The 60,948-nt window shown below is 37.3% G+C and overlaps 1 protein-coding gene across 1 annotated transcript; it reads right to left on the bottom strand.

The window, feature by feature from the left end:
• Positions 1 to 24,620: 24,620 nt before the first annotated feature.
• On the bottom strand, positions 24,621 to 52,551 carry CDX4 (caudal type homeobox 4). The gene is given in 6 exon segments (XM_058712712.1): positions 24,621 to 24,793; positions 24,796 to 24,817; positions 25,984 to 26,129; positions 31,430 to 31,629; positions 31,631 to 31,900; positions 52,442 to 52,551. Coding segments are annotated over 6 exon segments (921 nt in total).
• Between the last annotated feature and the right edge of the window lie 8,397 nt (positions 52,552 to 60,948).

Here is a 60,948-nt window from a genome sequence, read left to right as displayed (position 1 = left end):
GCCTCCTTGCCCTTCCTCCCCTCTTCCGTGGGCCTCTCATCTGCGCTTGGCTCCGGAGACTCCGTTCTGCTAGTCCTCTGGTGGTTTTCTGGGTTGTTTAGGCAGGTGTAGGTGGAATCTAAGTGATCAGCAGGACGCGCGGTGAGCCCAGCGTCCTCCTACGCTGCCATCTTCCCTTGGTGATCTCTTTTGCTTTTTTTAAAGAATAAGTTTTTACTGCTGTGTATTTTCTATTGAGCACTGGTTCTGTTGCATCCCATAAGTTTTTGTTATTGTGCTTTCATTATAATTTATCTCTAGTATTTTCTTACTTCCCTTGTGATTTCTCCTTTGACCCATTGGTTTCTTAAAAGTGTGTTGCTTAATTTTCCCATATTTGTGAATTTTCCAGTTTTCCTTTTGTTACTGAATTCTAGCTTATTTCATTGTATTCGGGGAAAACAGTTGGTACTATTTCCATCTTTTTAAATTTATTGTGGTTTTTTTATGGCCTAACATATGGACTATTCTGGAAAATAACATATGTTTACTTGAGAAAACTGTATATTCTGTTCTTGGGTGATGTGTTCTTTGTATGTGTCTTAGGTCTATAGTGTTTTTCAAGTTCTATATTTTCCTATTGATCTTTTGTCTAGATGTTCTGCTCATTTAAAGTAGTTTGTTGAAGTATTTATTATTGTAGAACTGTATATTTCTTCTTTCCATTCTGTCAATATTTGCTCATATATTTTGAGGATCTGCTGTTTTGTACTTATATGTTTATAATTATTATATCTTCTTGATGAGTTGACCCTTTTCTCAATGTATAATGCCCTTTGTCTCTCGTAAGAATTTTGACTTGTAGTCCTTTCTGCCTGGTATTAGCAAAATCACCCAGCAGTTTGGTTGCTAGTTGCATGGAATATATTTTTCCACTTTCAACTTATATGTGGTTTTGGATCTAAAGTGACACACTGGTTGTCAGCATATAGTTTGATCATGTTATTTGATTCATTCTTCCAATTTCCACCTTTGATTAGAAAGTGTAATACATTTTTTTTTAGGTTTATTTATTTTGAGAAAGAAAGCACAATTTGGGGAGGGGCAGAGAGAGAGGAAAGAGAGAATCCCAAGCTGGCTCTGCACTGTCAGTGCAGAGCCGGATGTGGGGCTTGAACTCAAGAACCATGAGATCATGACCTGAGCTGAAGTTGGATGCTTAACCGACTGAGCCACACAGGTGCCCTAAGTTTAATGCATTTATATTTAAAGCAATCATTGATAAAGAAAAACTTACTTCTGCCATTGTGCTGCTTGTTTTCTGTATGAGCTGTAGTGTATGATTTATGTTACATATATACATTGTATATTCTATGTATACATATAATACAATATGTATTATATTTATATTCTATGTATACATATTACATATGTATGTATACATAATACATATTCTATGTATACATAATACATATTTGTATTATATGTATACAATATGTATGATATCTCTCTTTAATGATGTTTTGTCATCTTAACCTTGCTGGATGAAGAGAGACTGTCAATACCTGGGCTAGCCAATTCTTAGAGATAGCAAAGGGCCCAGCAGGAAACATGCCTTTGATATGCAATCCAGAGCCTTGCCTCCTCTTCTTGATCCATGCCCTTCAGGAAGTATTATACCTCTTCTGCCTTAATCATTGCAAGACCAGGCAACTAAAGATTACTCCCATAGCTCAAAGTCCATCAAAATTCAAACTAGCCTATCCTAAAATGTTTGCACTGCCCTATCTTGACTTTCTTATGAAACTCCACTGAAGACCATGGCCTGGGCCCTCCCCTGCTCCTGTCTTCTGTCCCCAACCACCCTGATATTTTCCCATGTAGTCATGTCTGGTGTGTGATGCCTCCTGTCTCTACTCCATGTGATTATAATGAGCTTTTTTTTCCCTGAGACGTTACTGTGTGCCCTCTTGTAGCAGAACCTGACTGACCATCTCATAAAAATTACAAAACATATAACTTTTTTGTTCATGAAGAAATGAATTTTCCTGTTAGTACCTTCTTTAGTATTTAATTGAATGCAGTGTACAATTTTGATTCTCTTCTCATTGTTTTGGTAAATACTTTTTTAAGTAGGCTTCATGCCCAGCATGGAGCCCAACGTGGGGCTTGAATTCATGATCCTGATATCAAGACCTGAAGTGAGATTGAGTCAGATGCTTAACCAACTGAGCCACACAGGCACCCTGTTTTGGTAAATATTTTTAATGTATTTTCTTTGTGGTTACCATGATTATTACAATTAGTTTTGTAAATTTCTAACAATAAGAATTTATTGACAACCTAGCTTCAGTAGCATACAAAAACTTTGCTCCTATACAACTCTGCCCTCCCCTTATATTGTTGTTGCCACAAGTTCCTCTTTATACATTGTGTGCCTATTAACACAGATTTGTAATTGCTTTCATGCATTTTTATCTCATGAAGCAAATTAAAAAGAGTTGCAAATGAAAAATACTATCCTGTCTTTTATATTTACCTATGATATTACTTATATTGGAGTTCTTTTTTACTTTGCCTGGTTTCAAGTTACTACTCAAAGTCCTTCCATTTCAGCCTCAATGACTCATTTTAGTATTTTTTTTGTAGGGCAGCTCTACTAGCAATGAACTCTCTCAGCTTTTATTTATCTGTAAATGTCTTAATTTCTCATTTGTTTTTAAAGGATAGTTTCGCTGGATATATTTGTTGGATATATATTTTTTGCATTTTAAAAGTGTTATCCAACTTCTTTTTGTCCTTAATAGTTTCTAATGAGAAATTTATTAATCTTACTGAGAATACCATGTATATGAAAAGTCACTTTTCTTTTGCTGTTTTCAAGATTATCTCTTTGCCATCAGCTTTCAATAGTTTCATAATAATGTGTCAATGTGTACCTCTTTGATTTTATTCTCCTTAAAGTTCATTTAAATAAAAACTTGGAAAAAAAGAAACTAAAAAGTTCATTGAGCCTCATGATGTGTATATTCATGTATTTATCAAAATTGTAGAGTTTTCTGGTGTTTTTTCTTCAAATATTTTATTTTTCGTTCTCTTACTCCTCTATTTTGAGGAGTCTAGTAATGTTTATGTTGGTAAATGTAATGATGTTTCATGGGACTCCTGGGGTCTGCTAGTTTGTTTCATTCTTTTATTTTTCTGCTCTTCACATTGGATCATTTAGATTGACCGGTATTCAAGTTTGCTGATTGTTGCTCTTGCCTGCTCAAATACCCTATCAAAACCCTCTGGCGAGTTTTTCATTTTAGTTATTGTATTTCTCAGTTTCAGAATGTCTGGTTGGTTCCTTTTAAAATCTCTATTCTTTATTGATATTCTCTATTCATTTATATATCATTATCCTATCTCTCCTTTAGATATTTGTCCATGGTTCCATTAGCTCCTTTACCACATTTAAAACAGTTGATTTAAGGTTTTTGTTTAAGGGGTGCTTTAGAGGCTCAGTCAGTTAAGCGTCTGACTTCAGCTCAGGCCATTGATCTTATGGTTCATGAGTTTGAGCCCCACATCAGGCTCTCTGCTGTCAGTGCAGAGCCCACTTTGGATGCTCTGTCAACCCCTTTCTCTGCCCCTTTAAAAAAGACATACTTTTTAAAAGTATGTCTGATGTTTGTGCTTTATCAAGGACAGTGTCTGTTAATTTTTTCTTATTTCTTTGCAAAATTTCTATTTTTTTGTTGAAATCTAAACATTTTGAATATTACACATGGTAAATACGGAAATCAGATTTTCAGGATTTGTTTGTGTTGTTTGCAGTAGCTGTAGCTGTTTAGTAATTTTCTACACTATTTTTGTAAAACCTGTATTATTTGTCATATGTGATAAGTCTGTTCCTTTAGCTTGTGTTCAGCCAGTGTTTTGAGAGAGATTTCCTTGAAGAGGAGGAGAAAAAGGAGGAGGAGTAGGAGGAAAAAAAGTATAAAATCAAAGAAAAAAAGAAAGAAGAAAGAGGAGGAGGAAGAAACCTTTTCTAGTTTTGAGAAATTGGCTCTATGTTAGAGTACTCCTTTAATACTAGGGACTAAAATTACAAAATGTAGCTCAGTGCTTGAAAATAGGAACTGAATGAGGCCTGCTTATTTGTGAAGAGACACTGACAACTCTGCCTTAGCCTTCACTTTATGCTTGCATTGAGACTAGAGATTAGTCAGAAGTGAAAGCTTAGGTTCTTCATAGGTCTTTTCTAAATATGAATCTTTCCTTGGTCATTTGCATCACTTCCTAAATTTCCCAATATATATAGGCAATTTTGAATATCTTAATCTCCCAAATAAACAAACTCTCATCCCAGCTTTTCCTTCTAGGCTTTGTCAATTTATTTTATGGTTATTGCCTTAACCATAATCTTTTTCACCAGGCAGCTGTGGTTTGTTTAATTTACAAAGTTTTTGAGGAACGAAAATCACTTTTCTGCCCTGAGTGAGTTGTGAGTTAGGCAAAATAAACACAATTGTCTTGCATCAATCATTCTGGGAGATTCCAGATAACTTAGGGCAAACACAGTTTTCTGGAAATTAGGTCTACTTCCAGAACCAGGGAACAGGGCATCACACTGGTAAAATGAGCTTCCATTTTCTTTTTTTTTTTTTTTTTCCTTTCAACGTTTTTTATTTATTTTTGGGACAGAGAGAGACAGAGCACGAACGGGGGAGGGGCAGAGAGAGAGGGAGACACAGAATCGGAAACAGGCTCCAGGCTCCGAGCCATCAGCCCAGAGCCCGACGCGGGGCTCGAACTCACAGACCGCGAGATCGTGACCTGGCTGAAGTCGGACGCTTAACCGACTGCGCCACCCAGGCGCCCCGAGCTTCCATTTTCAAGACTGCCACAGAGCAATACATACTAGTAGGAGACCTCAATATCTTACTTTCAATAATGGCTAGAACATACATACCAGAAAACAATAATGAAATAGCAGATTTGAGTAACAGTATAGACCAAATGGGCCTATACATATACAGAGAATATTCCACCTAACAGCATCAAAATATACATTCTTCTCAAGCATGCACATAACATCCTCCACGAAAAATCACATCTTAGGCCACAAAACAAGTTCAACAAATTTAAGAAGACTGAAACCATACCAAAAATCCATCTGACAACAATGAAATAAAACTAGAAATCAGAAGGAAAATTTAAAAATTCACAAGCCTGTGGAAAATAAACACATTTCCTGAACAACAAATGGCCATAGAAAAAAAGTAAAGAGAAAAGTTACAAAATATCTTCATACAAAATAATGTGAGAACACAACATCAAAAAAGGTATGGGATTGAAAAAAAGGGGTACTAAGAGGAAAGTTTAAAGTGATAAATACCTACTAAGAGGAAAGTTTAAAGTGATAAATACCTACATTAAAAAAGAAGAAATATCTCAAAAACCACCCTGACTTTACACCTCAAGGAGCTAGTAAAAGAACAGGGCACCTGGGTGGCTCAGTTGGTTGAGTCTGACTCTTAATCTCAGCTCATTGATCTCTGTGTTGTCAGTGCAGAGCCTGCTTGGGATTCTCTCTCTCCCTCTCTCTCTGCCCCTTCCCTGCTCACACACACACTCTCTAAAGATAAGTAAACTATATATATATATATATATATATACACACACACACAAATTATATATATATATATATATATATATACAAAAAAAAAGAACAAAGGAAGCCCAAAATTAGCAAAAGGAAATAATGAAGACTAGAACAATAATAAATGAAGAGGAGAATAGAAAAACAATAGAAAAAAATCAAAACAACTAAGAGTTGTTATTTTGAAAATATACACAAAATTTATAAAAAATTAGCTACTCTACTTAAGAAAAAAAGAGAATATTTAAATAAACAAAATCAGAAGTAAAATATGATATATTACAAGTGTTGCCAAAGAAATAAAAAGGGTCATAAGAGACTTATGAATAATTACAGGTTCACAAATTGAATAATCTAGAAGAACTGGATAAATTCCTAAAAGAGTATAATGTACCAAGATTGAGTCATGAGAAAAAATAGAAGATCTGAATAGATAAATAATGAATAAGTAGACTGAATCAGCAATCAAAAACTTCCAACATAAAAAAAGCCTCAGATTGGATGTTTTCACTGATAAATTCTACCAAATGCTTAAAAAAATAATGCCAATCTTTCTCAAACTCTTACAGAAAATTGAAGAGGAAGGAACACTTTCAAATTCATGTTACAAAGCTAATGTTATCCTTGTATCACAGACAGAAAAAGACAATATCAGAAAAGAAATCTTCATGTTAATATCCCTGATAAACACATATATAAAAGTCTTCAACAAAATACTAAAAGACCAAATTCAACAGCACATTAAGTAGTCACACACTATTAGCAAGTGGGATTTATCCCTGGGATGCAAGGATCATTCAACATACACAAATCAATCAATGTGATACACCACATTAACAAAATTAAAGATAAAATCACACGATCATCTCAATAGATGCAGAAAAAGCATTTGACAAAATTTAACACCCTTTAATAATAAAAATAGTCAACAAACTAAGTATAGAAGGAATGTACTTTAACATAATGAAGTCCATATTTGATAAGCCTACAGTTAACATTACAACCAAATGATGATAAATTATAAGCCTTTCCCCTAAGATCAGGAAAAGACAAAGATGCCCACCCTTATCATTTATATTCAATATGGTACTGAAAGTCTTAGCCAAACCAATTAGCCAAGAAAAATAAATAAAAGTATCCAAATCACAAAGAAAGATGTAAAATTATTTCTGTTTGCAGATGAGACGGTTTTATTTGGAGAAAACCCTAGAGACTCCACAAAAACAAAACAAACAAAACAAAACAAAACTAAACTAATAAATGATTTCAGTAAATTTGCAGGATATAAATAAAAAAATAAGTTGCATTTCTATACAGTAACAATAAACTGTATGGACTAGAAATTAAGGGGGGAAAATTCTATTTACAATAGCAACAAAAAGAATAAAGTTCTTTGGAATAAACTTAACCAAAAAGATGAAAGACTTATACACTGCAAACACCAATGAAAGAAATCAGATAAGTAAATGGAAAGATGTCACGTGTTTATGGACTGGAATATTTAATATTGGTTAAAATGTCCATACTACCCAAAGTGTTGTATAGATTTAATCCTACCCCCATCAAAACCCCAATGACATTTTTTACAGAAATGAAAATTCTAAAATTTTAATGCAATCACAAAAAAACACCCAGAATAGACAAAGAAATTTTGAGAAATTTCCTGATTTCAAAATATATTTTTGAATCACATTTCACATTTCCTGGAGGCATCACATTTCCTGGTTTCAAAATATATTACGAAGCTACAGTAATTAAAACAGTATGGTACTGGCATAAAAACAGACATATAGATCAATGGACTAGAATAGAAATCTCAGAAATTAACCCACACATGTATGGTCAAATGATCTTTGACAAATGTTCTAAGAATACACAACAAGGAAAGAATAAACTCTTCAACAAATTGTGTTGGGAAAACTGGATATCCATATAAGAAGGTATAAAATTAGACCCTGTTTTATACCCTACACAAAAATTAATGCAAAGTGGATTAGTAACTTCAATGTAATATCTTAAACTGTAAAAAAAATTTTTTAAAGGCATTGTGGGGGCGCCTGGGTGGCGCAGTCGGTTAAGCGTCCGACTTCAGCCAGGTCACGATCTCGCGGTCCGTGAGTTCGAGCCCCGCGTCAGGCTCTGGGCTGATGGCTCGGAGCCTGGAGCCTGTTTCCGCTTCTGTGCCTCCCTCTCTCTCTGCCCCTCCCCCGTTCATGCTCTGTCTCTCTCTGTCCCAAAAATAAATATAAAAAAAAAAATAAAAAAAAAAATAAAGGCATTGTGAAAACTTCATTACAGTTGGCAATTATTTCTTGGATGTGACACTTTTAAAAAAGTAAAATAGGGGCGCCTGGGTGGCGCAGTCGGTTAAGCGTCCGACTTCAGCCAGGTCACGATCTCGCGGTCCGTGAGTTCGAGCCCCGCGTCAGGCCCTGGGCTGATGGCTCGGAGCCTGGAGCCTGTTTCCGATTCTGTGTCTCCCTCTCTCTCTGCCCCTCCCCCGTTCATGCTCTGTCTCTCTCTGTCCCAAAAATAAATAAAAAAAAAAAAAAAAAAAAAAAAAAAAAAAAAAGTAAAATAAAGTAAAGTTATGTCAAACTAAAAACTTCTGCATAGTAAACAATCAGAATGAAAAGGCAACATTTGGAATGGGAGACAGTATTTGCAAACCATATATTTGATAATGGGTTAACATCCAAAATATATAAGAAATTCCTACAACTGAATACCAAAGATGCTAATAACCTGATTAAAACTTGACAAGATACTTGAACAGATATTTTTAAAAAAGACATAAAAATAGCCAACACATTATGAAAAAGTGGGCAACATCACTAATTATTAAGAAACTGCAAACCACCAAGACTACAGTGAGTTATCTCCTCACACCAGTTAAGATGGTTATTATAAAAAAAAAAAAAGATAACAAATGTTGGTGAGTATGTGCATAAATTAGAACATTTGCACAGTTGGTGGGAATGTAAAATGATGCAGTTACTATGGAAAACATCATGAAGTTTATTTAAAAAAAAGAAAATTAGAACAACTATATCATCCAGCAATCCCACTTCTGGATATATTTCCAAATATATTGGAAATAGGATCTTGAAAGCGTATCTGCACTCCCATGTTCATTGAAGTAGTATTCCCATTGTTCAATATGTGGAAACCATCTAAATGTCCATTGATGAATGAATGAATAAGGAAAATGGCATATAATGTAATGGAATTTATTCAGCTTTAAAAAAGAAAAAAACCCTGCCATTTGTGGCGATATGAATGCAACTGGAAGACATTATGCTATGTTAAATAAGCCAGTCCCAGGAGGACAAATACTGCATGACTCGATTTATATGATATACCTAAATAGTCAAGTTCGTAGAGACAGAGAATAGAATGGTGGTTGGCAGAGGCTGAGGGAGGAGAAAATAAGGAGCTATTGTTCGATTAATAAGAAGTTCTAATTATGCAAGATGAGTAAGTTCTTGAGATCTGCCACACAGCATGGTACCTATCATTAACAATACTGTATTGTGCACTTAAAAATTTAAGAGGGTATGACAGATGAATATAAGGGAAGGGAAACAATAATATAAAACAGGGAGGGAGACGAAACATAAGAGATTCTTAAATATGGAGAACAGAGGGTTATTGGAGGGGTTGTGGGAGGGGGGATGTGCTAAATGGTTAAGGGGCATTAAGGAGTCTACTCCTGAAATCATTGTTGCACTATATGCTAACTAATTTGGATGTAAATTTTAAAAAATATAAAATTTAAAATAAAATAAAATACAATTAGTTTACCTCCCCCCCCCCCAATTTAACAGGGTAGGTCTCATGAAAAGTGTTCTTACAAGAAAAAACAAGCAAGCAAAACAAATGATTGTAAAATAAGAAGGAAGGGAGTGATTTCTAGTTTCACATGTAAGGATCTTGGAAATGGCCATTTGTCCTAATAACAAGTAAAAAGCTAAACAGACTGAAAATAAAACAGCTCTTCTTGGATTTGTAAGAAAGGGGAAGACATAGGGAAAACTGCTGCTCCCAACTTTGCAAAGAGAGGCAAAGTCATGAGTCATGAGTCATGACTTATAGGAGCAGACTCATAAGTGGAAACCACCATAGGAACCAATGCTGGGGCAGAAAAAATCTGAGCCATAATTGATGAATTGCTGAAAGCTCAGTATGGACAAGTCTTAGAGTAAAGTACTCCAAAGGAACCCAGTCATGGTGGGGAACACAATACTGTGAGATTGACTTCTAAGGACTTTCCAAGTTTCCCACAGTAAATTTTGGAGAAAAATCCCCTCCTGCTTCTGGTAGATGAGGAGAGGAACCATGTTAACATACACAAGACCACTGTTCTTAACAACTCTTGCCATCAAGGGAAAGCAGTTAACCAGAGCTTAACCTAATGGGGTATTATCAGAGCCCAAGTTTGGAGAAGAGAAATACCCAGCCCATTTTATCCGTTCTATCTATAAGGGTGGTGAAAAAAACCCTGAGAAACACTTTTGAAGTTCATAGTCCAGAGGCATAAGTTCACCGAAAGACTGAGACCTAGACATATGTTTATAGAATGTTTCCCTTTCTCTTATACCTAGCCACCACATTACTAAAGGCCTATTTATAGCATTTCATTTTGCCCAGCACATCATGGCTCTGTCTGTCAAGAAAAAATTATAAGATATACCAAAAGGCAAAAAAAACACAATTTGAAGCGACAGAGCAAATGTCAGAACCAGACATGACAGAAATGTTGAAATAAGCATGGGAATTTAAAATAACTATGATTAATATGTTAAGAGCTCTCATGGATAGGCAGCATTCAACGACACTGGTAGTATTATGAGAAAGATGGATATCCAAAGAAAGTATCAAGAAGAAATGTGAGAGATCAAAGATACAAACAAATGAAGAATGCCTTTGATGGGCTTACTAGCAGACTGGACACAACTGAACAAAGAATCTCTGAGCTAGATAATGTATCAAAAGAATTCTTGAAAACCAAAAGGCAAAGAGGACAAAGACTGAAAAACAGAACAGAATATCCAAGTACTGTGAGAGAACTACAAAAGGTATAATTTATGCCAAAAGGAGAAGAATGAAAGATAAGAACAGAAGATGTATTTGTTACAATAATGAGTGAGAGTTTTCCAACATTAATGTCACACACCAAACCACAGATCTAGGAAGCCCAGAAAACACCAACTGGGGTAAAAGCTAAAAATCATAACAAAATAAAGAAAAATAAAAATCCCACAAAAACTATACCTTAGGCACATTTTCAAACAATAGAAAGTCAAAGAAAAATACAAAATCTTGAAAGAAGCCAGAAAGAAAAACACCATTTCCATAGAAGAAAAATAAGAATCACACCTGACTTCTCCTCAGAAACCTTGTAAATAAGAAGAGAGTGTAGTGGAGTACTTAAAGTGTTGATAGGAAAAATCAGAAACCTAAAAATCTGTACCCTGCAAAAGTATCTTTCAAAAGTGAAAGAGAAGTACACACTTTCTCAGGCAAACAATAATTGAAGGAATTTGTTGCCAATAGACCTGCCTTGCACCCAATGTAAAAAAAGTTCTTTAGAGATAAGGAAAATAATATAGGTCAGAAAATCAGATCTACAAAAAGAAAAAAGAACACTGAAGAATAAGTTTTATATTTCTTATTCTTAATCTATATAAGAGATTACATTTTGCTCAAAATGATAATAGTAATAATGTGTTCAATTAATATACCTATGTATATAATATATGTGTCTGTCTTTATATAAATGAAATAAATGACAGTAATAAATAAATGATACAGGGACAGAAGGAGAAATTAGAATTATTTTGTTATTGTAATGCACTTACATTACTTGTGAAGTGGTATAGCATTGTTTGAAACAGGACTTGGGTTAGTTATAAATATATATTGCAAACTCTAGGGCAACCACTAAGAAAGATTTTTTTTTTTAATTTTTTTTTTCAACGTTTTTTATTTATTTTTGAGACAGAGAGAGACAGAGCATGAACGGGGGAGGGGCAGAGAGAGAGGGAGACACAGAATCGGAAACAGGCTCCAGGCTCCGAGCCATCAGCCCAGAGCCTGACGCGGGGCTCGAACTCACGGACCGCGAGATCGTGACCTGGCTGAAGTCGGACGCTTAACCGACTGCGCCACCCAGGCGCCCCAAGAAAGATTTTTAAAAAGGAGTATAACCAGTAATTTGTGAAAGGAGAGAAAACAGAATCATATAAAACACTCAATTAAAACCACAAAAGGCAGAAAAATAATAGAAGACAAAAATAACAAACAACAAGAACAACAAATAGAAAACAGTAACAAATATGGTAAATATTAATCTAACTGTATCAGTGATCACTTTGAACGTCAATAGTCTAAATACACTAATTAAAAGGCAGAGACTGTCAGAGTGGATCAAAAACAAGACCCAGGTATATTGTCCACAAGAAACCTACTTTAAATATAGACACATACAGATTAAAAGTAAATAAATAGAGAAAAGCATACCATGTTAACACTAATAAAAAGAAAGCAGGAGTAGCTACCTTAATTTCAGACTGAGCACTCCAAAGAAAGAAGAGTTATGAGGGATAAAGCAGGGCATTATATCACGACAAAGGGGTAAGTACTTTTCTAAGAAGATATAACAATTGTTAGTGTGTATGAACCTAACAAGAGAGCATCAAACTATGTGAAAAAAAACCTAATAGAAATGCAAAGAAAAATAGATGAATCCACTCTCATAGTTGGAGAACTCAACACTTCTTTACCAGAAACTGACAGACCCAGCATGCAGAAAATCAGGAAAGATGTAGCTGAACTCAAAAACACCATCAATCAACTGGATATAATGGATATCTATAGGCTACTTCAACAAGAACAGAATACACATTCTTCTCCGGCTCACATGGAACACTCACCAAGATAGACACATTCTGGTCCATAAAAAGCACACCTGAAAAAATGTAGAAGAATAAAAAATATGAAATGCCTGTTGTCAGACCACAGTAGAACTAAAATTAAATTAGATATCAATATCAGAAAGATAACTGGAAAATCCCCAAGTATATGAAGATTAAGCACACTTCTAAATAACACATAGATCAAAGAAGAAATCTCATGAGAAATTAGAAAGTATTTTGAATTAATTGAAAACAAAAATGCAACTTACCAAGAATTGTATGATGAAGTAAAAGCAGTGCTTAGAAGGAAATTTATATAAGATGTGTATATTAGAAAACAATAAAGACCTAAAATCAATATAAGTTTCTACCTTAGAGAAATAAAAAAAGAAGATCAAGTTAAATCTAAAGAGGAATAGCGGAAACAATAAGAATTAGGGCAAGAATCAATGAAATTGGAAAAATAAAATCAATAGAAAAAGATCAATGGAATGAAAGGCTGGTTCTTTGAAATGTCCCCTCCCCCAAATAAAATAAAAGGATAAGTCTCTACCCAGGCTAAGAAATAAGTAAGAACACAAATTACTAATATCATGAATGAAAGAGGGACATAACTACAGGTCACATGAACATTAAAAGGACAAAAAAGAAATATGAACAACTCAATGCCTAAAAATTGGACAACCTACAATAAATGGATCAATTCTTTGAAATGCAAAATCTGCCATAATTACAAAAAAAATAAATAGGCAATGTGAACAGGCATATATCTATTAAAGAAGTTAAATCAATAATTAATAACCTTCTGAAACAAAAAGCACCCAGGCCCAGATGGATTTACTGGGGAATTCTATCAAACATTTAAGAAACTATACAAAAGAATTATAATAATTATAGATAATAGTAATATAGTATATAACATGTAATATATATTAATAATAATATAATATAATATACATAATATTATATAATATATAATTATATAATATATAATAATGAAGAATTATACCAGATTCCTTACAATTTCTTTCAGAAAAAAGAAGTAGTGGGAATACTTTCTAACTCATTTTATGAAGCCATCATTATCCTAAAGCCAATATCAGAAAAAGACATTACAACAAACAAAAACTACAGGCCAATGTTTCTCATGAGCATAGACGCAAAAATCCTAATGAAAATATTAGCAAATCAAATATAACAATGTATAAAAAGAATTATACACCATGACTAAGTGGGATTTATTCCAGGTATGCAAGGCTGTTTTAAAATTAAACAATCAATTAATCTAATCCATCACATCACCAGACTAAAGAAGAAAAATGACATGAACATATTAATAGATGCAGAAAAAGCATTTGACAAAATCCAATACCCATGGGTGATAAAAACTTGGTATTCTAGGCATAAAGGGCAACTTCGTCAGCTTGGTAAAGAACATCTACAAAAAACATACAACTAACATCACAATCATGAGAAACTAGAAGCTTTATCACTAAGATCAGGAACAACACAAAGATGTCCCTTCTCACAACTCCTTTTTAACAGCGTATTGGAAATCCTTGCTAATGCAATAGGGCTAGAAAAGAAAACGAAAGGTATACAGATTGAGAAGGAAGACATAAAGCTATTTTTGCTCACGGATGACATAATTGCTTATATAGAAAATCATAACTAATCAACAAAAAGATCTCTTGGAACTAATAAATGATTATAGCAAACTTTCAGGATACAAGGGTAATATCCAAAAGTTAATTGCTTTCTTATATACCAGTGATGAGAAGTGGAATTTGAAATTAAAACTATTTACATAGACACCCCCAAAATAAAATACTTAGGTATTTCCCTCAATTTTTCTGTGAAGTGAAAACTGCTCTAAAAAATTTACATCTTAAAAAACAAACAAAACAAAGGAACACAAGGAAACTTTTGGAGGTGGTTGATATGTCTATTACTTTGTGTTGATGTCCAAATTCATCAAATTGCCTATATTATATATCTGCAGGTTTTTTTTTTTCAATGTTTTTTATTTATTTTTGGGACAGAGAGACACAGAGCATGAACAGGGGAGGGGCAGAGAGAGAGGGAGACACAGAATTGGAAACAGGCTCCAGGCTCCGAGCTGTCAGCACAGAGCCCGACGCGGGGCTCGAACTCACAGACGCGAGATCGTGACCTGGCTGAAGTCGGCCGCCCAACCGACTGCGCCACCCAGGCGCCCCAATATATCTGCAGGTTTTTAATATCAATTACTTCTCAATAAAATGGAAACACATTTTGTGAAAAGTATGGAGGGTGGTGACTGATTTAGGCTTGGTTTGGAGGACTGTTGGTAATAGTTTTGTAGTAATTTCCCGTAACAAATTACCACAAACTTGGTATCATAAAACAACAGAGATTTATATTCTCACAGCTCTAGAAGTCAGTAGTACAAAATCAAAGTGTCAACAATAATCCTCTTCCCTCCAGATACTCTAGGGGAGAATCTCTTCTTTGCCTCTTCCAGCTTCTGGATTGTTCTCGTGTTCCTTGACTTTTGGCCACATTGCTCCAATAGCTGCCTCCATGGGTGTGTTGCCTCCTCCTCTTATGTTTTGCTATGGTGTGAATGTTTGTGTCCCCTGCCCTCCGCCAATTCATATCTTGACCACCTAATGCCAAATGTGATAAATGTGATGGTTTTAAGAATTGGAGCCTTTGGGAGGTGATTAGGTCATGAAGCCAGAGCCTTTATAAATGGCATTAGTTCCCTTATAACATATTTATAAAGTTCCCTTGCTCCTTCCATCACATGAAGACACAGCAAAAAGCAAGCAATCTGCAACCTAGAAGAGCACCTTCACCAAAACCTGACCATGTTGGCATCCTGATCTTGGATTTCCAGTTTCTAGAACTGTGAGAAATAAATTTCTGTTGTTCTAAAATTCTTCATTGAAATATGTTTGACATATTAGTTTCAGGTATACAACATAGTGATTTGACAATTGTATATATTATAAAATTCTCCCCACTATAAGTGTAGTTATCATCTGTCACTATACAAAGTTATTACAATATTATTGACTGTATTTCCTATGCTCTACTTCTCATCCTCATGACTTATTTATTTCATAACTGGAAGTTTGTATCTCTTAATACCCTTCACTTATTTCACCTATCCTCCCACCCCCTCCCTTCTGGCAATCACTAGTTTGTTCCTTATATTTATCAGTTTGTTTCTCTTTGTGTTTTAGTTGTTGTTGTTTATTCATTTATTTTGTTTTGCTTTTTAGATTCCACATATAAGTGAATTCCTATGGTATTTGTCCTTCTCTGACTTATTTCACTTAGCTTAACACTTTCTAGGCCCATCCATGTTATGGCAAGACTTTATACTTTTTTATGCCTGAGTAATATTTCATTGTGTGTACATACTACATCTTATTTATCCATTTATCAGTTGATGGACATTTGGGTTGCTTCCTCATCTTGGATGTTAGAAATAATGCTGCAATAAACATAGGGGTGCATATATCTTTTTGAATTATTGTTTTCATTTTCTTTGGGTAAATACCCCAAAGCAAAATTACTGGATTACATAGTAATTGGATTACATAGTAACTGGATTACATAGTACTCTTATTTTTAGTTTTCTTGAGGAACCTCCATACTATTTCCCACAGTGGCTGCACCAATTTATATTCCCGCCAACAGTGCACGAGGGTTCCCTTTTCTCCACATCCTCACCAATACTCATTTCTTGTCTTTTTTATACTAGTCATTCTGACTGGTGTGAGGTGATATCTCATTGTCGTTTTGATTTCCATTTCTCTGATGATTAGTGATGTGAGCATCTTTTTATGTGTCTGTTGACCATCTGTATGTCTTCTTTAGAAAAATGTCTATTTGGGTATTCTTCCCATTCTTTAAATGGATTATTTGTTTTTTGGTGTTGAGTTGTATAAGTTTTTTAATATATTTTGGATATTAACCCCTTTAGAATACATAATTTACAAATATTTTGTTCCATTTAGTAGGTTTTTGTTTTGTTAATGGTTTCTGTCACTGTGCAAAAGCTTTTTAGTTTGATGCAGTCCCAATTGTTTCTTTTTTGCTTTTGTTTCCCTGAGAAGACATATCCTAAATTTTTATTGTTTATAAGCCTCCCAGTCGGTGGTGTTTTCCATAGCAGCTCAAATAGACTAAGACATATTTGAAATCCCCCTCTGCCTCTATCTTATAAGGACATATAATTGCATTTATGGTTGACACAGACAATCCTGGGTAAGATCCTCCTCTGAAGTTCCTTAATCTAATTGCATCTTTTGTCATATAAGAGAATATTCACTCTTCTGCTATATAAGGTTTTTTTGTTTAGAAGTTTTAATGATTAAGAAGTGGATGTAGCTTTGCGGGGGGTGGGGGGGGACACTATTCAACCTGTTCCAGGCTTGGAACTTCTACTTTTATTTTATCAGGCTAGTAGGGAACCAGGAGAGGCTGTTCTGGAAGGAGAGGAAAGAATTTTTTCCCTTCCCCTAGAAGACATTTGACTTGTTTCCATCATCCATAGGGGCAAAACAGAAATGTGTGCACAAGCACAACTAAAAACAAACTTATAAAGTCAAACTAATTTGTGCTTATTATTTTGTGGTATTCTTTGACTGTCTTAGGGGATTTATTCCTGTTTTAGGGGAGCATTTCCAAGTGATCCATTTTGAGCTGACCTTTCCAAGGCTTTTCTGGTTGGAAATCATTTAGATAAATGATAGCAGATTAGATGTCTTCCTCTTTCAGTGACATTTGATTTTTAATTAAAGATTCACAGACCTGGAATTTCAGAGACTGATGAGCGTAAGCTCAAGATCCTCATTGTATAGATGGAGACATGGCGACTCTGAAAATGTAAGTCTCCGTAGTAAACTCTGGAAGACAGAAAAAGTCTTGGAAACCAAAGGACTGAATATCACGTTAGTGACACTTTAATGTCTGAGAAGCCAAGAGAGGGTGTGTGTGTGTGTGTGTGTGTGTGTGTGTGTGTGTGTTATTTTGTGTAAGTGGTGAAGGAATAAAGTATATGGGGTCTTTCCAGGGTGTCATGTAGAAATTAAAGCTACAATAGCTGCTTAAAGCTAAATCAAGTCCCTATATTGTACAAATGAAATGGCAGGGACCCTTATTGGTGAACTGACTCAACTCAAATGACTTACACAGCCATTTAGTTGCAGGATTAGGTAAAACTAGAATTTCAGGTCTCACTTTCCAGTTTAGTGGTTCATTTTCCATACCATGAGAATAGCTATTTTTACTACTAACTCACAATACTGATCCTGAAAACACACAGCAGGGCACTTATTGCTTAGCACTGGCACTCATACTTGAAGATTCAATGCTCACATACCTTGCTTTTGCTCTACCCTCCAAACCTATTCTCATGGCATGAGAGACACTGATTATCGATTATTGGTGTCCCTCTTCTGTAGCACATTCCAACATTAATATAAAGGAAAGTGATCCCTACCTGGAAGGATAAACCTAAGTTATCTAAAGTGACTATTTCCAAAGATTAAATCCTCAGAAACAAAAAATTTGAACAGACCCATAACAAGCAAAGAAATTAAATCAGTAGTGAAAAATATCCCAACAAACAAAACTCCAGGGCCAGATGGCTTTCCAGGGGAATTCTACCAAACATTTAAAGAAGAATTAATACCTATTCTTCTCAAACTATTCCAAAACATAGAAATGGAAGGACACCTTACAAACTCATTGTACAATGCCAGCATTACCCTGATTCCAACATAAAAGACTCCACTAAAAAAGAGAACTACAGGTCAATATCCCCAATGAACATAGATGCAAAAATTCTCCACGATACTAGGAAATCAAATCCAACAGTACATTAAAAGAATCACTCACCACAATCAAATGGGATTTAATCCTGGGGTGTAAGGGGTATTTAATATTTCCAAATCAATCAATGTGATACACCACATTAATAAAAAAAAAGGATGAGAACCACATGATCCTCTCATTAGATACAGAAAAAGCATTTGACAAAGTACAGCATCCATTCCTGATAAAAACCCTCAACAAAGTAAGAATAGAGGGAACATAACTCGACATCATAAAGGCTATAAACAAAACACCCACAATATCATTCTCAATGGGGAAAGACAGAGCTTTTCCTCTAAGGTCAGGAATAAGATGGCATTGTCCACTCTCACCACTGTTATTTAACATAGTACTGGAAGTCCTGGCATCAACAATAAGACAACAAAAAGAAATAAAAGGCATCCACATTGACAAGAAAGAAGTCAAACTTTCACCATTTGCAGGCGACATGATACTCTGTGTAGGAAGCCCAAAAGACTACCAAAATTTTTCTAGAACTGATACGTGAATTCAGTAAAGTCACAGGATACAAAATCAACGTACAGAAATCTGTTGCATTTCTATATGCCAATAATGAAACAGCAGAAAGAGAAATAAAAGAATCAATTCCATTTACAACAGCACCAAAAACCATGAGATACCTAGGAATAAGCCTAATCAAAGAGGTAAAAGATCTGTACTCTGAAAACTAAAGAACACTTATGAAAGAAATGAAGAAGACACAAAGAAATGGAAAAACATTCCATGGTCATGGATTAGAAGAACAAATATTGTTAAAATGTCTATACCACCCAAACCAGTCTACACAGTTAATGCAATTGCTACCAAAATCCCAGAAGCATTTTCCACAGAGCTAGAACAAATAATACTAAAATTTGTTTGGAACCAGAAAAGACCTTGAATAGCCAAATGATCTTGAAGAAGAAAAACAAAGCTGGAGGCATCATAATTCCAGACTTCAAGTTATATTTTAAAGCTGTAGTCATGAAGACAGTATAGTAATGGCATAAAAACACACATAGATCAATGGAACAGAATAGAAAACCCAGAAGTGAACCCACAACTACATGGTCAACTAATCTTTGACAAAGCAGGTAAGATTGTCCAGTGGAAAAAAAGGCAGTCTCTTCAACAAATTGTGTTGGGAAAACTGCATAGCTACATGCAGGAGAATGAAACTGGGCCACTTTCTTACATCGTACACAAAAATAAATTCAAAATTGATGGAAGACCTAAACATGAGACAGGAAACCATCAAAATCCTAGAGGACAACACAGGTAGCAACCTCTTTGACCTCAGCTGTAGCAACTTCTTACTAGACACATCTCTGAAGACAAGGGAAACAAAAGCAAACATGAACTATGGGGACTTCAAAATAAACAGCTTCTGCACGGCAAAGGGAACAACAAAACTAAAAGGCAACCTATGGAATAGGGGAATATATTTGCAAATAATATATTGAATAAAGGATTACTATCCAACATCTATAAAGAACTTATCAAACTCAACATCCAAAACACAAATAATCCAGTGAAGAAATGGGCAGAAGACATGAACAGATATTTTTCCAAAGAAGACCTACAGAAGACTAACAGAAACATGAAAAGATGTTCAACATCCTCATCATCAGGGAAATATAAATTAAAACTAGAATGAGATATCACCTCATATCTGTCAGAATGGCTAAAATTAACAACACAGGGAAACAATAGGTGTTGGATAGGATGTGGAGAAAGAGGAATCCTATTACACTGTTGGTCGGAATTCAAACTGGTGAAGCCATTGTGGGAAACAGTATGGAGGTTCCTCAAAAAGTTAAAAATAGAACTACCCTATGATTCAGCAATTGCACTACTAGGTATTTACCCAAAGGATACAAAAATGCTGATTCAAAAGTACACATGCACCCCAGTGTTTATAGCAGCATTATCAACAATAGCCAAAAATCAGCCAAATTATCTATCTATCTATATGTGTATATATATATATATATATATATATATATATATATATATGTCAGAGAAATACCTGACACATATCTATCTATATGTGTATATGTGTATAATATGTATATATATATTAGTCAGAGAAATACCAAAACCATAGGATTATGTAGAATTTAAGAAACAAAACAGATGAGCATAAGGAATGGGGGTAAAAAAGAGAAAGAGGCAAACCATAAGAGACTCTTAACTATAGAGAACAAACTGAGGGTTGCTGGCGGGAGGTGGTCAGGGGATGGGCTAAATGGGTGGTGAATATTAAGGAGGGAACTTGTGATGAGCACTGGGTGTTATATGTAAGTGATGAATTACTAAATTCTACTCCTGAAGCAAATATTACACTATATGTTAACTAACTAGAATTTAAATAAAAATTTGACACAAACAAAAAAAAACAACAAAGACTGTATCATCTAGTGAGTTCCTCCCTTCTGTATTGTTATTGCAGTTGCAACCACTCTAATGTATTTGTTTTCAGCTTTCTTAAGGAATAATTGATATACAGGAAACTGCATGCATTTAAAGTATGAAAGTTGATTTTGGACATGTGACACTCATGAAACCATCACAGAAGTAACATAAGGAACATATCTAACACCCCCAAAATGTTCTTTTTATACCCTGGTTTATAGTTTGATATATATATATATATATATATATATATATATATATATATATATATATCAAATAGTTTGATAGTGTTAAAATGTTTCAACCCAGAAAAAAAGCTGGACTCTCTGGATCTGAGCCAAGAGTTGAAATCTTTCCTTGGGCATTTATTCTTTCTTCCTTGGAAGAGAAACCAGACCCTCCCAAAGATCTTTCTTTGCAGTTGTACACAAACAGCTCCCAGACTAGATCAAGGACTTTAAGAAAGGAACTGGGAGATTGGAACACTTTTATAAGTTGCAAGAAGAATTCTAAAATCTCAAATTACTTGAGGACAAACTAAATGTAGATTTGGTGTGAAAACATGTTTCTTAAGGAAACTTTTTTTCTCTTATAAAATAGCATGAATTTGAAATGTAATGAAAATATGAAAATATGCTTAATCCCACCATTGTAGCTGAACACTGTCAGTCATTTAGCATGTTTTTATTCTTAACCCTTCCTTTATCAGAAAAATAATCTCTTTATTGAAAGAAATCTACTTTAAATGCAACTTTTGAATTTTGGTGTTTAACCTTTTTTGTCTGTGCATACCTCCAAAGCACACACCACCACAATAGAGCCATAAAAGCATGGGATGTATATTTTTCTTGGGTCTCAGAGAAAGAATGAACATATTTTATTAGAGAAAGTGGCTGCAAAATGCTATTAAGAACACAAAGCTTTGCATTGTGGTTCTGTTAGCAGGTTCTAGAGAATTAGTATTTATAAAAGTAGAGAAATGTTTCTTCTCTGTTGAACAAAAGTTTATAACAGTAATGAACAACCCGCTGAGAGATCCAACAGCTATAGCCAAAGGTATTCCTTTCTTTTGGTGAAGGAGTGTTAGGGATGAGGAAACTAAGTACCTATGTACACTCAGAATTTAGCTTCCTTATCCTTAAAATCCCCACTTCTCTCCTCACTAGATTGGAAGGACTCATTTTAGTGTTGATTTTCCATGTCCAGCACTCCAGATGTCCTACTGGCCAATTAGTATGCTATATATTTCACTCCATATTTATTGGAAGCAATGAGGTAGAACAGAATGTGTGCTGCCCTGGGAGTCAAGAAATCTTAGCACAGTGCCTGGTATGGAGTAGGTACTAAATAAATAATAATTCAATCTAGCAGGCCTGTGTTCTAATCCTAAATTTTGCCATTAACTTACTGAAAAGTTGGTAACTTTTTGAAGAGAAAGAAAGCTTCAATTGATCTCTCCTTATTATCTTCCCCCGATACATAGACCTGGGCTAAGAAAAATATTGGTTAACCAAAGATAGTTAAACACCTCTAGTCTCTAATTTCTTAACCTACAGAGTGGGAAGTAATAATTCTTGCCTATCTCATGAGAGTATTAGGCCAGATAATCTACAAGTGTTAAAGTGCATTGAGAAAATATTACACACATGTAAAGCATTATTAAGATTATTGGTAGAAGCCCCAAATTCACTGATGGGGAGGGTAGGTGAGCTGAAAAACAAAGGATTAAGGGTCCATTTCTAGGTAGTAATTATCTGCTGGTGGGTACTTAGCTGGATGCAACTTCAGTGACATAATCTGATACCATTGGACAGGAAGAGGTGCTTTGAGTTTGAATCCATCACTAGACACTGCAAAAGATTATTTTTATGTAACTCAGGTTCTCATCAACATCCATGATTGCCTTGCAGTGTATGTTTGGAAAGTGAATGATTGCTTATGTCTCCATTTCCTTATCAGCAAAATGGGGCAATTGATACCTTCCTTATAAAAATTTTGTGAATATGCATGAAGAGAAGGCAGAATATAACTCCAAGGGCCTGGATCAAAGATAGAGGGTTTTTTTCTTAAATCTTTTCAAGACTAAATGATGTAACCTCAGGAAAAGCCATAGAAAAGAAGCCTTCTTTCTGAGATTTTCATAAGGAGAGGGAAAGATAATTTTCTTATCCCTAACCTAAATACAGGTAGTATGCTCAAGAATCTAATTTCTTAAGAATTTCGAAAATGGGTGTGCCTCAGTGGCTCAGTTGGTTAGGTGTCCAACTCTTGATGTCAGCTCAGGTTGTGATCACTAGGTGCTGAGATCAAGCCCCAGCTCGGACTTCCTGCTGACAGCATGGAGCTTGCTTGGGATTCTTGCCCATTCTCTTTGCCCCTCCCCCACTCACACTTGTGCTCCCTCTATCATAAAATAAATAAATAAACATTAAAAAAAGAATGTTGAAAAGGAAAGTAAAGTTGTGCTTTGATTACTTTCCTACTTTAATAAAACTTTCTTTTATGGGGCACCTGGGTGGATCAGTCAGTTAAGGGTCCGACTTCTGTTCAAGTCATGATCTTGTGGTTGGTGAGTTCGAGCCCCACAACAGGCTCTGAACTGTAAGCACAGGCTCAGAGCCTGGAGCCTGCTTTGGATTCTGTGTCTCCATCTCTCTCTGTCCCTCCTTAACTTGTGCTCTGTTTCTCTCTCAAAAATAAATAAACATTAAAATTTTTTTAAAATTAAATTTAAAGCTTTCTTTTAAATTATCTCAATTTAAAATGATTCAGAGTCTAGTCTTTGGCCACTTTGACATGCAAATAGTCTACTGGACCAACACCAAAAACTCCAGACAACTCTACTCACTGTAACCCAAATTGTGTGTTTGGAACCTGTAAACTGCATCTCTTTGGGCCATATTGCATGGAAATGACATAATGTAAATAAAATTGAACAGATTGATGGCGATGGCAAGGAGAGGCTATAGACCTGCACACTGTCTTTGTGTTTATGTTAACTCTGACTGCCACTGAACTATAGCACTGAATAGAGTAAAAAGACAGAAAGGGGACTAGGGTTTATTCTGTGTGTTAGAGAGCTGCCTTTTTAATCACTCAAGCTGGGCTATATTTTCCTAATCCAATTTCATTGTTTTGGCAAGATTTGAAATTGATACTACAGATTGGAAGTTCTGAAATGAGGTACAATCGCCAGAAAATGATTGATCGATGAACAAAAATAGTCTTTCTAGTTGTTACTTTTATTAATCAGTGATAACGGAATCAGAATCTTCTCCTGCTGACTTTTAAACATTTGTCTTGTTGTGAAAATGCTGTTAGCTTTTGAGTTAACCACTGCAAAGGTAGCTACAGGTGGATAAATTTCTGCTTACCTCCCCCACCCCATCAAGATAGCATAAAAGAACACACCCAGCATCAAATAACAAACACAAGTACACATACACAAGTGTGCCTCCTGGCTGAACTATTTTTTACAATTTGTTCACAAGCAAGTTTCTAAAATTGTGAATACAGTTGCAAGGTCCTGTGATTGTTAGCTTTTAATTACATAGCTTTCCTCCTAGTTCCTAAGTGATGGCCATATAGCATAGCACATAATAGGAGTTTTCTGGGGATAGTTTTTAACAGTAAGTGACCTCTCAATTGTCTTCAACCCACTGTGCATCCACTTGTTCTGAATACCGCTTTATGAGAAGTTACATCCTGTCTTAACTCCCCTGCTGATATCTTAGAGACCAAGAGGACAATGCTAAAGGATAGGGGACTTTCTATTTCTCTTTGCCTTTCTTTCATTCAGAGACTATGACCTGCTGTATCTCAATAGGTTGAAATCTACGAACAGCAGATGGAGTGGTGAAAAAAGTGTTAGGTAGTTCCCCAGGGCTGATGGAACCAGAGTCACATTGCACTGAGCCTCCACTGTTCTCAAACTGGGAGATTTTCTTTTTGATCACCTTTCTCTATGATTCTGAAACCAGATTTTCACCTGAAACACAAAATGCTTTGGATTTAATGGGGCAACATACTGAATGCAGTTTTCATAGTTGTTGCTGATATCGTACAGGGATTTTAGCATTTACAAAACCTTATTACATGTATCACTTCATTTCAGCCTCCCAATGACCTTGTAAAGTATAGCTATTTAACAGGTTAAAAAAAAAACTGAGATTGAGAGAAGGAAAGTATCTTGCAAGAGAGGAAACTGAGATCAAGTCCAGAGCTACTGATTCTAAATGCAGTGCTCTTTATATTATACCTCATCCACCACCTCTATTGCACAGACAGAAATGAATGATAGAATGGCAGATGCTGAGGTGTGGTGATAAAAAGGGAGGGATTTAAATAACAAAGGTGATTATGATCTGTCATTAAAAGTAACTTCCTAATAATAAAGTTAGTGAAACATAGAACTGGGTGAACAAGGGTGATGAAATACTATATTTATTTCTGTGATACCAATGTGCCTTCATACATAGTTGAAACACAAGCTGCTTGGGATAGGGAATACACTAATGGACTTTAAAATTCTAGCATTCTATGATTCCAGAATTACTTCTAGACTTAAGTGAAAAACCATCAGGTAGTTGTGTAATGTCAAAGTTCAGGTAAATGGAAACCATTGATCCTTGTCATGCTTTAATCTTCATTGAATGCCCACATATGCTAAAGGTGAGGCAAGCATAATGGAATTACACAGACCATAGAAAATTAAATTTTATACCATGAATAATAGAAACACTTGGTTCAGGTAGCAGCATTTGGTGTTCAGTTATTATCATAGTTTGATTGATATGAACCAGATAATTGCCATGATTGCCAATTCTTCACTTTATACATTGGTTGTGACTACTAGGGGGAATCAATCAAGGTTTTGACTTGACTACTTCTATGGGAATTTTAATCCTTCTCCCCCTCCTACATCCCAACCCTTTGCTTCCATATCTACATATTGTCCATCACATTTAATTATTAATAAACCCACTGATCGATGAGACTAAACGAGGAGGTCCAGTAAGATGAATGTGGGCTTTAGGAAAGCTTGGAAAATGTCTTGGTCTTCTATTTTGCTTCCACTCTTGCTTTTAGACTGCCCTAAAACCTCAGTCTATTGAAATGACCATATAAGACATGTTGGATATACTTCTGGTGTACCTGTCTTTCAGAAAGGCCCAGGTTGACTGCTAGTTCTGATTTTCTCCGAATGGTGATGTATCTATTGCAGTGGAATTTCTTCTCTAGCTCCAATCTCTGATGATCTGTGTAAACCACACGATACTTTTCTTTTGTCCTGGTTTTCCCTGTTATGGGAGAAAGCAATATATTTAATCATATTTTACTTCTTAGGAGATTGTTTTGGTTGAAGGATTCATAACTACTGTTGCCATCCTTATCTATTACTCTCAAATATGAAACAAGTACATTTTTTGAACCAAATATGTCATACGTCCACTTCTCCATTAAACTCTTTGTCATCTGTGGCTATATATATAAAACACACTTATCATGCCACCATTGACTTCCTGCTACACCAAAGCATTTTTTTTTAAAGCAAACACCTAACCCATGATCTTCATTCCCTTCCCACTCACATATGGGAATAGCATTGGCAGTAGTAACAAAATATATCATATATACACTTTCTTTTATATTTTATGCAGGTCCTTCATACCATTTCCTATTGAACCTCTAACCTACACTTTTGAATTATGCAGAGTGTGTCTTATCCCAATTTTACCAATAAGAAACCTGAGGCTCAGTGTAGGTAAGTGGTTCTGTGCTAGTAAGCTGAAGTGTGGGGACCCAAACATATACCTCTGACTCCCAGTCCAGTATGCTAAATATTATTCCTAGTTTAAACATGCTTGGAAGCATAAGAATCCCCAAGTGTGGCAAATTATTCTGTGATCCTGACATTATTAGTTACATACATTCTAGTTATGTATACATTATAGAGATAATTTTGTTTGGGTAGTAATTTAAAAAGAAAATATTTATTGTCTCTTAGATTCTGTGCTAGGATAGCCCTTATTACCTTCCAGAAAAAAATATTTTCTTTTCTGAAGTCTTAAATCAATTTTATTTCCAAGTGGCTAATGAATGGGGGAAGGAGGAGGTGTTGACTTAAGCAGAATAAAATGAGTATTCTAGTATTCTTTGAAAGGATATACAAACATTTGCTTTGTGTTACAGCATTTAACTAATTTCTCATGCCCTTCATCAAATAGAGTATTATTCCTGCTTTTATATTTTCCAAAGGTGATTAGGAAGCTTCCCTTTCTTTTCAGTTTTTCTAACTCCCTCCAGGATCTTCCCCCTTTTCTCTATGGCATTTGGCAAACTGCTTCTGATCTGCCCTGGTTGTTTTTGATGTGAGGTTTTGCGGAGCGATCTGTAGGACAAAGGTTTCTTTAAAGTGGCTCTCTAAACCTCGCTGAGGTGTTAAGATGCAGCACAGGCCTAACAAAGGAGGCTACATGGCAACGGATCCCATCCTGAACCCTCTTTGCATTCAGGAACACCAACCAGTTGGTTTGAAATTTACAAGCCCTAAACAAATGTCAGACACTCTTTCATCTCCAGGAAAGAAATAAAAACATTTGAATGTAGAAACAAATTCTAGATGAGAGATATGTTTTAGTATTAAACTTAATGGGCTGAATAACCCATGGACTAATGAACTAAACAAAACTTCTCCTCTTGAAAACTGGAAATGATGAGCCCTGGTCAATTAACCTACCTGAAAGGCCCAAAGTTTGAGCTGGTTTTCTGAATCCAAACAGAAACCCAGGAAACCAGGGGTCTGGCATTTGGTTTGTTACAAAGGCAGATGTATATTTGAGATCACAGTGAATACTTTGAGATTTAATTTATTTCCAGAACCTCATATCTTAGGATCAAAAAATGTTTTTAGAAGAGATGTTTCCTAAAAGCCATTCTAATCCCAAAGTAGCTGAGAATTTAAGTTATAACTTGAGGCAGAAGTTAAAATTCAACTTGTGTATGTCTGTGTTTTCTGTTCTTTGATAATCAGTAAATATAACCAGACTTCAAGAACTCTGAAATGTTGCAGTCCTCCCCTACCCCCATTGGCCATAAATTCCCCTCTTGCAGTTTCTTCTGAGGACAATAAAGTCAAGACCAGCCCTCTTTATTTGCCATGAAAATCCTCACCCTTTCTGGCAATATAACCCCTGAAGAAAGGAGGGATGAGGAAGAGCCCAGCTGCATATCAAAGCCATGTGAAGTGTTAAAAAGAATCTGTTGCCTCCATCTGACAGATAAGACCTCAAACGTCAAGAAGATGTAGCCCAGGGGAAATATTGACTGCACATTTTGCAAAGAGAAATGAATTCTTCTTGTGTCCCTCCTCCTGAACTCTCTTCTTTTCTTCTGTTTCATTGCCTCTGCCCCTTAAATGATGAAATTGGATTGAATGGGATTTGACCATCTTCTAGTAGATTCCATATTCCCATACCAAACCAAAGCAAAGATGATGAAAACCAGTTTCCTTCTTTCAGGAGTACAGTGCAATTGACCTCATAATAATGACTTTCCATCTATGCTCCTTTTAGGTAAAAAATGAATCCAGATTCATGTGTAAAAATTGTCCAATGAAATGGTCAAAACAAAAGAACACAATGATAAGCTTCAAGAATTATTAAGCAACTTATTTCCTGAAGTGTCTTAATTGAGTAAAACCTTTTAAGTACAACTTCCTCAGTGTTTTATCCAGTGGCTTAATCAGAATTATTCAAAGTCACTTCCTTCTCTCTATCTCACTCCTAACAAAAAAACCTTTCTCCAGTCCTGCTTAGGTTACTGCCTTGCCAAAACTCATCCAAGGCTATAACTGTGGGTAATAGAAAAGATGAAAAAAAGAATTCCTAGCTGTAATACACTGACAATGTTTAAAATATGAAAATACTTAACTTTTCACAGAACCTTTCTTTCTTTCCATATAATCTTTAAAATGAGATGTGTATTGAAACAAACCACTTAGGGAACAAAATAGAAGTAAAAAAATATCTTTCTTTTTAATCAAACCACCTAGGGGATAGTCATTTACTCTATGTAAGTACCCTTTCTGTCCTTAGAAATTTAAAGTAATAATAGTCATTATGAAATGTTTTCTGATTGTTCCCTAAATTGTGTATTTTTCTTTCTTTAAGTTAAGGCTATTTAAAATAGTCCTCAGTAATGGAAAGAGCTTTTATTTGATTATCTTAATCAGAGAGGGGTTACTTCCATTTTGTAGTTCATCTAATTGTCTTCTCAGCCATGAGACAAATGTTGTCCCATAGTACTACAGAGTGAAGTAGAAAATTTAGGAGGATCTGACTCATTCATTCATTTAACAAATATTTGTTTAACACTATGTACTAAGCATACAAATGGGTACATTTTGGTTCAGAGTGGTCCAGTGAGGTGATCAGCTTAATTTTTTTGTGGAGTTCAAAACCTGAGACCCATAGAAGGGCTTCAGTGGAGCCAGGAATCTCTCAAAATTATTCAAAAAATGACATGTGTGTGTATGTGTGTGCATGTGTGTGCAAGTATGCATGTACATTTTCCTGGGGAAAAGGTACATAGTTTTCATTATATTCTTAAATTGTAGCTAAATCTGCACCTTGGGCTACAAACATACAGGAAAATGACAATTTTAATTTAAAAAACATTAAAATGAAACAAAGGTTGAATACAATAAAGCTTCAACTACAAGATAACCTGCAGGAGTCAAAGGGGTTCCAAAATAATTCAATTTTAAATTTCTTATAGAGTTTGGAGAGAAAATCTTGTGAAGGTGGCATTGTATAGCCAAGTTTGAAGGTTTGATGACATGACAAACTAAGGAGTCCATTTCTAAACTTCTCCTGGCATTACCCAATAGGGAGACCTGAGCTTATGAAAGCAAATGTAAATGGAAGACTTTTAAGCACAGAAACCTGTCACATTTTCTCTCATAAACAAAAATTCAAGACTCAAGATAATTTCTTTTGTCCTTCTCCCTTCCACCAATTGTTCTCTCTTCCAAACATACTAAAGAGACTTTCCTTTTCTAAAGTACTTCAAAACATCATCTTGGACTGAGAGCAGCTACTTTTCGACTTTTGTGTTTTTCGCTGATCTTAGGTCTTAGTAAATGTATGTTAATTACAACCGTAAGATTAGATGTAATAACAGCCCCAAGAGTGTTCCACCCTAACCTCATTTTCTATTCTACTTAGCCAGCTGACTTGCCCATATTTTTAAAAATGCAGATTTACTTCCAAACACTTTAAAGCGAAATGTTTAGCTCTACTCTTAGTTTGGGATTGCTACCCTAGTAATGTCCCAATCAACCAGAACTGCCTCTTCCTAACTAAGATTCCTCCTAATGATAAAAGTTGATCCCTTCCCACTCTCTTGTTCTTGCTTTTTAAAGGGGAGAAAAAGTGCAGAACTTTGAACAAAAACATAATCATTATGGACAAATGCTACTAAAATTCATTTCCTCTCCAGAGGGATAAAAGTGATAGAGTAAAATTTTACCAATTTTCTCCAATGACAGGGAGCGACAGATTGGAATAATAAAAATATGATAAAAGAACAACTACAGCTGAAAACAGACATCTCTCCACCTCCCCTCATCCAGGATTAAAGCAGAGTACCCATTTCCCCTGCCCTGGGCTCCCAGCAGCCCCCATTGGCTTGCTGGTAGGAGAATGAGTCAGCATTAAGCTGGGATCTCTGGGCCTTCCTGCACTCCATCACAGACCTGCATCCAGCCTCTGTGTCTCCAGAAGCCTTTCTGGACAGTTATGAAGTCTTTAACTTCCTATTAGTGCTGGGGCTGATATTCGTTGTGTGCCCATGCATGTTAGAGTTGAGTAACTTATTATGTTCCAGCAGTGTGCTGTTGCCTTCTCACCTGACTCAACTCTTCTATTGGCAGAAAAGATGTTGGAAGAAAGTAATGGGTTTGAGTCCAGCTTGCCTCTGCCAAGTTGGGTGAAGGAAGCTGAAGTTTCCTTGAAAGCCAAGATGACAAAGCCACTTTGCAATGGGGGGCCTTCGTGGCTAAACTGGAAGGTCCATTGCCAACCAAGCACTGTGAAACCTAAGTTGAGCATCACCAGCTTTTGAGGGGAGTGGACCTGCCCAGATGGGGAAGGGTTTTCAATAGAAAGGGCAAGCAGCAGTGACAGCACTGGGATATCCTGGCTATCCCTTCCCTTCATTCACCCATTGTCTTTTCCCGTGTATCTCTCTTCCTATCTGGGCAACTACAAGATTGGATCCTGATCCTTGTGGCTCAACATGTCCATTGTCCACCCGTTTGCTTTCTTGACTCGTCAGGAAATGATGAAAAAAAAAACCAACAACAACAGCTCCTAGGGTCGGTTTGGTTCTAAGCGCTGCACTCTGAGGACTCTGAGCAGAGGCACATGCAAGGGGAGGTCACTAATGTGGGAGGGGACCCTGGGCACTTAGCCAGGAAGTACTCCTCAGCTACACTGTTCCTGGAGAGGCCTGAGAAGTAGGGTGCAGACAGGCCAAGAGAAGTAGAAGCTTCAAAGCGAAGAAAGGGAGTGTGAGGGCATCGGGATCGATTACTCACCAGTAACCTGCACAGTCTTGCGCATCCACGCATAAGGGCTGTGAAGGGTTCTGTTAGAAGAACTGGCATCCGCGGCGGCGTCGGTGTCTACGGGGAACAGTGACCCGCTGCCTGGGGCTGGCAGGCTGCCACTGCTGCTTCCCCCTCCCACAGGACTCAAGTTGTATTCTGGGGAGCCAAAAGCGGCAGGGCTCGAGTCTATAGGGCGAACCCCAGCCCCCCAGGAACGACCCGTGAGAATCCATGCTGGGCATATGGGGATACCCCATGAAATGCGCATAGGCAGGGACTGCTGTGAAGTTGGAGGCGAGCAGGAGACTCCCACCGCCCCCAGTGCTGCCAGTCCCGCCTCCCGCGGGGTTCCTGAGAGTGCCCAGGTACATGCCTGCTTCTTTTTCCAAAAGGCAGCTTCTGGGTATGAGGAAGGAGCTCCCTAAGCCATTCTGAAGTTCTTGTAAGGCCCCAATCCGACTTTGAGAAGCAGCAGGGAATCAATAGGTTACTCGGTAGCTATACTGCACGCTCTGCTGTGCCTCTCAGACTACTCCATCCCGCGTTTCCTACCCGTCAGGTTTCCAGGTGACTGGTAGCCCGGTATAGATAGGCCACTATAGCTAGGCTGACGTCAAGGGGCTTCGGGCTTTTACATATCATTTGCATTTAAATGAAGGGCCATTTCACTTTCACAGGGACTTGTTCACTGTAGCTCCCTCTACCGGAGCTCCCAGGCTTTTCGGTCTCATCTTTATCACATTTGTCCATCTGGTCCCCATAGCAGTAGTTTGCGCTTTTGGACACAAGAGTTCCTCCAAGGGTTTCTGACCAGCTCCCTCCAAAGTGAGATGAAAACAGGCAGAAGCAGGGCCAAGTCCTGCTCTGGGGCCTCCTCTTTCTGCGGAACTTCCCTCACTCAGCCCAGCCTAAATCTGTGGTATCCCTTCTTCCCACATTCTCCTGCAGGGGTATTCCATTGGAATTGGCCCAGGATACCATTGGAAAGAGCTTTCCCTTCTCATTGCTCCCTCCCCCAGGAGGAGGACTTTGTTTCTAAGAACAGAGATTCATTTCACAAGTATATATTTTGTGTCTTCTGAGTGCTAGGCACTGTTGTGGGCACTGGAAATACAGCAGTGAACAAGAGACAAACATTTTGCTCTGCATTACATTACAGTGGGTGACAGGCTGGATTAATTGAATGTTTTAAAGAAAGATGAAGAGAGTAGGTTATGAAACAAGGAAGGAAAGGGAGAAGAGGCATGTGGGAAGTGGGCTTTCTTCGTTTCATGTCAGTCCATTAGTCTCAGGTGTCTTTCCACCAGGTATGACTTATGCCTCAAAGCCAGTGCCCCAAGGACTCAAATTCCTGCAGTCTCAAATCCAGGGTAGCCACAGCTTCCAACTTCCTTTCACACTGGAAAATATTCCCTTTGTAAAGTTCCAATTATTGAAAAAGACATGGGTTTGCCAGTAGATGCCAACAAACACAAGATTTCAGTTCAAGAAACTGGATAACCTTTTGACCACAAAATCACTCTGTACCCCAGTGTTCTTTCCCATCTCTACCCCTGCCCTCCCCAAAACCTACCACAACCTGTGCTCCTACTCAGGGAATGTGTTCCTCTATAAAGTCCTCTATAAAGGGAATTTCAGGGATTTTTCCTGTATAAAATAGAGATCCTAAGTGTCTACACTACAAGGCAGGATTTGAGATAATATATTCAAATTGCTTAACTTAGTGCTCAGTAACAGTATGAGACCACTGTATTCATTAATTCACTCAACAAATATTTATTGAGTGCTAGGTGCTATTTTATGCATGGAAACATCAACAGTGAACAGATAAAGCCCCTGACCTTATTAAGCTTGTAGTCTAGTGAGGTGAGACACTAATAAGTAATTACATTTTATGGTATGTCAGATGGTAATAATCAGTGCTGTGAAGAAAAAGAAAGCAGGAAGGAGGATACAGAATGTTAGTGTGTGGGGGGGTGTTGCAATTTTAAATGTGGTGGTCTTGGAGAACCTCACCTCAAAATGACATTTAAGTAAAATATAGAAGAGGTACTGGTATGAACTATGAAGAGAGGATCCAGAGGGAACAAGTGAAAAGAGAATGTCTGTCTTCTATTGGAGAAACAGAAAACAAACAAACAAAACAAAAACAAAAACAAAAAAACCCCAACCAACCAAACAAACAAAAAACAACCCAAAAGCCAAAACGAAACAAAAAACCTGTGTACCTAACAAATAGATGGGGTCAGTTCAAAGGCTAAGGGGGAGTACGTTTTGCTCTACGTGAGGCAGGAAGACATTGTAGGGCTTTGAGCAGAGGAGTGACATAATTTGAGTTTTGAAAGAATCTCTAGCAGTTGGAATAAGAACAGACTGTAAGTGGGCTGATTAATTAAAAGGCTATTGCCATAATCCAGGTGAATGGCATTGGGGTTAGAGGAAAGTGGTTGGATTCTGAATATATTTTGTTTGTTTTTAATGTTTATTTGTTTATTTTGAGAGAGACAGAGAGAGCATGAGTGGGGGAGGGGCAGAGAGAGAGAGAGGGAGAGAGAGAATCCCAAGCAGGCTCTGCTGCTGTCAGCATGGAATCCGAGGCAGAGCTGGATCCCATGAACCGTGAGATCATGACCTGAGCTGAAATTGAGTTGATGCTCAACTGACTGAGCCACCCAGGCTCCTCAGATTCTGGATGTGTTTTAAAGCCTGCTTTGGAGAAAGAGAAGAAACAAAAGTAATTGGTCAGCAAAGACTAATTAAAGCCTGCAATTGGGGAGAAGGGACTAGAAGCCAGGGAAAGTAACATACTTATAAAGCACTTTTTACACATGATGTCATTTAATTTTCACAACAGCCCCATGAGTTATTTATTATTATTATTATTGTTATTGTTCCCATTTTAGACATGAAGAAACTAAGGCTCAGAGAGGTGACCTGATGATTTCAATGAACTACTGGTGTGTAGTATAGTTAGGTTCCCATCCTATACCACACTAACTGCAAAGTTTATGTTTTTAAATTGGAACTAGACTAAATATACAACCTCGGGGCTTAAGTTTGGGGCTTGGCTTCTATTTCCTTTTTCTGCTCAGGCTCCCAGGCCTGTCTTTCAATATTTTTCATATCATGTACCCAATTACCCTTGCATTATTCTCTTTCACCTATTCTATACTGAGGCAAACTGGTCCACCCTCATTTGAAAAACTGTATCAGAATGGAAGCACATGGAGTACGTTTAAAAGTTAGCTAACCAAATATTATCATTTTACCTATGAAAAAACTGAGGGCCTGACAAGAAAAGGTATTCTTTAAGGAAGTGAATGACAGAACTGAGATTCAAATTCAGGTCTGTTGCCTCCCACCTCAATACTCTTTCTACTAAAAAATGTCTTTACTTATGCAATTTCCTCTGTGTAGGCTATTTTTCTTTATAAAAAAATGTTCAAATTCTCCCTATTTTTCATGACTCTGTTCAAATGCTCCTTCTTCCCTAAAGCTTTATGTGATGATGCTCCTGCCAGAAGGCACTCTTCCAATGAAATCTTGTCATTTGCAATAGGATGGATGGAGCTAGAGAGTATTATGCTAAGTATTATGAAATAAGTCAAAGACAAATACCATATGATTTTACTCATATGTGGAATTTAAGAAATGATAAAAAACAAGCAAAGGGGACAAAAAGAGAGAGAGGCAAACCAAGAAACAAACTCTTAACTATAGAGCACAAATTGATGGTTATCAGAGGGGAGGTAGGGAAGGGGATAGGTTAAATAGGTGATCGGGATTAAGGAGTGCACTTGTTATGATGAACACCAGGTGTTGTACAGAAGGGTTGAATCATATATTGTACACCTGAAACTAATACTACACTGTGTGTTTACTAACTGAAAATTTTAAATAAAAACTTTAAAAAATAAAAAAAGAAAGCACTCTTCCTTTTGTCTGAATTCCATTATCAACTTCACTCCATTAACTAATACTATTCTTATCCACCTTAGAATTATTTGGGGTTCTATCTAAATCTTTGGAATTTGAACACCATGAAGAGGTATTAGGAAGCATGTTTGAGCCCAGCAGAGTGGAGTATCATGCACATGGTAGGGTCTTAGGAAATATTTGTGTGCTGAATCAATAAATGACCTTGAAACTATAGAATGGAACTCATCATTTTGACCCAGCTCCGGAGATATCTAGAAGAGAAGCCAGTAACAACATTGCCCAGTGTTTGGCAGAACTTGGCTTAAGGATTACTCCATTTTGTGATTTGTTTGTTTCTAGGAAGATGGGAGTGGATTGGGGAAGTAGGGAATGAAAGGGGAAGCAGACAGGCAGGGAGGTTCAGTCTAGTTTATTTGACTCGAGATTTTGATTTCTTTCTTTACCTGAGAGGTGGCCTCACTGAAGAAAACAGAGTGGCCAGCAGCAGGAGTCAAACTCCACAGTCTGAAGATCAGAGCTCAGGCCATGCAAGTGTTATTTAGTACTTCTAGGGAGTGATCTCTTAATTTTTCTGAGACTTAGAGAGGCATTGGTCAAATAGGCCTCTGTTAGACACTTCCCTTCCATTGCCCACCTCTGGACTGATCCCTACAGACCAAGTTAATTATAAGGCTTGAGGTAGATATGAATGTGAAATTGCTTTGTGAACAGTGAAGTACACTTGTGATGGACTATGGGTATCTGGGCAAACCTTTTCTTTAGTAGTCTTAATGTTTGGAAGGTTCTCATTGCCTGGTAAGTATTTTCTAAGCCTGTTCTGGCCTTTCAGAACTGCCAGAGTTGGCCAGGGCAACTCCCCTCCATCCCACCCTCCCCCACCTCCCTGGCCCAGATTTCAGCTGGTTTAGCCTCTACAGAGGACAAGGAGTCTGGACTATGGAGATTGGCTTCAGTCGTCCATCCTGGGGCCCTCATTGCTACTGGGAAGGAAATGAAGAATGCAGACTAAGACCCTCTTACTGACATGGTAATTGAGGCTGAGAGTAGGGCAAAGATTTACCCAAGGCGCACCCTAATGAATAATCTGCGGGACTTGGATTTAAATCCAACCATAACTAACAGAGGAACTCTACAAGTCACTCTACCTATCTTAGCCTCAGTTCCCAACAGGAAAAATAGGACGGACAATAGAAATTGCTTCATACAGATTTGGGAGAATTCAGTGCTCCAGTCATGTGCTCAACAAAAGGCCAATGTTATAATCCACAGAGTGGGTAGGACTTCCACAGGGCATGAAACTATTATGCCTCCTCTAGCTCACATCCATGCATGGAAGGCACTGAGACTGGGGAGAAGACCCAGAGCAATTTAACCATCTATGCCTGTTGTCTCTCCAGTCAAATTTTTCTCTCTGGGTTTTAGAAATTAGCTACCCCTGGGGGGTACCTGGGTGGCTCAATGGGTTACTTCTCCAACTCTTGGTTTTAGCTCAGGTCATGATCTCACGGTTCATGAGTCTGAGCCCCACATATGGCTCTGTGCTTATAGTGTGGAGCCTACTTGGGATTTTCTCTCTCTCCCTCTCTCTCTGCCCATCCCTGCTCATTCTCTCTCTCTCCCTCTCTCTCTCTCAAAATAAATAAACTTAAAAAAATAGCCTCCCTCCACTCACCCATCCCCATCTCTCTCCCTTAGTTCTTTGGAGCCTTAGTGATACCAATGTTGAGTCTTGGGCATTGTGTTCCTTCTATCCAGGTTTATCATTGTGATGGGCTTCTGTACTTCCAGGGCCACACACTCTGGAGAATAAGCACCACCACTCGGCTCCAGGCCTGTCCCAAAGTATCACAGTGAAGGTGGGACCAAGGTGTGTTTTGGAGAAAGATTAAGGTTCTTTCATGGGAACCTGAGTAGTTAGGGTTAGGCCAGGACTCTGTACCCACCCTGCCCTCAGGGCCAGGTTCTAGGTTAGGAGAACAAGAGGAATGAGGAAGGTCCAGGGCTTTGAGAAGGAGGCCAGAAGAAAACGTGGAGAAATAGGCTTCTTGGGCATCCAAGGGAATTTTTCACTCTGGCAGAGAGGTGTATACAAGGAAGCAAGTAGGGTCCAGTGCCACGATTCCAAACTTAGGAAGGATGGGTCAGGGAAGGCTTTTATAGATGAGAGAGGGAGGAGGAAGGCAGAGAGGCCAACCAAAAATGAGGAGACTGTAAACCCAACACTCTAGCATTAAAGGGAATTCAGACTAAGTCTGAGAGGATAGGCTAGGCTAATTTTCTGAAGGAAAAAGAGAAATAAAAGTCTTGGCTATCTACTTTGGGAAAGAGAACCAGAGACCCAGTTCACAGGTCACGTGCTCTAAGTCAGAACCAGTGATTTTTCCTTTATGGAGTGAACTTTCGTTAGGCTCACTACAATCAAAAGGGGTAGATGGAGGGCACCTGGGTGGCTGAGTCACTTAAGTGACCAACTTTGGCTCAGGTCATGATCTCATGGCTCATGTGTTCGAGCCCTGCATAGGGCTCTGTGCTGACAACTAAGAGCCTTGAGCTTGCTTTGGATTCTGTGTCTCCCTCTCTCTGCTCCTCCCCCACTTGCACTCTGTCAGTCTCTCTCAAAAATAAACATTAAAAAAAGGTGTAGATGGGATAGATCAGCCCTGTTTTACAGCAGGGCGGGAATGGAGGTAAGAATGGAGACTCAATGGGGTTTAGTAACTGGCCCAAGGTTAAATATCCAATAAGAAGCAGTCAGGAAATCATTATCTAGTCTGAGTACAAACTTCATGCAGGGCTTGGAGATCAGGACTCAGAGAATAATGGCCCAGTTGTTATTACTATATTTACTGAACACAGGATAAAAGGGAAAATTGGCATAAACATAATGGGAGAACAGGACATTAGTTCTGAAAACTAACATGCCCACTACGAGGGGCCAGGAAGTACTGAGGTGGGTGAACAAGTTGATGAAATATGGAGTGGCCTCTTTTAGAAGTCTAAATGGAAGCCAAACAGAGTCACATTAGTGACTGACATTTGATTTTATAATGAGAATTTTCACTCTAAAAGGTTTGCTTTTACTTTGATCTTGCTTTAGCCCATTTTCTTTGTTCTCTTCCACTTGAAATGCCTCTTACATCATTTTATCTTACTACTTTTTGCTTGTTTTCTCATTGGAAAATTTCTTCCTGCATTTTCATTCTCTCCTAAACACAAACTTCATTATTCTTCAAATAACTAATTATAACCAATTACATGTATATAATATATTACATGTATGTAATTGCTAAAATTTATATTTTAAGTTCACAGCAAAATTAGAAATAGACAGTTCTTGTATACCTCTGTCCCCCCACATACCTACAAACTTCACCACTATTGATGACCACTATTTCAGTGATACATTTGTTATAATCAATAAACCTATTTTGATGTATCATCATCACTTAATTCCATAGTTTATGTTAGGGTTCACTCTTAGTGGTGTACATTTTATGAGTTTTGACAAATGTATTATGACATGTATCCACCATTGTATTATCACAGAATACTTTTTTTTTTTTTTTTTTTTTTTTTTTTTTTTGGGACAGAGAGAGACAGAGCATGAACAGGGGAGGGGCAGAGAGAGAGGGAGACACAGAATCGGAAACAGGCTCCAGGCTCTGAGCCGTCAGCCCAGAGCCTGACGCGGGGCTCGAACTCACGGACCGCGAGATCGTGACCTGGCTGAAGTCGGACGCTTAACCGACTGCGCCACCCAGGCGCCCCTATCACAGAATGCTTTTATTGCCCTAAATATTTTCTGTGTACTGCCCATTTATCCCTTTCTGCCCCAAATCCCTGGAAACCACTGGTATTTTTTATTGTTTCCATACTTTTGCATTTTTAGAATGTCATATAATGGAATCATATAGTATGTAGACTTTTTGGATTTCCTTCTTTCAATTTAATATGCATTTAATATTCCTCAGTGTCTTCTCATGACTTGATAACTCATTTCTTTTTAGCACTGAAAAATATTTCATTGTCTAGATGTACCATGGTTTATTCACCTACGGAAGGACATCTTGGTTGCTTCCAATTTTTGACAATTGTGAATAAAGCTGCTATAAACATCTGTCTGCAGGTTTTGTATGGAAAGAAGTTTTCAATTCATTTGGGTAAATACTTAGGAATGTGACTGCTGAATCATATAAGGGTATATTTAATTTTAAAAGAAATTGCCAAACTGTCTTCTAAAGTGGCTGTACAATTTTGTATTCCCACTAGCAATGAATGAGAATTCCTGTTGCTATACATCTTTACCAGCATTTTGTGTCAGTGTTTTGAACTTTGGCCAAACTAATAGGTATGTAGTACTAACTACGTACATTGATTTAATTTGCAATTTCTTAATGACAAATGATGTTGAACATATTTTTATATGCTTACTTGCCAACTGAATATCTCCTTTTCTTAAATTTTTACTTAAATTCCAGTTAGTTAACCTACAGTGTGATATTAGTTTCAGGTGTACAATATAGTGATTCCACACTTCCATACATCACCGAGTGCTCATCACAAGTGCACCCTTTAATCCCTATCATCTATTTAACACATCCCTCCACCTACCTCCCCACCTCCGCCCCCATAATCATTAGTTTGTTCTCTATAGTTAAGAACGTGTTTCTTGGGGCGCTTCAGTGACTCAGTCAGTTAAGCGTCTGACTCTTGATCCTGGCTCAGGTCATGATCTCCCGCTTTGTGGGATTGAGCCCTGCGTTGTCGTGTTCTGCATGGACAGTGTGGAGCCTGCCTGGTATTCTCTCTCTCCCTCTCTTTCTGCCCCTCCCCCACTTGTGCTCTGTCTCTCTCAAAATAAATAAATAAACTTAAAGAATCTGTTTCTTTGTTTGGCTCTCTCTTTTTCTGTCTCTTTTTTCCCCTTTGCTTATTTGTTTTATTTCTTAAATTACACATATGAGTGAAATCATGTGGTATTTGTCCTTCTATGACTTATTTTGTTTAGCATAATACTCTCTAGCTTCATCCATGTCATTGCAAATGGCAATATTTCATTGTTTTTTATGGCTGTGTAATCTGAATATCTTCTTTGTTGAAATGTCTGTTTAAATCTTTTGCCCATTTAATAAATCTTACTGCTCATTTTCCTATTGTTGAATTCTTTGTACATTTTGGGTAAAAGTCCTTTATAAGACCTGTCTTTTGCAAATATTTTCTCCCAGATGTGGCTTGTCTCCTCATTCTCTTGACATAGTCTTTCACGAAGCATAAGTTTTTCTTTCATAGATTATGCCTTTGGTGTAATATCCAGAAGGTCCTATTTATACCTAAGGTCATATAGGTTACCTTCTATGTTATCTTCTAGGAATTTTAGAGTTTTGCATTTTAAATTTAGGTTTATGGCCCATTTTGAGCCAATTTTTGTGAAGATTTTAAGGTCTATTTCATTTTTTTTTTTTTGGCATGTGGATGTCCAGTTGTTCTAGCACCACTTTTTGAAAAGACTATACAAGCATAACTTATTTTATTGAAGTTAGGTTTATTGCACTTCACAGATACTGTGTGCTTTTTTGCAGATTGAAGGTTTGTGGCTACACTAGTCAAGCAAGTCTATTAGTGCCATTTTTCCAACAGCGTTTGCTCCTCCCTTCATGTCTCTGTGTTATATTTTGGTAATTCTCACAATATTTCAATTATTTATTATTATTATTAATGTTATATTTGTTCTTGTGATCTGTGAACCTTGGTTATGACTTGCTGAATGCTCAGCTGATGATTAGCATTTTTTAGTAATAAAGTATTTTTAAAGTATGTAGATTGTTTTTTTAGACATAATGCTATTGCACACTTAATAAACTACAGTATAGTGTAAACCTAACCTTTATATGTATGGGGAAACCAAAAAATTCATTTGACTCACTTTATTGTGATATTCATCTTATTGCAGTGGTATGGAACTGAATCTGCTATATCTCCAAAGTATGCCTGTATTGCTTTTCCTCCTCTATCAAAGATCAGTTGATTATATTTATGTGGGTCTACTTCTGGGCTCTCTATTCTGTTCCATTAAGCTATTTTTCTATTCTTTTAGTAAGACCACACTGTCCTGATTTATATAGCTTTATAATAAGCTTTGAAGTCCAGTAGTGTCAGTCCTCTAATTTTGTTCATCTTCTTCAATATAGTGTTGGTTATTCAGGGTCTAAACTTTATATAAACTTTAAATCAGTTTGTTAATATCCACAAGATAACTTGCTGGGATTTTGACTGGGATTGCGTTAAATCATATATAGATCAAGTTAAGAAGTGACTTGGCAATACTGAGTCTTCCTGTACATGAATATGGAATATATCTCCATTTATTTAGTTTTTTGATATCCTTCATCAGAGTTCTGTAGTTCTCATAGAGATATTGTATTATTTCAGATTTAGACCTCAGTATTTAAATTGCTTGGATTATAATGTAAATGGTAATGCATTTTTAAATTTCAAATTCCACTTATTTACTGCTGACATATACAACAGTGATTTACTTTTGTATATTTATCTTGTAACCTGCAATATTTCTACAATTGCTTATTAGCTCCATGAGTTTTTAAAATTATAATTCTTTCAGATTTTCTACATAGAAGATTACTTCATCTGCAAAAAATCTCCTATTTCTTTGCTCCCAACTTGTATACCTTTTATTTCCTTTTCATGTCTTACTGTATTAGCTAAGATTTATGGTACTATGTTGAAAACCAGTGGTGAAAAGGGATATCCATATCTTGTTCTTGATTTTAGTTGGGAAGCTCCTAGATTCTCACCATTATGATGTCAGTTGTAGGTTTTTGTAGATTTTTTTGGGATCAATTTGAAGATGTTTCCCTCCGTTCCTAGTTTGCTGAGAGTTTTTGTCATGGATTGGTGGTAGATTTTGTCAAATTCCTTTTTTTACATATATTGACATAATCATGTGATTTTCCTCCTTTAGCCTGTTGATGTAATGAATTACAATAATTGATTTTCTAATAGTGAATCAGCCTTGCATACGTGGAATAAATCCCACTCAGTCATGGTTTATAACTCTTTTTATATACAGTATAAATACAGTACAAATAATGTATAAATATATACAGTATGGTATATAATTTCTTTTATATACAGTTATATTCAATTTGCTAATATTTAGTTGAAGATCTTTGCATCTATGTTCATGAGAGATATTGGTCTGTAGTTGTTTGTAATGTCTTTGGTGTTGATTTTTGGGTAATGTTGGCTTCATAGAATGAATTAGGAAGTATTTTCTCTGCCTTTATCTTCTGAAAGAAATGGAAGAGAATGGGTATAGTTTCTTCCTTAAATGTTTGGTAGAATTAATCAGTGAACATATCTGGGCTTTTTGTTTTGAAATATTATTAATTATTGATTTAACCTATTTAATAGAAATAGGCCTATTTAGATTGTCTATTTCTTCCTGGGTGAGTTTTGGCAGATTGTAACTTTCAAGGAATTGGGCCATTTATTCTTTATCAAATATGTGGGCACTGAGTTGTTCTTAATATTTCTTTGTTATCCTTTAATGTCCATGGGATCTATAGTTATATCCTTTCTTTCATTTTTGATATTAGGAACTTGTTTTTCTCTCTTTATTCTTTAGTTAACCTAGCTAGAAGCTTATTGATTTTATTGATCTTTTCAAAGAACCAGCTCTTCCTTTCATTGATTTGCTTTATTGTTTTCCTATTTTCAATTTCCTTCATTTCTGCTCTGATTTTTATCGTTTATTTTTCTGCCTCTTTTGTTTTTATTAACTTTATTGAAGAATAATTGACAAATATAATTGCCTATATTTAAAGTACACAATGTGATGATTTGCTATACATATACATTATAGAATGATTACCAAGTTCAAGATAAGCACATATCACTTCACATAGTTAACATAGTTAACTTTCTTTTGTGTGTGGTGAGAATGCTTAAGATATACTCTCAGCAACTTTTAAGTATACAACATTGTATTAACAATGGTCACAATGCTGTACATTAGATCCTCAGAACTTTTTCTTCCTACGACTGAAGATGTGTGACCTTTGACCTACCTTACCTCACTTTTCCTTTGTCCCAACCCCTGCCAACCACCATTCTTTTCTCTGTTTCTATGAAAACAATTTGTTTTTGATTCTAGGCATAAGTGATACCATACACCATTAGTCTTTCTCTGTTTGGTTTATTTCATATAGCATAACACCCATGAGATTCATCCATGTTTTCACAAATAGGATTTTCTGCTTTTTTATGGCTGAATGATATTCTGTCATATGTACTTATTCCGCTTATTTTTTTTATCCATTTATTCATCAAGGAACAATTGTATCCCTGTCTTGGCCTTTGGAAATAATGCTACAATGAACATGGGAATGCAGATATCTTTCAAAATAGTGATTTCATTTCCTTTGTATATAAACCCAAATGCAGAATTGCTGGATCATATGGTAGTTTTCATTTTAATTTTTTGAGGACCCACCATACTATTCTACATAATGAATGTACCGATTCACATTCCCACCAACAGTGCACGAGGTTTCCCTCTTCTCCACATCCTCACCAACACTTATCTCTTGTCTTTTTGATAATAGCCATCCAGACAGGTGTGAGGTATTATCTCATTGTGTATTTGATTTGCATTTCCTTGATGATTAGTGATATTGAGCACCATATTCATGTACCTGTTGACCATTTGTATGTCTTCTTTGAGACAATGTCTCTTAAGTTCCTCTGCCATTATTAAATCACATTTTTTTTTCTTATTGGGTTGTATGAGTTTTAATATACTTTTGATAAAACCTCTTATATCTGTTTACAATATTTTCTTCCATTCTGTAGGTTGCATTTTTATCTTGGTGATTTTTTCTTTTGCTGTACTGAAGCTTTTGATTTTGATGTAGTCCCAGTGGATTTTTCCTTTGGTTCTCTGTGCTTTTGCTGTCATATTCAATAAATCATTGTCAACTTAATGTCAAGAATATTTTTTCTTTTTGTATTAATGGGTATTTATACAAAAAATACAAAAACACTACTTCAAAGGGATACTTGCTACTCTATGTTCATTGCAGTATTATTTACAATAGCCAAACTATGGAAGCAACCCAAGTGTCCATTGATAAATGAGTTGATAAAGAAGATGTGGTATATTTATACAATGGAATATTATGCAGTCATTAAAAAGAATGAAATCTTGCCATTCTCAACAGTATGGATAGAGCTAGAGAGTATAATGCTAAGTGAGTTAAGTCAAAGAGAAAAAGACAAATAACATATGATCTCACTCATATGTGAAATTTATTTTTATTTTATTTTATGTTATTTTATTTTATTTTTTTCTTCAATATATGAAATTTATTGTCAAATTGGTTTCCATACAACACCCAGTGATAATCCCAAAATGTGCCCTCCTCAATACCCATCACCCACCCCCCATCAACCCTCAGTTTGTTCTCAGTTTTTAAGAGTCTCTTATGCTTTGGCTCTCTTCCACTCTAACCTCTTTTTTTTTTTTTCTTCCCCTCCCCATGGGTTTCTGTTAAATTTCTCAGGATCCACATAAGAGTGAAAACATATGGTATCTATCTTTTTCTGTATGGCTTATTTCACTTAACATCACACTCTCCAGTTCCATCCATGTTGCTACAAAGGGCCATATTTCATTCTTTCTCATTGCCACGTAGTACTCCATTGTGTATATAAGCCACAATTTCTTTATCCATTTGTCAGTTGATGGGCATTTAGGCTCTTTCCATAATTTGGCTACTGTTGAGAGTGCTGCTAGAAACATTGGGGTACAAGTGCCCCTATGCATCAGTACTCCTGTATCCCTTGGGTAAATTCCTAGCAGTGCTATGCTGGGTCATAGGGTAGGTCTATTTTTAATTTTCTGAGGAACCTCCACACTGTTTTCCAGAGTGGCTGCACCAATTTGCATTCCCACCAAAAGTGCAAGAGGGTTCCCGTTTCTGTACATCCTCTCTAGCATCTATAGTCTCCTGATTTGTTCATTTTGGCCACTCTGACTGGCGTGAGGTGATATCTGAGTGTGGTTTTGATTTGTATTTCCCGGATGAGGAGTGACGTTGAGCATATTTTCATGTGCCTGTTGGCCATCCGGATGTCTTCTTTAGAGAAGTGTCTATTCATGTTTTCTGCCCATTTCTTCACTGAGTTGTTTTTCGGGTGTGGAGTTGATAAGCTCTTTATAGACTTTGGATACTAGCCCTTGTCCGATATGTCATTTGCAAATATTTTTTCCCATTCCATTGGTTGCCTTTTAGTTTTGTTGATTGTTTCCTTTGCTGTGCAGAAGCTTTTTATCTTCATAAGGTCCCAGTAGTTCATTTTTGGCTTTAATTCCCTTGCCTTTGGGGATGTGTCAAGTAAGAGATTGCTACTGCTGAGGTCAGAGAGGTCTTTTCCTGCTTTCTCCTCTGGGGTTTTGATGGTTTCCTGTCTCACATTCAGGTCCTTTATCCATTTTGAGTTTATTTTTGTGAATGGTGTGAGAAAGTGGTCTAGTTTCAACCTTTTGCATGTTGCTGTCCAGTTCTCCCAGCACCATTTGTTAAAGAGACTGTCTTTTTTCCATTGGATGTTCTTTCCTGCTTTGTCAAAGATGAGTTGGCCATACGTTTGTGGGTCTAGTTCTGGGGTTTCTGTTCTATTCCATTGGTCTATGTGTCTGTTTTTGTGCCAATACCATGCTGTCTTGATGATGACAGCTTTGTAGTAGGGGCTAAAGTCTGGGATTGTGATGCCTCCTGCTTTGGTCTTCTTCTTCAAAATTACTTTGGCTATTTGGGCCCTTTTGTGGTTCCATAAGAATTTTAGGATTGCTTGTTCTAGTTTTGAGAAGAATGCTGGTGCAATTTTCCTTGGGATTGCATTGAATGTGTAGATAGCTTTGGGTAGTATTGACATTTTGACAATATTTTTTCTTCCGATCCATGAGCAGGGAATGTCTTTCCATTTCTTTATATCTTCTTCAATTACCTGCATAGACTTTCTATAGTTTTCAGCATACAGATCTTTTACATCTTTGGTTAGATTTATTCCTCGGTATTTTATGCTTCTTGGTGTAATTGTGAATGGGATCAGTTTCTTTATTAGTTTTTCTGTTGCTTAATTATTAGTGTATAAGAATGCAACTGATTTCTGGACATTGATTTTGTATCCTGCAACTTTGCTGAATTCATGTATCAGTTCTAGCAGAGTTCTGGTGGAGTCTGTTGAGTTTTCCATGTATAGTATCATGTCATCTGCAAAAAGTGAAAGCTTGACTTCATCTTTGCCAATTTTGATGCCTTTGATTTCCTTTTGTTGTGTGACTGCTGATGCTAGAACTTCCAACACTATGTTCAACAACAGCAGTGAGAGTGGGCATCCCTGTAGTGTTCCTGATCTCAGGGAAAAAGTTCTCAGTTTTTCCCCATTGAGGATGATGTTAGCTGTGGGCTTTTCATAAATAGCTTTTATGATCTTTAAGTATGTTCCTTCTATTCCAACTTTCTCAAGGGTTTTTATTAAGAAAGGGTCCTGGATTTTGTCAAAGGCCTTTTCTGCATTGATTGACAGGATCATATGGTTCTTCTCTTTTCTTTTATTAATGTGATGTATCACGTTGATTGAATTGTGAATGTTGAACCAGCCCTGCATCCCAGGAATGAATCCCACTTGATCATGGTGAATAATTCTTCTTATATGCTGCTGAATTCAATTTGCTAGTATCTTATTGAAAATTTTTGCATCCATATTCATCAGGGATATTGGCCTGTAGTTCTCTTTTTTTTTTACTGGGTTTCTGTCTGGTTTAGGAATCAAAGGAATAATGGCTTCATAGAATGAGTCTGGAAGTTTTCCTTCCCTTTCTATTTCTTGGAATAGCTTGAGAAGGATAGGTATTATCTCTGCTTTAAACGTCTGGTAGAACTCCCCTGGGAAGCCATCTGGTCCTGGACTCTTATTTGTTGGGAGATTTTTGATAACCGATTCAATTTCTTCGCTGGTTATGGGTCTGTTCAAGCTTTCTATTTCCTTCTGATTGAGTTTTGGAAGAGTGTGGGTGTTTAGGAATTTGTCCATTTCTTCCATGTTGTCCAATTTGTTGGCATATAATTTTTCATAGTATTCCCTGATAATTGTTTGTATCTCTGAGGGATTGGTTGTAATAATTCCATTTTCCTTCATGATTTTATCTATTTGGGTCATCTCCCTTTTCTTTTTGAGAAGCCTGGCTAGAGGTTTGTCAATTTTGTTTATTTTTTCAAAAAACCAACTCTTGATTTCGTTGATCTGCTCTACAGTTTTTTTAGATTCTATATTGTTTATTTCTTCTCTGATCTTTATTATTTCTCTTCTTCTGCTGGGTTTCGGCTGCCTTTGCTGTTCTGCTTCTATTTCCTTTAGGTGTGCTGTTAGATTTTGTATTTGGGATTTTTCTTGTTTCTTGAGATAGGCCTGGATTGCAATGTATTTTCCTCTCAGGACTGCCTTCACTGCGTCCCAAAGCGTTTGGATTGTTGTATTTTCATTTTTGTTTGTTTCCATATATGTTTTAATTTCTTCTCTAATTGCCTGGTTGACCCATTCATTCTTTAGTAGGGTGTTCTTTAACCTCCATGCTTTTGGAAGTTTTCCAGACTTTTTCCTGTGGTTGATTTTAAGCTTCATAGCATTGTGTTCTGAAAGTATGCATGGTATGATTTCAATTCTTGTATACTTATGAAGGGTTGTTTTGTGACCCAGTATATGATCTGTCTTGGAGAATGTTCCATGTGCACTCGAGAAGAAAGTATATTCTGTTGTTTTGGGATGCAGAGTTCTAAATATATCTGTCAAGTCCATCTGATCCAATGTATCATTCAGGGCCCTTGTTTCTTTATTGACCGTGTGTCTAGACGATCTATCCATTTCTGTAAGTGGAGTGTTAAAGTCCCCTGCAATTACCACATTCTTATCAATAAGGTTGCTTATGTTTGTGAGTAATTGTTTTATATATTTGGGGGCTCCCTTATTCGGCGCATAGACATTTATAATTGTTAGCTCTTCCTGATGGATAGACCCTATAATTATTATATAATGCTCTTCTTCATCTCTTGTTCCAGCCTTTAATTTAAAGTCTAGTTTGTCTGATGTAAGTATGGCTACGCCAGCTTTCTTTTGACTTCCAGTAGCATGATAAATAGTTTTCCATCCCCTCACTCTCAATCTAAAGGTGTCCTCAGGTCTAAAATGAGTCTCTTGCAGACAGAAAATAGATGGGTCTTGTTTTTTTATCTATTCTGATACCCTATGTCTTTTGGTTGGCGCATTTAGTCCATTTACATTCAGTGTTATGGTAGAAAGATTTGGGTTTAGAGTCATTGTGATGTCTGTATGTTTTATGCTTATAGCAATATCTCTGGTACTTTGTCTCACAGGATCCCCCTTAGGATCTCTTGTAGGGCTGGTTTAGTGGTGACAAATTCCTTCAGTGTTTCTTTGTTTGGGATGACCTTTATCTCTCCTTCTATTCTTAATGACAGACTTGCTGGATAAAGGATTCTCGGCTCCATATTTTTTCTGTTCATCACATTGAAGATCTCCTGCCAATCATTTCTGGCCTGCCAAGTTTCAGAAGAGAGATCCATCACGAGTCTTATAGGTCTCCCTTATATTTTAGGGCACGTTTATCCTTTGCTGCTTTCAGAATTTTCTCTTTATCCTTCTATTTTGCCAGTTTCACTATGATATGTCGTGCAGAAGATCGATTCAAGTTACATCTGAAAGGGGTTCTCTGTGCCTCTTGGATTTCAATCCCTTTTTCCTTCCCCAGTTCAGGGAAGTTCTCAGCTATTACTTCTTCAAGTACACCTTCAGCACCTTTCCCTCTCTCTTCCTCCTCTGGAATACCAATTATGCATATATTATTTCTTTTTAGTGCATCACTTAGTTCTCTAATTTTCCCCTCATACTCCTGGATTTTTTTTTATCTCTCTTTTTCTCAGTTTCTTCGTTTTCCATAATTTTATCTTCTAGTTCACCTATTCTCTCCTCTGCCTCTTCTATCCGAGCCGTGGTCATTTCCATTTTATTTTGCATCTCATTGATAGCATTTTTCAGCTCCTCCTGACTATTCCTTAGTCCCTTGATCTCTGTAACAATAGATTCTCTGCTGTCCTCTATACTGTTTTCAAGCCCAGCGATTAATTTTATGACTATTATTCTAAATTCACTTTCTTTTATATTATTTAAATCCTTTTTGATCAGTTCATTAGCTGTTGTTATTTCCTGGAGATTCTTTTGAGGGGAATTCTTCCGTTTGGTCATTTTGGATAGTCCCTGGAGTGGTGAGGACCTGTAGGGCACTTCCCCTGTGCTGTGTTATATAACTCGAGTTGGTGGGCAGGGCCTCAGTCAGACCTGATATCTGCCACCTGCCCACCGCTGGGGCCACAGTCAGACTGGTGTGTGCCTTCTCTTCCCCTCACCTAGGGGTGGGATTCACTGTGGGGTGGTTTGGCCCATCTGGGGTACTTGCACACTGCCAGGCTTGTGGTGCTGGGGATCTGGCATATTAGCTGGGGTGGATCGGCAAGGTGCACATGGGCGGGAGGGGCAAGCTCATCTCGCTTCTCCTTTGGTGATCCACTTCAGGAGGGGCCCTGTGGCACCGCGAGGGAGTCAGACCTGCTGCCGGAGGGGTGGCTCCACAGAAGCACAGCATCGGGTGTTTGCATGGTGCAAGCAAGTTTCCTGGCAGGAAGTGGTTCCCTTTTGGATTTTGGCTGGGGGATGGGCAAGGGAGATGGCGCTCGCGAGCGCCTTTGTTCCCTGCCAGGCTGAGCTCTATCATCCAGGGCTCAACAACTCTCTCTCCCGTTGTCCTCCAGCCCTCCCGTTCTCCTAGCAGAGCTGTTAGTTTATCACCTTCCAGATGTCAAGTCCCGCTTGCTGTCGGAATACACTCCGTCTGGCCCCTCCACTTTTGCAAGCCAGACTCGGGGGCTCTGCTTGGCTGGCGGGCCGCCCCTACGCCCTGGCTCCCTCCTACCAGTCATGGAGTGCACACGGCCTCTCCGCCCTTCTTACCTTCTTCCGTGGGCCTCTTGTCTGCGCTTGGCTCTGGAGACTCCGTTCTGTTAGTCTTCTGGTGGTTTTCTGGGTTATTTAGGCAGGTGTAGGTGGAATCTAAGTGATCAGCAGGACGCGGTGAGCCCAGAGTCCTCCTACGCTGCCATCTTCCCAAGACTTCCCTCATATGTGAAATTTAAATAACAAAACAAATGAGTGAAAAAAATAACAAATGAGTGAAAAAAAAGAGAGAAATCAAGAAAAAAAGCTCTTAACTATTGAGAACCAACTGATGGTTACCAGAAGGGAGTTGGGTGGGGGCATGAGGGAAAATTAGGGAAGAAGATTAAAGAATACACTTATCATGGTGAAAAAAATGGAAAAAAAATTGTTTACTTGACATTTTCTAGGAGTTTTATGGTTTCAGGTCTTAAAACCTTTAATCCATTTTGAGTTAATTTTTGTGAGTGATGTAAGATGGGGCCAATTTCATTCTTTTGCATGTGAATATCCAGTTTTCCCAGCACCATTTATTGGAAAGATTACCCTTTCTCCAGGAGTACTATGGGCCTCCTTGTCAAATATGTTGATTGTATATGCATGGGTTTGTTTGTGGTTTCCCAACTTTGCTCTGTTGATCTCTGTAACTATTTTTATGTTGGTACTATACAGTTTTGATTACTGTTGCTTTATAATATAATTTTAATTCAGGAAGTGTGATGCCTCCAGCTTTGTGCTTTGGCTATTTGAGGTCTTTTTTGGTTCCATACAAATTTTAACTTTGGTTTTGTTTTTCATTCTGTGAAAACTTCCATTGGGATTTAGATATGGATTGTGTTGAATGTATAGATGGTGTTGAATAGTACAGACATTGTAACAATATTAATTTTGTTCTATGAACACAGATTATTTTTCTATTTCTTTGCATCTTCAATTTCTTTTATCAATATGATAAAGGTTTCATTGCACAGATCATTCACTGCCTTGGATAAATTTACTCCTAAATATTTTACTGTTTTTGATGCTATTCTGAATGGGATTTTTTTTTCCTTATTCATTTTCCAGATAGTATGCTTTTAGCATATAGAAGAATGCTTGCTTTTTTAATGTTAATTTTGTGTCTTACAACTTTACCAAATTCAGTTATTAGTTTTAACAGATTTTTTGACTTATTTATGATATTCAATTAAGTATACACACAAACACACTATATGCAAGCAAGAAATTTTACTTCCTTCAATGTGATTAGGATTCCTTTAAAAAAATTTTTATTTGGTTTGGGGAGAGGCCAAGATGGCAGAGTAGCATGGAATATTTTTTTAGCCTCTCTCGTCCCTGAAAGACAGGTAGATCAACACCAAACCATCTTGTACACCTAGAAAACACAATAATCCGTACAGCTTGAACCAGAGAACTCAGCGGTATACTCAGCAGGTATACCGCACAGAGAGGTGAACTGGGGGAGAGAGAAGCCATGGAGAGTAGGGAGCTGTTTTTGCTTGTGGAGAAAGGATGAAGACAGTGGGGACAGTACAGGAAAAACACTCCCCCTGAAAGCAGCTGGAGAGAAAGATAAAGAGTGGACAGAGCAAAAAAGGGAGAAAAGGGAAAGGGACTGCAAGGGACTGAAACACAAAAAGGGAGAAAGGAGAAAAGAGAAAGGAGAGGGTTTAAATTCCATTAAGATGCTATGAACAGGGGAGTGTAGAGTCTGAAACTCTGCAGCTCTTTACCTGGCAGAGCTCTGGTGGGAAAGTTAAATCCCCGGGAACAGTGAGGTCCGAGGTGTCGTCAGGCCACCAAAAGAGGGAGTTTCCCTGCTGGGAGGACATTTGGTAGAGGCTGTGTGGCCTCCCCACAGACAAAGGTCCCAGTGGACCCCAAAGAACAGTCACATTTGCTGATGTTGGAACAAGGAGCCTGGTGTCCAATGGATATTGTGATTTACCATAATCCCTGAAACGCTGCTGTTACATGTTCGCTTGAACTTTTTCTGGGGTGGGTTGGCACGCAGCTGCAGACTCTGGGATCTGCAGCAGCACGGTGGTGCGAATGTACCAAGGGGCAGGCAGGCACCTGGACATTGCTCGGCAAGACGCTCCCCAAGAGGGTTTGAGTGAGTCAAAGTTGCAAGGCCTTCAGAAGTGAGGGGATTGGAAACACAGCCCCATGTGAGATAAAACTTGGAAGGGAGTTTCTGCCTAGCAGGCTCATGGCTTTGTCACCAACAGTGTAGAAGCAGGTAGTGGATCGAAGCTGGAGAAAAAAGGAGAGGTGCTTGATTCCTGGTCTGCAAAGAGTTCTCACACTAGAGAATGGGTAACTGGTGACTATATTTTCACCCCTCCCACACATGCACAAAGATATCTTTGTGTGCCACAACTACCTACCACAGTAAATTAAGCAGTGCCATCCAGTGGAGAATGGAGCTACTACACCAAGCCCACCCAACAGGTCCAATTACACTCCAGAGGAAGACCACAAGTCCCTAGGTCTGCTTAGTTTACTAACTATAAAGTGCTTCACAGTTTGACTTCAAGGGGAAACGGGATGTCACCTCAATCATATTTCATTCTGGTTGCTGGGCCACCTGTTCAAATTTTTTCTTTTTCTTTTCTTATTCTTCAATACAGAAAGGTGAATATTTATTATTTTCTGTTTTTACAAAAAAGATTTTTCTTTATTTTTTCTACAATATTTTTTATTTTTCTATAAATTTTTAATTCTATTTTACTTTCATAATTTCATTTTATGCTATGTTATTGTATTCATTTTTTAAATTTTCAAACGTTTTCCTTTTCTTTTCTTTCTGTTTTTTTCTCTATTCTATCAACCTTCTGTCAACAACCAGACCAAAACAAATCTAGGAGCTAACATACTTTATTTGACTTTTTGGTGTTGTTTTTAATTTTTTAATTTTAATTTTTTAATTTTCTATTTTATTAATTCTTTTTATTCCTTCAAAATGATGAAACTAAGGAATTCACCGCATAAGAAAGAACTGAAAAAAATGACAGCCAGGGACTTAATCAACACAGGAACAAGCAAGATGTCTGAACCAGAATTTAGAATCACGATAATAAGAATACTAGCTGGGGTTGGAAAAAAGTATAGAATCCCTCTCTGCAGAGATATAAGAAGTCTAATCAGTACGAAATTTATATGCTGTAACTGAGACGCATTCTCGAATGTGTGCCACGCAGCAAGCATGGATGAAACAGAACAGCGAATCAGTGATATAGAGGACAAACTTCTGGAGAATAATGAAGCAGAAAAAAAGAGGGAAACAAGGCAAAAAAGCACGATACAAGAATTAGAGAACTCAGTGACTCATTAAAAAGAAATAACATCCTAATCGTAGGGGTCCCCGAAAATGAAAAGAAAAAGGGGTATAAGGTTTATGTGAGCAAATCACTGTGGGAAATTTTCCTAACCTGGAGAAAGACACAGACATCAAAATCCATGAAGCACAGAGAACTCCCGTTAGATTGAACAAAAACCGACCATCAACAATGCGTATGATAGTCAAATTCACAAAATACTCAGTCAAGGAAAGAATCATGAAAGCAGCAAAGGAAAAAAAGTCCTTAAAACACAACAGAAGACAGATCAGGTTCACAGCAGACCTAGTCACAGAAACACGGCAGGCCAGAAAGGAGTGGCAGGATGCATTCAATGTGCTGAATTGGAAAAATATGCAGCCAAGAATTCTTTATCCAGCAAGGCTGTCATTCAAAACAGAAGAAGAGATAAACAATTTCTCAGAAAAACAAAAACTAAAGTATTTCGTGACCACTTCACCAGCACTGCAAGAAATTTTATGGGGAACTCACTGAGGGGAGAAAAGATGAAACAAACAAACAAACAAAAGACCAAAAGCAACAAAGACTAGAAAGGGCCAGAAAGTACCACCAGAAACTGCAACTCTACAAGGAACATAATGGCAATAAATTCATATTTTCAGTACTCACTCTGAACATCTATGGACTAAACGCTCTAGTCAAAAGACATAGGGTAACAGCATGGATAAGAAAATAAGATCCATCTATATGCTTTTACTAGAGACCCACTTTACACCTAAAGACACCTACCTTCAGATTGAAAGTAAGGGGATGGAGAACTATTTATCATGCTAATAGTCACCAAAAGAAGCTGGAGTAGCCATACTTATATCAGACAATCTAGACTTTAAAATAAAGACTGTAGCAAGAGATGAAGAAGGGCATAATATAATAATTCAGGGGTCTATTCACCAAGAAGACCTAACAATTGCAAATATTTATGCCCCCAACATGAGAGACCCAAATATATAAATCAATTAATCACAAACATAAAGTATCTCATTGATAATACTACTGTAACAGTAGGGGACTTCAATACCCCACTTACAACAATGGACAGATCATCTAAACAGAAAATCAACAAGGGAACAATGGCTTTCTATGACACACTGGACCAGATGAACTTAACAGATATATTCAGAACATTTCATCCTAAAGAAACAGAATACACATTCTTCTCGAGTGCACATGGAACATGCTCCAGAATAGATCACATACTGGGACACAAATCAGCTCTCAACAAGTACCAAAAAATGAAGATCATACCATGCATATTTTCAGACCATGAAGCTATGAAACTTGAAATCACCCACAAGAAAACATTTGGAAAGATAACAAATAATTGTAGACTGAAGAACATCCTACAAATGAATGAATGGGCAACCAAGAAGTTAAAGAAGAAATTGAAAAGTACATGGAAGCCAATGAAAATGGTACCACCACAGCCCCAAATTTCTGAGATGCAACAAAGGTGGATATAAGAGGGAAGTATATAGCAATCCAGGCCTTCCTACCTAAAGAAGGAAGAAAGGTCTCAGGTACACAACCTAACCTTACACCTTAAAGAGCTGGAAAAAGAACAGCAAATAAAATCCCAAAACCAACAGAAGATGGGAAATAATAAAGATTAGAGCAGAAATCAATGCTATTGAAATAAAGAAAGAAAATAGCAGAACAGGTCACTGAATTCAGTAGTTGGCTCTTTGAAAGAAGTAACAAAATTGATAAACCCCTAGCCAATTTGATCAAAAAGGAAAAGGAAAGGACACAAATAAATAAAATCAAGAATGAAAGAGGAGAGATCACAACCAACACAGCAGTTATACAAATAATAAGAGAATATTATGAACAATTATACACCAATAAGATGGGCAATCTGGAATAAATGAACAAATTCCTAGAAATATATAAACTACAAAATCTGAAACAAAAAGAAATAGAAAATTTTAACAGACCCATAACCAGTAAAGAAATCAAAATAGTCATCAAAAATCTCCCCAAAAACAAGAGTCCAGCATCAGATAGCTCTCTATGGGAATTCTATAAAACATTTAAAGAATTAACACCTATTCTTTTGAAGTTGTTTCAAAAATTAAAAATGGAAGGAAAACTTCCAAACTCATTCTATGAAGCCAGCATTACCTTGATTTCAGAACCAGACAAAGGCCCCACTAAAAAGGAGAACTACAGACCAATTTCCCTGATCAACATGGATGCAAAAATTCTCAACAAGTTACTAGCCAATCAGATCCAACAATACATTAAAAGGATTATTCACCACGATCAAGTGGGATTTACACCTGGGATGCAGGGCTGGTTCAATATCTGCAAAGCAATCAATGTGATACAGCACGTCAATAAAGGAAAGGTCAAGAACCACATGATCCTCTCAATAGATGCAGAGAAAGCATTTGACAAAATTCAGCATCCTTTCCTGATAAAAACCTTCAAGAATGTAGGGATAGAAGGATCGTACTTCAAGATCATAAAAGCCATATATGAAAGACCCCAGGCTAATACGATACTCAGTTGAGAAAAACTTACAACTTTCCCCTAAGGTCAGGAACATGACAGGGATATTCACTCTCACCACTGTTATTCAATATAGTATTGGAAGTCGTAACCTCAGCAGTCAGACAGCACAAAGGAATAAAAGGCACCCAAATCGGTAGGAAGGAAGATTCCACCAAAACCTGCCAGAACTGATCCATGAATTCAGTAAAGTCTCAGGATGTAAGATCAATGCACAGAAATCCATTGCATTCGTATACACCAGCAATGAAGCAACAGAAAAAGAAACCGTGGAATTGATCCCATTCACAATTGCACCAAAACCCATAAAATACCTAGGTATAAACCTAACCAAAGAGGTGAAAACTGTATACACTGAAAACTATAGAAAGCTTATGAAAGCAATTGAAGAAGACACACACACACAAAGGAAAAATAGTCCATGCTCACGGATTGGAAGAACAAATATTGTTAAAATGTCAATACTACCTAAAGCAATTTACATATCCCATGCAATCCCTATCAAAATAACACCAGCAATCTTCACAGAACTAGAACAGACAATCCTAAAATTTGTATGGAACCAGAAAAGACCCTGAACAGCCAAAGAAATCCTGAAAAAGAAAACCAAAGCTGGAGGCATCACAATCCTGGGCTTCAAGATGTATTACAAAGCTGTAATCATCAAGACAGTATGGTATTGGCACAAAAACAGACACTCAGATCAATGGAAAAGAATAGAGAGCCCAGAAGTGGACCCGCCAATGTATGGACAACTAATCTTTGACAAAGCAGGAAAGAATATCCAATGGAATAAAGACACTCGCTTCAGCAAATGGTGTTGGGCAAACTGGACAGCGACATGCAGAATAATGAACCTGGACCACTTTCTTACACCATACACAAAAGCAAACTCAAAATGGATAAAATAAATCCTAGAGGAGAAAGCAGGCAAAAACCTCTCTGACCTCAGCTGCAGCAACTTCTTACTCAACACGCTTGCAGAGGCAAGGGAAACAAAAGCAAAAATGAACTATTGGGACCTCATCAAGATAAAAAGTTTCTGCACAGCGAAGGAAACAATCAGCAAAACTAAAATACAACTGATGGAATGGGAGAAGATATTTGCAAATGACATGTAAGATAAAGGGTTAGTATCCAAAATCTATAAAGAACTTATCAAACTCAACACCCAAAAACCAAATAATCCAGTGAAGAAATGGGCAAAAGACATGAATAGACACTTCTCCAGAGAAGACATCCAGATGGCCAACCGACACTTGAAAAAATGCTCAACATCATTCATCATCAGGGAAATACAAATCAAAACCACAATGAGATGCCACATCACACCAGTCAGAATGGCTAACGTTAACAACTCAGGCAACAACAGATGTTGGTGAGGATGCGGAGAAAGAGGATCTCTTTTGCACTGCGGGTGGGAGTGCAAACTGGTGCAGCCCCTCTGGAAAACAGTATGGAGGTTCCTCAAAAAATTAAAACTAGAAGTACCCTACGACCCAGCAATTGAACCACTAGGTATTTATCCAAGGGATACAGGTATGCTGTTTCGAAGGGACACATGCACCCCCATGTTTATAGCAGTGCTATCAACAATAGCCAAAGTATGGAAAGAGCACAAATGTCCCTCGATGGATGAATGGATAAAGAAGATGTGGTATATATATATACAATGGAGTACTACTCGGCAATCAAAAAGAATGAACTCTTGCCATTTGCAACTACGTAGATGGAACTAGAGGGTATTATGCTAAGTGAAATGGGCAAGTCAGAGAAAGACAAATATCATATGGCTTAACTCATGTAAGGAATTTAAGATACAAAAGAGATGATCATGAGAGAAGGGAAATAAAAATAATATAAAAACAAGGAGGGGGACAAAACATAAGAGACTCTTAAATACAGAGCATAAACTGAGGGTTGCTGGAGGGGTTGTGATTGGGGGAATGGGTTAAATGGGCAAGGGTCATTAGGGAGGACACTTGTTGGGATGAGCACTGGGTGCTATACATAGGGGATAAATCACTGGAATCTCCTCCTGAAATTATCATAGCACTATATGCTAAGTAACTTGGATGTAAATTAAAAAATAAAAGTAGCAAAAAATAAAAAGTAAAAAATAAATTGAAAATAAATTAATAAATTTAAAACAATTTTTAAAATCTCATTTGTCTGATATAAGTATGGCTACCCTGGCTTTCTTTTGATGTCCATTAGCGTGATATATGGTTCTACATCCCCTCACTTTCAATCTGCAGGTGTCTTTAGGTATAAAATGAGTCTGTTATAGACAGCATATCTGCCTTTATCCATTCTGATACCCTGTACCTTTCTGTTGGAGCATTTAGTCCATTTACATTCAGAGTGAATTTAGTGCCATTTTTTTAACTGTTGAGTTGGTGTCTCTGGTGATGCTCTCTGGTCCTTTCTAGTCTTTGTTGCTTTTTTTTCTTTTTTTCCTCCACTCAAAGGGACCACCTTAAAATTTTCTGTAGGAGTGTCTTAGTGGTCACAAACTCCTTTAGTTTTTGTTTGTGAGAAACTATATCCCCCTCTATTTTGAATGACAGCCTAGCTGGATACAGTACCCTTGGCTTCATATTTTTCCTTTCAGCATGTTAAATATATCTTGCCACTCCTTTCTGGCTGGCCAAGTTTCTGTGGACAGATCTGCTGCGAACCTGATCTGTCTAACCTTGTAGGTTAAGGACTTTTTTCCCTGGCTGCTTTCATGATTCTTTCCTTGTCTGTATTTTGTGAATTTGAGTATGATATGTCTTGGTAGTGGCCAGCTTTTGTGGAATTTAATAGGAGTTATCTATTCTTCTTGGATTTTGATGTCTGTGTCCTTCCCCAGATTAGGGAACTTTTCATCTATAATTTCTTCACATAAACCTTCTGCCTGTTTTTTCTCTTTCTTCATCTTCTGAAACTCCTATGATATGATATAAATGTTATTATGTTTTAATAAATCACTGAGTTCCATAAGTCTGCCTTCGTGATCCCTGACCTTTATTTCTCTCTTCCTTTCAGCTTCATTATTTTCCATAACTTTATCTTCTATATTGCTATTCACTCCTTTGTCTCATCCATCCTCATTTTTATGGCCTCCATTTGGGTTTGCATCTCAGTTTTGCATTTTTTAATTTGGCCTGATCAGATTTTAGTTATTATATTTCTGCATAAAGGGATTCTCTTGTGTCTTCTATGCTTCTTTCAAGCCAGCTAGTATTCTTATAATTGGTGTTTTAAATTCTAGTCCAGACATCTTACTTATATCTGCATTGACTAAATCCCTGTTTGTAATTTCTTCCTGTTCTATCTTATAAGGTCAATTCCTCTGTCTTGTCATTTTGTAGGAAGAAAAAAAATAATAATAGAATGAAATAAATTTAAAAATTAAACAAATCAAATAAAGGAAGTTAGATCCTAGGTGTGTTTTGGTTTGTGTATTAAGAGAAGTTTGGTAGAAAAAAGGAGAAAAGAGAAAAAGAGGAAAAAATAAAACTAAATAATAAATAACAAAGTAAAATAAAAATAAATCAAGATAAATATTTTTGCTCCTTCTCTAGCTAAGAAACAAAAGAAGAGAAAAATAACAATAATAAAAACAGAAGCAACAACAACAAAATGAACAAATGAACAAAGAAAAAACCCAAATGAAGTTAGATTCAGTTTCCCCTACAGCTGAAACTTTGCAGCAGTGTATGGTCAGTAGACTAAGCTCTTGAAAGAGATTTGTGTTGGTCTTTTGGGGGAGGAGCCTGCTGTTCTGATTCTCAGGCTGACTGCCCTAGTGGAGATGTGCCTGGAGGGCACTGTCCCATGCCCCCACCCCCCTCAGGGCTTGGTGTAATGGCTCCGTTTTCCACTTGGTGGCACTGTTTATCTCACTTGGGTGGGTCCCTGTTGGGTGGCTAATAGTGAAAATGGCTCCACCTCGCTCTCTAGTCTCCAGAGCTGGAAGTTCATGCCCTCACAGTCACCTGATTGATCCATCACCCCTTCCCCCCCCCCCCCGCCTTGTGTCCCCGACTTCTGTCAGCTTCCTGCCTTCCCCCTTTCTTTGTCCAAACTGTCCACCTACCAGGCGGTGCCTCTCTTCAGATTTTTATCTCAGGTGCAGCTGTGTTTCAAAACCTCACAATTCAGAGACACCCCCCCACCCCCCCACACACACACACACTCATATGGTCTTGGGGATGGTCTCAGGTCACTGTCGCTGGCTTGTCCCAGGAAATAGTCATGGCACCTTGCAGCAGCAGCGGCTCAGAGCCCATGATAAATCACAACAAACAGCCGGCACAAGGGTTTGCTACCTTCAGCCAGTGTCGTTGTCCCTATATGGGTGGACATGTTGGTCTGATGGCACCCACTGGTCTTTTGCTCAGGGAGAGGCCATATCAGCTCTACCAAATGTACTCCAAGCAGGGGAACTGCTTCTCCCTGTATGACCCAGAGGATCTTCAGATAGCGCTGCCCTCTCCTGGGGCTCCTCCCTGCTTCCTTTCCTGAGCACCCCCAGTGGCTTACCTCTGAAACTTCAGACTCTGCTCCATTGTTTATGGAACACTGGTAGTATTGAGACTCTCTTCTTCTCCCCCTATC

Source organism: Neofelis nebulosa, chromosome X (assembly GCF_028018385.1).
Source record: "Neofelis nebulosa isolate mNeoNeb1 chromosome X, mNeoNeb1.pri, whole genome shotgun sequence".
NCBI classification, from domain to species: domain Eukaryota; kingdom Metazoa; phylum Chordata; class Mammalia; order Carnivora; family Felidae; genus Neofelis; species Neofelis nebulosa.
Note: the sequence above shows the minus strand (reverse complement) of the source record. Positions and strands in the feature narration are given on the sequence as shown.